Source organism: Melanostigma gelatinosum, assembly GCF_949748355.1.
Source record: "Melanostigma gelatinosum genome assembly, chromosome: 18".
NCBI lineage: Eukaryota > Metazoa > Chordata > Actinopteri > Perciformes > Zoarcidae > Melanostigma > Melanostigma gelatinosum.
In genome coordinates this window covers 20,082,739-20,151,952 of record NC_136651.1, presented here as the reverse complement: position 1 = coordinate 20,151,952, position 69,214 = coordinate 20,082,739, and the positions used below count along the sequence as shown (strand labels likewise).

At 45.0% G+C, this 69,214-nt stretch overlaps 3 protein-coding genes across 7 annotated transcripts in view; 2 read left to right on the top strand and 1 right to left on the bottom strand.

Annotated features, from left to right (window-relative positions):
* Positions 1–24,326: 24,326 nt before the first annotated feature.
* Positions 24,327–29,893, top strand: spag16 (sperm associated antigen 16; the record flags this gene model as incomplete). The annotated part of the gene is made up of 4 exons (XM_079289433.1): positions 24,327–25,274; positions 26,410–26,514; positions 26,590–27,251; positions 29,542–29,893. The coding sequence occupies 4 exons, from the start codon at positions 24,327–24,329 to the stop codon at positions 29,891–29,893; spliced, it is 2,067 nt and encodes a 688-aa protein (XP_079145559.1).
* Positions 28,051–38,767, bottom strand: cUnh18orf54 (chromosome Un C18orf54 homolog). 3 transcript variants are annotated; one of them, XM_079289050.1, is made up of 15 exons: positions 38,486–38,767; positions 37,633–37,765; positions 37,115–37,271; positions 36,860–37,027; positions 36,434–36,584; positions 36,250–36,319; positions 35,855–36,038; positions 33,817–33,905; positions 33,577–33,682; positions 33,199–33,291; positions 31,956–32,046; positions 31,804–31,861; positions 31,506–31,664; positions 30,446–30,501; positions 28,051–30,109 (listed from the first exon to the last, which is right to left on the bottom strand). In XM_079289050.1, exons 2-15 carry the CDS (start codon positions 37,762–37,764, stop codon positions 29,959–29,961), a joined length of 1,665 nt encoding a protein of 554 aa, XP_079145176.1. In that variant the 5' UTR covers position 37,765; positions 38,486–38,767; the 3' UTR covers positions 28,051–29,958. The 3 variants fall into 3 exon arrangements, with proteins under 3 accessions (XP_079145176.1, XP_079145177.1, XP_079145178.1); XM_079289051.1 differs by having other exon boundaries at positions 35,855–36,035; XM_079289052.1 differs by lacking the exon at positions 28,051–30,109 and adding an exon at positions 30,130–30,283.
* Positions 38,768–50,144: 11,377 nt separating this feature from the next.
* The window catches only part of mbd2 (methyl-CpG binding domain protein 2), a 28,539-nt gene continuing 9,469 nt past the window's right edge, over positions 50,145–69,214 (top strand). Inside the window, exons 1-7 of one of the 3 annotated variants that reach the window (XM_079289239.1) lie at positions 50,145–50,547; positions 52,115–52,168; positions 54,156–54,315; positions 59,347–59,487; positions 61,936–62,026; positions 62,116–62,293; positions 66,870–66,997. In XM_079289239.1, coding sequence (XP_079145365.1) covers positions 50,435–50,547; positions 52,115–52,168; positions 54,156–54,315; positions 59,347–59,487; positions 61,936–62,026; positions 62,116–62,293; positions 66,870–66,987 — 855 coding nt within the window. In that variant the 5' untranslated portion in view covers positions 50,145–50,434 and the 3' untranslated portion in view covers positions 66,988–66,997. The remainder of the gene's footprint in view (positions 50,548–52,114; positions 52,169–54,155; positions 54,316–59,346; positions 59,488–61,935; positions 62,027–62,115; positions 62,294–66,869; positions 66,998–69,214) is intronic. The other 2 variants (XM_079289240.1, XM_079289241.1) reach the window with 2 other exon arrangements.

The following is a 69,214-nucleotide window of genomic DNA, read 5'->3' as shown; positions in this document are numbered from 1 at the left end:
AGGGGCTTTTGACTTGCACTGGCATGCTTGGTGTTCAGGTGGCGACGTAAATAAGAGCTTCAGACTGTTAGCCAGAACCTCACTGCACACCACGCACTGTGGCTTTGGGCAATCTGCGTTGCCAATCCAAGTGAAGCCCAGACACACATACTTTTCATCTTTTTTTCCCAGTCTGATACTCACTCTCGTTTCCTCTTTTTTCACCTTGACTCCGCGATGGGCCGATGTGCTCCCGATGTGTCTGTGCTATCCCTTCCTCCTTTTCGGTCTCCTCCGTCTCATCTTCCTCTGACTCTGGCTCGATTTCTTCTCCCGGTCTCTCCCAACGCACCTCCGTTCCCCTCGCCTCCGATTCCTCTCTCTCTCTCTGTCCCTCTCCTCTTTTACGACTGATAGCTTCAGATGTCCCACCTGACAGCTTTTAAATTAAAATTACATTTTTTTTTTATATTTAATATTATTACACCATCAGACCGCCATTACACTTTTCCTCTCGCGCACCCCCTAGAGGCAGCTCGCGCACCCCACTTTGGGAATCCCTGCTATAGAATGATGTTCTGCTCGTTTGTAGTGAATAAGAAAAAAAGAAAAGGAACCTAAAAACATTAAAAAAATTTAAAAATAAAAATCACTCACTATATTGCAGTATTTGTGACAAAGAAAAATTGCAATTTCATTCTTTTGCAACGGACATCCATCCTAAGTTCACCCAACATGTAAAATAGCGTAACAATGCCCCCACAGCAAAGCTCTCGCTCCACAGGACACGCCGCTGCTGCGTATTACTTTTTTCCTGCAAGGTCTGAACACCAGTTACACAATTTACAGCAAAGTAAAGGAAATATGAGGTAACCCTCCAGGTTCAGAACCTGCACATCTAAGGCAGAGAAGTTACAGCATTACAAGCAGAGGGGCTGTTTGTAGTGCTACGATGCCCTCTAATGTGCAGCTCAAACACTGCATACTACTACTTCTAAATGTAGACGCTCTCTAACACAGTCACGTATGCCACAATCCAGCACATGCATGCAACAGCGTTAGTTATTTACTAACTCACAGAAATGCCTACAAATGCTACAATTCCTTAGTTACAGACTGGATATAGAATTAGTTTGTCTTTGAAAAGTGACAAACAGACGGGGGTTGTTTGTGTGCCCTTCACCGTTACAGCAGTGACTTATCAGCACCAAGTGATGGTGTGTTTTAAACTGGGCTGATCTAACACATGATGGTTTACTAGTGGATGGCAGTACTACCACTCAGCCTGTGGAAACACTTGTAAAATGTCTCCTGTATCTGTATTCTGTAGCCAAGCCTGAACTTTACCAAGCAGGGGGGTCTAATGAAAAGATACCATTGAGATGCATTATGGGAAATGTAGGGTACAGAGTTGATTATGAGCCTGGTATCGCACTTGCAGAAACGCACAATGCCACGCGGTTAACATTGTGAAAGGTTTGGTTAGGTTTAGGCAACAAAACTACTTGGTCAAGGTCAATGTAATAACGTAACAACGTAACGCAATAACGGTATCAATGTAACATCATGGCAGACTTTCTTACGTAACAAGCTTGAAGTTGCAGATTAACAGATCATATTAACCGGCCTCATAGCAACACACAATAGCACTTCTATGGTGCATACATGAGCATGAATGTGCAGTACACTGAAGGTCCCAGGTTGGGCGTTTTGAAACCATGGTCCCCCTAATCATAGAGTACTCTCACATTACTAGCATACTCCTCTCAGGCTGCTAACAGCGTCCATAATGAAGCCCTCTCACTGAACAAACACCTTTTGGAGAGAGTCCCCGAGAGGTTTGTAAAAAGGGGTCAGGGCTAATTTATCTCTGCAGCAGCACGGTAATCAAATGTTAAGGAGCCATGCTGTAGGGTGGGGGATGGGAGGGGGATTCAAAGAGCACGAGAGAGCTAACAGTAATGGTCACTAGCTAAATGTAGCAGCTATACATCCTCCCTCTAATGTCTCTTGACTACGTGTGGACATTAACGCCTTACAATTGGAACGCCAGTCTAGCAGGAAAACAATATATGGAGGAATAAGGACAGATAAACACCGCTCGACGACACCTCCCAGACACCAAGAGTCCCTGCTGTTTGCTGATGTGTTACAGGTGCTGATTGGAGGCTCGTCAGCTGGATTAGCCACACCTGAGCCGGGGTGGCTCTGCCTTGAGTATCCTCCTCAGTGGGCAGCCTTGGGCTCTGGTAGAGGAGATCCAGTCATCAGCCACCACATTGTTCTTTAGGTTGATGGTTCTGTTATTGCTATTCACTGCTACACACACCCATACATGCACCCCAGGACTGATAACAACCTTTATATTGTTTAAATGATGTTTGCTAAGAAAATAAAGATGCTTTTCTTAGCAGCCAGCTTGTTTGTCTCAGTCTCTGACAACAGTGATCATTTTTGGCATATTAAAGGGGCACTCTTCCTTTTTACACATGAAAGTAAAGTAACTCATCACAAGGAGTAAAACATGTATAGCAGAAAGCATGCATTACAAACGGACTGTATATAAAAAGCCTTTAGTTCGGCGAGTTTGCCATCGCCATCTTGGATTACGGCCATCATGATGAACAGAAGTGACCATATTTGGAATCTGGAGGAGTGACAGAGTAGGTGTATAGTCTCTGGTAGCGGCAGCGACCAGTCAGTCACAGTAGCCCCGCCCTAAAGCACACTCTGCTTTATGGTCTATCTGACTCTAAATGGACCATAATGTACTAAATGAACATCATGCTGTATTGAAGAAGACTCAAAACTAGAGATTGAGACCATAAACTCATGTTTACAATGTTTACTGAGGTAATAATTCAAGAGAGAAGTAGTCATTTTCTCATACAACCAGAGGAGTCGCCCCCTGCTGGTCAGTAGAGAGAATGCAGGTTTAAGACATGAAGGATTGGCTTCACTCGGCAGAACCGGAGGTTGCTGCCTGATTACAAACTGAGGTCGTGCAGTTTGAAAGTTGCATAGTGGGAAATGCATGAACCAGCATTTATGGTGCATGAGGGCGTTGCAGCACAGGCTTCTTGTGTTTTCTGATGCCAGTGGCGAAGCATGTTGTTAGTCAACAAAGACATCTTCACTGCAAGTCCCACCAGAAGCACCACTCTCCATCACAGCAGCACATTAACACAGCCACTGACCTTCTCATGTTCACGACTCAGCTTTTACTTTGGAAATTGGTAAAAATGTTGTCAAACATATCAGTCATTGTGGAGCAATTTGTTTTTCTGGCACTTATGTAGTATTTCAAGGCACAAATGTGGGACTTTTATATCTCTAAATTGATAAAGTAAAATGCGTTATTTTATGTCGATATAAAGTCAGCAATGTCCTCCAACCCCAAAATAAAGGAATAAAGACATAATAGTTCAGTGGTATTTTCTTTAAATGAAAAGGAATCAACAATATATACACAAGTAGGTTTACATCATCATGCAGAGTGTTGCATGAGTTGGTTACCATGTAAACAGGAACAAACAGGTGCCTCTGGGCTTCTGGAACAAAGATACGACTTTTCTATGGATGCAGATCCACAAGATTAGAACACACGGCTTCAGTAGTGTCTGTCTGGACATTCCTTGATATTCGTGTAGTTAGAGATGATGACTCCTGACGTAGACTGCTGCTCCACTAGGCTGAACATCGGGTTCTTGGCAGTCATCCCTCACATACTGCTGATGGGAATGACTCATTTATTGCTGTAATCTCATCACGTTGAACTGTCACTGTGGGGCTGGGCTGGAAACTATCTCACATCAGTATCTTCAGATCAGCTCTTACTTACCGACTCAAATGTATTGTTGAGTAATGATGCAACGGATCATAAAACTCACGGTTCAGATCGGATCAGCACAAAAGAAAAAAGGGAGCAAATAGAGCTTTTAGAGATCCTTGATCATGTTTTTTTGCCGCGATACTGATTGATGATCCATATTGGCAGTGGTTTGAGTATAACAGCTGGTCTACAAAGATCCAGACAACTTTTTTGCCACCCACCCAAAAATGATTATAACTGCTCTGAAGTCTGTAAATCATCATAAATTCTTCATAAAAGATGCAGTCGTTGTGACATCAGCCATTGGTTTGTAGACTGTGGTTTCGAAGCCTCGAGTTCAGCCTTTTGGCCGTCGCCATCTTGGTTTTTTGCAATCAATGAAAGGAAGTGACCATATTTGGAATGCGGAGGAGTGATGTAGAGACGCCGTATAAGACTGCCTTAATCCAAGATGGAGACAGATAAATTGCCAAACTCAAGGCTTGAAAACGGCACGCCACAAACCAATGGATGACATCACGATGACGACGTCCTCTTCTTATAGTCCGTGTTTATGACATTATGTCAATGTTGAGTGCAATATAGCTTACAGTAAAATTGTTGTATGATGTACAAAGGCAGTACCGAACTGTCACCATAAGCCTGGAAACCTATCGGTAGGCCCTTTTTAATATTACTTTCGGAAAAGGGTCAAAGCATAAAGATTACACCATATGAATTGAATCTAATTAAAAACAAAGTTTACTTTGGTCATGTAATCAGAAGTAAGATTTGCATTCATCACAGTAGCATTACTTTCTGAGCCAGTCTGCGACCAACCTTTGAAAGTGAGCTGCTATTCAATAGAAAGCAGCAATGTTTTTGAGAATCACAAATCATTTAGTGATAATCCAGTGTATGGATATTTTCTTACACACAGACCCACTTTACTTTAAAACGTAAATGAGTCAACTGTTAACCTTTGCGATCATCACAACGCAGTACTTCAAGTTTTACAATCCTTCCTAGAATGCTGGATCGGGTCTTCTTGAGTCTGATGCATGGACCTGATATTACGTCCTATCAATATCCGCTCATTTACTCCACACAGGAACGACAACAACACGTATCGATGAGCCTGATTCATACTGAGCATGTGCAACTCTCAACAGAGAGGAAAAAAAGTGAGATGTCTTCTACCATAATCAGCGAGTCTAAAATCGATGATAACCAGCTCACTTCTTTTGACTCACTTCACAACTCACTTATTTATTCCTAGATATTATTTAATTAAGCTGCTGTGGCACTACCGTTTAAGACCGTTACTTCACCATTATTCATTAATTTATGTTAAGCACTGGCCGATACTGAAGTTCAGCTTTCGGAATCAGAAAGGAATCATAAAGAGGCATGGCAGGCTTCCCTCTGAGGAATAATAAAGGAGTCATTTGTCCCACCATCACAGGTCAAAACCAATAAGAGAATTTGACGTCAATCAAATACATTTAGTACTGAATGGAGCTAAATAGGTGAAAACACCTGTATGAGTGCATCATGTGTGCAGACTCCACGTGTCAGATAATTAAGGAAATGCCATAAAATATAAATTCCATCTCTACTTCACAAATCAATTTGGCTTCACTTCCTCTTCCTCCCACTGACTTTTCATGGTGGGTTTAAAAAAAAAAAAAAAGAACAATTACAACACGGTTTGTCTGGTGTACAAACCTGCAGCCATTTTATGTTAAAACGGGTCTACCATCCAGTTCATAGTCCATGGTCATTGTGCTAAGAAATAATATGTTTTTTAGGTGGGGGATGTAATGCATTTACAGCACAGCCATCAGTATCCATGGTGACGGATGCTACCCGCTTAGTGGGAGACAGAGTGTCCCAAAGTGTGTGTTTCTACCCTCCTCTGGACTCATTAAGAAGAGGATAACAGACATGGCCGCTGTGGCGTTTTAAAGAAAGCACAGATTGTAAAAATTGGCCTGAAATCTCACTTCATGGTGAAAAGAACCATCAGCTGCCACATTGTCCATCATTTAGTTTCAAGGATAGCATCAGGTCGGTCAGGTACCAAACGTTTTTACATTCAAAGCTTGTATGGAGGTTTTCCCAATGAAGCTTTACTTTATCATTCATTGTCCTAAAAAATGAATAAATAAAATGATTCAGCGTATTTAATTTGACAAATAGCATAATAGTATTTGAGCCTGTTGGTAACCAGCGCTGATGTATTGTTCCCTTCACCTCTGTGTGTGGAGCATGGATGTGTGAAGAGAACTGCATCCGGCCAGTTCATTCCTATGAAAGCTGCTCAGTGGCACATGAAGCACAAAAAAGTTCAACATACAGGTGTAAAATCACCGGGATCTACCGGGACCTTCCACATCCACGGGGCCCATAGCGCACCTCGCACCTCGCACCCCCCCCCCCCCCCCCCGCCCGCCCGCCCTCAGTCCAGCCTCGTTCTTGGGCTCATTCACATGAACTGCGGAAAGAAAATAACTCTAGATTCAGCAGTTAGTGCACTTCAACTTTTAGGACCTAAGTTAATGATTTAAATGTGGGCTATTCATGTATTCGTACTGGGAACCATGTAAATCTATGGGGGAAAAAATCTTTTTGGGCCCAACGGCATCACTTGACAGACCAAGAAGATTTTCATGAACTGATTGTCCTCCATTTGTGCCTTCCATAATATCATTACAAACATGTTTTGACAGCCGAGCAGAGATTCACGTCAAGTGTCGCAGTCAGACACACGTCTGCGCGGGCTAGACAAAACACCCGTAAACACGCCATGAACCACGGTGTATCAGTCCGCACATAGTGCCCTGTCACGACGGCAGTATGACACGGCGTTTACAGCCCGTATGAACCCCCCCTCAGCCAGGCCTGCTGCTGTGTGTATCAGCGCTGCACAGCCTCCTCTCATCTCACCGCCAGCAGCTAAAGCATGCTAGCGCCTCTGCGTTAACGTTACATACCTTTCCACTTGCCAGAGTCCCTCGCTGCTGCTGCTGCTGCTCTATTCAAAAAGACGACAATACGAGTCCACATTAAAACAAGTCCGCCGCGGTGATTGATTAAACCCGAGCGGTGTTTTCCCCAGCAGTGTCCAGGGGGGGGTTACTCCTTTTTTGAGTCGAACATGAAGCCAAGGTCGTAACGTCTGGTCCGTAGGGTCCACGAACCGTGCGGGATACATCAGCCGAAATCATACAAACATGGTTGTGGCGTGCCAAATTATATGTTGTCGTGGGGGGGGGGGGGTGTAGAGAAAGAAGTGAAAATGAATAAATACCGACAGCAGGAAGTGACAGGTAGAGCGCACTTATCTTGACAGCCAGGTGTATTGCCTAATCATCCGCTGAGCTCCACGGGGAGGTCCCGCCTCTTGTGACAGTGGGCCAATCAGAGCGCGGCTCTGAGCTAGCGTCCTTCAGACGCAGGTGCATCTATGACGCCTTCACGAGCAGCTTGTGGGCTCGTACATCACGGGTCGTCCGTAGTACGTTCCTAAATCGTACTCAAGCAAGGAGTACGACCGGTAAATATAAACGCGACTGTATAGCGGCAAGTGCATTAGAAAACTCTGCATGGATTTTTTTTCAATCCAAATTCAAACCAGATTAATTTCCACTATGCTCTATCAGGTTTTCTGTTCCTACTGTAATATTGCTGTAAAACGTTTTGTAGAACATATATACGTTTAAAGAGCATGACTTATAAGGTCACAATCACATATTAAGGTGAATGCTATACTTTAAAGTTGTACTCTGCAGATGCTACATTAAAAAAGGAACGCATTTTTAAATCACATATTTCTGTGAATCACATCTTTTATTTTGCTTTTGTAAACATATCCACGACCCCTGGTCCTTTTTGAATAAATGCCACGTTTATTGTCCGATAGTTATACAGTGCATCAGCTTGTTTTCGGTAATAAAGAGCAACCTGGCTGCAACCGATGGTGACAGTGATTTCTTAGTTTTCATTCTCAGATGGTTACAGAGAATATAACGAAACTAGAAAAAGCATTTCCTGCTGAAAATGCGTTGGAATGCTGAAAACTGAAATTAATCGCAAAAACATTGCTGAAAATAGATATCCAATTCAAAAACAAATTGCAAAAAGCTTAATAATTCAAAAAGTTTAAAGATTACAAATATGAAAAGTCATATCACACCTCTCCTGAAAGAGCTGAACATTTTGATATTTGAACAGTTTCTGTGGCTCAAAAAAATTCATCAGTGGTGATATTTGTAGTAGTAGAAGTTGTAGTAGAAGTGTTATTAGCAGAAGTATTAGTAGCGTTCGAATAAGCACTAGTAGTAGTAGTAGTAGTGATATTTGTAGTAGTCCTAGAAGTTGTAGTTGTAGTAGAAGTATTAGTAATTAGAAGAAGTAGTAGAAGACGTAGTATCAGTTGTCATAGTAATAGCTGTAGTATTGGTCGTAGTATTTAATATCACACTAGTAGTAGTAGTAATAGTAATAGTAATGGCAGTAGAAGATGTAGCAGTAGTAGTAGTACTAGTAGCAGTCGTCCTAATAGCTGTAGTAGTATTACTACTTTTAGTAGCATGAATAGCAGCAGTAGTAGCAGTTGTCGTATAAGTACCGGAAATAGTAGTAGTGGTAGTAATAGCAGTAGTGGTAGTAATAATATTGATGGTAGCAGTAATGGCAGTAGCAGTAGTAGTAACAGCAAAAGTTACAGTAGAAGTAGGCTTCATCACAAGCAGTTCAGTTAGAATTCACTCTCTGGGGCTTTTATTTTGAAATGGGGTGTGGGGGGTGGGGGAGAAGGGGAGAGGAGACAGAATCATGATGTTCGATAAACACAAACCGGTTATTAAATGACAGGCTCATCACAAGCATTTCAGTTAGGATTCATTCTGTGGGGCTTTTATTTTAAAATGGCGTGTGTGTGTGGGGGGGGGGGGGTGGAGGAGGGTGGAAAGACCTCTAAAGATCCCTAAGACCTGAAAGACTGTATGAGAGAGAGAGACACACAGAGAGAGAGAGAGAAGAAAGAATGAGTGAGAGAGAGAGCGAGAAGAAAGAAAGAGAGAGAGAAGAAAGAAAGAGAGAGAGCGAGAAGAAAGAATGAGAGAGAGAGAGAATGAGCGAGAGAGAGAGAAGAAAGAATGAGTGAGAGAGAGCGAGAAGAAAGAATGCGTGAGTGAGTGAGTGAGTGAGTGAGAGAGAAAGAGCGAGAGAGAAGAAAGAATGAGAGGGAGAGAGAGAGAGAAGAAAGAATGCGTGAGTGAGTGAGTGAGTGAGTGAGAGAGAAAGAGCGAGAGAGAAGAAAGAATGAGAGGGAGAGAGAGAGAGAAGAAAGAGAGAGAGAGCGAGAAGAAAGAATGAGTGAGAGAGAGCGAGAAGAAAGAAGTGAGTGAGAGAGAGAGAGCGAGAGAGAGCGAGAAGAATGAGTGAGAGAGAGCCACTAATTGGCTCAATCGCGAACACCTGTGTGCCTGAAGCCATTTGAAAATATTGTCCATAGAGATTGTTGATAAAATTAGCTTATATACAGCTTTAATCAGCAATTAGCTTATATACAGCTTAATCAGCAGCTAGTTTATATGCAGCTTTAAGTAGCAACTATCTTATATACAGTTTAATTAATCACTAGCATATTTGTAGTTTTAAATAACCATTAGCTTATGCAGCTCTATTAACAACTTATACAGTGCTCACAGCATACACTAAGGCCAGAGAGAAGCAGGTGAAAGGTTACTTATTTAACTGCGTCACAAGGAACAGGCAGCCATCTTTCAGATAGATAAGACAGTGAGATTCAAGCGAGGGCCAACGCCCCAGCTGAGCCCGGCTTCTTCACACACTCTTTCTTAGGACCTCTCGCTTGCAACACCTCACTCACACTGATGGAAACCAACGCCTATTGGGAGGGGCCAAGGTGAATGGACATTCACGGCTTCCAACCAGGTGTCATAACGTAAAAACGTGCCACGCCTGCATCTTTGACTTTGGCCAATGTGTATCAAGGGGTGGACCCCCTATATTAAGTTTCACGCTGATGTGTTTAAGCGTGTCTCATGGTGAATCTCTGCGAAGTTCATCCATTAGCACCCAAGCTTGTTTTTGATACCTGGGCTGAATAACTTTGTTGATAAATAAATCTATTGCTTTGATTTAACTATACGCCTCTGAGAGCTTCTGTTTCATTCTTAAACCTGCTCTAAGTGTGAAAAACAGCTACAACACATTTTTTCACAACAAAGTGGTGACCCCGACGTGATTTATATGATACGGAGCTTCGGGTTGGAATGTTAACAGACCTCTCCTTTTGATTCCAGATAACGGCGCATCTCTCCCCTGAGGCTGGGAACCGATAATTGCCATCGGAGCGAGCTTGCAGTTCGGGAGACAGTCTGATTGTGCCGGCACATCTCAAGGTGAGCAGAAGCCTATTTAACTGAATTCTGCGTATTGTATTTATAGTCATAAAACTAAATTAAATCCGACTGTCCGAACTGTAAGTATTGCGTAGTCATAAAAGTATTGTAAAGAGTAATCACACAGCAGCAGGGTTGTTCAGCCCAGCATTTGGGGTTTTTTGTACATATGCGTGAATGAGTCCAGCAGAAGACGTTAGATAAAAGGCGAAAAATTATGTTTTTTGTGGCAGCGTAGAGTGAAGTAGTGTGAGACGCGGTCGCGCGCCTCTTCTGTCGCGGTCACGCGCCTCGCATGAAGCGCTCAAATTCCTGCCACAAATAAAGCGTAATCTTTAACGTAATTATAGGACGTCTTGGGCTACGAAGAAATTGTATAACATGACGGGGATATATGTATATGTTATTGATGTCATTGGTAAATTGTATTGAGAGAATTGACCGTGAAATAATACCGTATCAAGACATCGAGTGTGTTACGTGTGGTGTAAAAACCAAGTTAACTCTGCTTAGAGTAACTCTTAGAAAGTTTCTGCATGGGAGCACAAGTTTTAAGTTAGCCGATGTATCGTTGATAGCGGACCAAGAGAAAATTACCTTATTGAGATCATCAAATCTCCGGATCTAAATTTGTGTGTGGCGTTTAGTGGAAAACCATGATATCTCTGCTTAGAGTATCCTCGACGGAGTTTCTGGGCGAGAGCACAAAATTTACGTTAAGTGATGTGTCGTTGATAACGGACGTTGTGTAATAAAGTAACCAAAAGCGAAAAGGACCCGCAGAGTCCTAGGTTACTTAAAGTGTATTAAATTGTGTTGTTTGATGTATTGCGTTGGTGGTGTGCTTGGTAGCACCGCGGACTTCCACGCGGAAGGGCCGTGATCGCGGCCCAGCCAAAGCAGATATTGTATTTGTGTTTTATGATACGCAGCGGTCGCTGTGATGCATTAATATAGCGCTGTTTTCTTTTGTGTGCAAGAGAGGGAAAGAATCCTTTATAATTTGACTGATTGTTTGCTAAAAGAGCAGTTTTTCATTTGTATCGTGGTCGAGAGGTCAGCGGTACACAGTCTGTTTGCTGAGTTTGAGGAAAAAGACAAATTGCTGTTAAAGTGCGCTGCTGATAAAAGTGTGTCTAAAGAGAAAAAAAAGAGCTGTTCAGCTCATCCGAGGGCTGCGCTTGTGACTGATTTATATTTAAAGAGACAGCCGTGTATGTTCTAATTTGTGTTCATTGTTTCACTGCATTTGTAAAGATATTAATTTCCTTTTAGACCGTAATTGTGAATTGTGCGCATTTCAGATTTGGTTTTAATTTGTGTTTATCATTTGACTGTGTTTGTTTGCTGAGAAGCAGTTTGCTTAGTTTGAGAAAAAGAGCTGTACATCTCCTCTAAGGTCCGCGCTTGTGACTGATTTATGCTTAAAGAGACGGAAGCGTGTGTTTTGATTATTTAGTATGAATGCGGGTGACTATTTGCTGAGGAGTACGTTTTAACTTTTGTTTATTTGTTTGACTGTATTTCTAAAGATATTCCTTTACCGTATTTGTGATCTGTGCGCATTTAAAGATGGCAGTGTGTTGCAATTTTGTTTGAATGAAAGTGAATGTTTGAAGCGTGTATATGAGAGAAGGACTGCTGAAAGCTGTAAAAAGTTCGTGCGTTCCTTTAGAGATACAGGCAGTTGAGATCTTGAATTGTGGTTGGAATGTTCGTGCGTTGTTTCAAAGTTTGGTCAGTTGAGCAGAAAAAACACACATTATACACAAGCGTTGCACTCACACACACACATAAATCACTAGAATAGGCTGAGAGACAGCTGAGGGTTAATATAAGTGTCAGTTTTACTGGCGTAGTTAAAAAACTACTGATTTATTGGAAAATTGGGTTCCCCAGGGACTGTTAGCAAAGTCTAATGCGGAAACACAGCAGGGATTCATTCAGTCAAACAGACGCTGGGAAAATAAGGGAGGAATAAGCATTCCTGATAACAAAACAGTTGCAGCCGTAGGGAGTGTATCGGCTCCAAGGACAGAGAGCTGAAGGAAACTAAAAAGGGGGGTTTATGGGCATATAGTTGCCATACTAATCTGAGAAATTCGAAACCACGTAACACACACACACCCGTACTAGACAAAGCACCCCCACTAACTTCTGATTCAGATGATAGATGATCTAAACCATAGAGTTACAGCCATTGATTGAGTAATTAAAACATAGCATTTCACACCTAGCAGGGGTATATAGGGAGACTTGTAAATAACACATATTCATACACTGTTAAATAATATGCGTTATACTTGTAAAGCTTATATTGCGGAGTTGTGAGGTCACTGTATGAAGGTCAAAAACGCAGAAAGAAGCACTCCGTCATTCTTTCGTACAACAGAAAAAGATCAGTGACCCCTGAACAGTCACGCTTGCTAAAACCATCAGATTAGGGCTGAAAATTGCCATCTTAGTATAATGGACGAGCTTTTGTGTCCATTCACACAGAGACTTCGAAATAAATCTATGACTATTCTGTTTTCGTCCTCTTCACCATAAGTGTTAATAATAAAATAGATCATCATTTCACACACACACATTCCAGAGAAAGCACGGTTGTGAACGAGGGCCAGTGTGAATTCAGAGAGCAAACATGTCAATTGAAGGCATAAGAGGAGGTTTGGCTCCCTCTGCTGGCACTTCACAACCTGGGAAAAAAAAAAAGAAAAAACATTTGACATGAGTTTTGGCTTTTCTGTGGCCACTCCAAGAACTGCAACAGGAACAGTGGATAGGAGCTTTGGCTCCATCATGTGGACATTTGGGAATACTGATTTCAGACTTTCTATTGATTATTGCAGAGGGGGACATCATGGCTGCGAAATACTCCTCTTGTCTGTGCAACTTGGAGAATGATGTCCAGGATCAGAGCAGGATGAATGGAAGAATCAAACATTGGCCGGTGGAACAACAAGCGTACAAAAGAATGATAAAGAGATGGAAAGATAAAGACATTTGGGATGGAGAACTGCTGAACTGTCCTCTCATTGAAGAGAAGCTGCAACAAATAAGCGAAGAACACACTTATGATGAATACAGAGCTGCTGTGGAAAGAACAGATATGGAGCTCGAAGCACTAAAAGTGTCAATACAGCTGGCAAAGCTTGACGTGGCTCCTAAGCCTGCTAAAGACAAAAAGAAACAGCACGGAAGAACTTTCTACTGCTACAACTGTGGAAAACCTGGTCACTATTCACGTAACTGCCGCACGCGTGGTCAACAACAACAAGGCTCACCACATGGAAGAAGAGGAAATTATCAGAGAGGGACAGGCAATCAGCATCCAAGAAGCCAGAATCAAGCTGAACAGCAATATCTTTCACATACCTGGCAACAACAGAGACACTGCTGCAACTATTAGCCACAATACCTGCGTCATATCCAGTTCCAGACCCACATATTCCCTTAACAAATCACAGCCCATAGCCCACAGACAAAGCATCCTCCATCATGAAACACCTCAGCCCCCTTTAGTTTGAACACAAGAAACAGAAGATGTGTTCACCATTCTCACGTAGACTCTGTCACATGCATCGGCACTTCAACAATTGACTATTCATTCCCTTTACACCTAGATGTTTCTGAACAAAAAAGAGGGATGTTAATGCAGTTTTGTATCAGAAAAAAGGGGGAGAAAGAGACTCATCAAAGAATCCTCCTAAGAGAAATTCACGTTTGGAGCTGCAAGAAAATCGAAAAGAGAAGGAGCTGCATCAAAGAATCCTCCTAAGCAAAGAAATTCACATTCGGAGCTGCAAGAAAATCGAAAATTAAAAAAGAATGCACAAAGAGCACATATTGTCTATGAAACAGGAAGAATGTTGCTACAAAGGAGATGAAGGAAACACAGCATCCTATGCTGTGGTGAGACAATTCGAAGACATGGAACACACAATAGTAGCATCAGGTATCCTACCTCAACCAGCATCAGCACAACTGGCAGAAGTCGAAGCGCTCATACAAGCCTTGACAATAGCAGAAGGAAAATCAGTAAACATCTTCACAGATTCTGCTTACGCACATGGAGCAGCTCACGTTGATGGGCCCATGTGGCGAAGAAGGAGGATACAGACCAAAACAGATGATTCTGAAAACAGCCATACAAGAACCAGAAATCACTGAAGAAACACTGATTGAGATACAGAAGAAGGCTGTCACGGGAGTTCACAGATAGGACCCAAACGCAAGACCACAGGAGACAGAAGTGAATGTTAAACAGGTTTTATTTAGAGACAGGTGGGTGCAGGTGTGGAGCCCGTGGTCCGACACCCGAGTGGCAGATCGACAGTGTGATGTCCCGTGGCTCGACACTGGAGAGTTGACAGATCGATGGTGTGAGTCCCGTGGCTCGACACTGGAGGGCTGGTGAGTTGACGGCGTGAAGTCCCGTGGCTCGATACTGGAGTCGACAGAGTGTAATCCGTAGACCACAACGAGAGCAGAGCGGCGGAGCGCATCCACAAACACAAGGAGGGCAGAGCCGTGGAGTGTAATCCACAGGGTTTCAGCGGGTTGAAGACGGTACGACCTGACACTCCCAGACTGCAGGACCAGAGTTTATATAGTGGCAGGCTACTCATTAAGGGGCCCTGAGTCTGGTGTGTCAGGCTGCAGGAGGTGATCAGCTTGAGTGTCCTCAGCCGTGCACGATTAAGGGTGCGGCCCTGGGAGGTGTCTGAAGGCAGAGGACAAACAGAGCACATGGCACACCACAACAGACAGGGGAATCCTGGATCCTGACAGTACCCCCCCCTTAAGGCACGGATTCCAGACGTAACACAAGACCCAACACAGGGCGGGTGGAGGGGGTCCGGAGGAGGGATGTCCCCACAGCTATAAGGCCGACTAGGGTGGGCGGCGGGGGTCCGGAGGAGGGGTGACAGGATCTGACCCGCCACGGGGCCGCCGAAGAGCGTCGGCCCCCGGTGCTCCGGCGGCCGGCCGGGAGGGCAGAAGGGCTCCGGACACGGGTGCTCCGGCGGACGGCCGGGAGGGCAGAAGGGCTCCGGCCACGGGTGCTCCGGCGGACGGCCGGGCGGGCGGAAGGGCTCCGGCCCCGGGTGCTCCGGCGGGCGGCCGGGCGGGCGGAAGGGCTCTGGAGAATAGGATGCTGGTGCCGCAGTGGCAGGTACTGGAGGTCTCTGCTGCTCCGCGACGGCAGCGGGCACTGGAGGCCGCTGCTGCTCAGAGACGGCAGCGGGCACTGGAGGTCGCTGCTGCTCAGAGACGGCAGCGGGCACTGGAGGTCGCTGCCGCTCAGAGACGGCAACTGGAGGTCGTTGCGCCTCTGGGACGGCGGCCGGGTGTGGGAGAGGCTGCGGCACGGAGGCGGCGACAGGAACTGGAGCGGACTGCGGCGCTGAGGCGGCAGGAACTGGAGCGGGCTGCGGCGCTGAGGCGGCAGGAACTGAAGCGGGCTGCGGCGTAGAGGTGGCAGCGGCAGGAACTAGAGCTGGCGCTGCGGCGGCAGGCACTGGAGCGGGCTGCGGCGTAGAGGCGGCAGCAACTGGAGCTGGCGCTGCGGCGGCAGGAACTGGCGTAGAGGCGGCCGCGGCAGGAACTGGAGCTGGCGCTGCGGCGGGAACTGGGACTGCGGCGGCAGGAACTGGAGCTGCGGCAGCAGGAACTGGCGCTGCGGCGGCAGGAACTGGAGCTGGCCCTGCGGCGGCAGGAACTGGAGCTGCGGCGGCAGGAACTGGAGCTGCGGCGGCAGGAACTGGAGCTGCGGCGGCAGGAACTGGAGCTGGCCCTGCGGCGGCAGGAACTGGAGCTGCGGCGGCAGGAACTGGAGCTGCGGCGGCAGGAACTGGCGCTGCGGCGGCCGAAACTGGAGCTGCGGTGGCAGGACCAGCGAGCGGCTCTGGCTCCGCGGCCGCGAGGTCCGGGGATAGCTGCGGCTCCGAGACCACAGCTGGGACTGGAGGTCGCTGCTGCTCCGGGACGGCAGCGGCAGGACCTGGAGGTCGCTGCTGCTCCGGGACGACAGCGGCAGGAACTGGAGGTCGCTGCTGCTCCGGGATGACAGCGGCGGGAACTGGAGGTCGCTGCTGATCTGGGACGGCAGTGGCGGGAGCTGGAGGTCGCTGCTGCACTGCGACGGCAGCGGCGGGACCGGGAGGTTGCTGCTGCTCCGGGACGGCAGCGGCGGAAACTGGAGGTCGCTGCTGCTCCGGGACGGCAGCGGCGGGACCTGGCGGTTGCTGCTGCTCCGGGACGGTGGCGGCGGGAACTGGAGGTCGCTGCTGCACTGCGACTGCGACGGCCGGGACTGGAGGTCGCTGCTGCTCTGGGATGACAGCGGCGGGAACTGGAGGTCGCTGCTGCTCCGGGACGGCAGCGGCGGGAACTGGCGGTCGCTGCTCTGGGATGGCAGCGGCGGGAACTGGAGGTCGCTGCTGCACTGCGACGGCGGCGGCCGGGACTGGAGGTCGCTGCTGCACTGCGACGGCGGCGGCCGGGACTGGAGGTCGCTGCTGCTCCAAGACGGCAGCGGCGGGACCTGGAGGTTGCTGCTGCTCCGGGACGGCAGCGGCGGGAACTGGGGGTCGCTGCTGCACTGTGACGGCGGCGGCCGGGACTGGAGGTCGCTGCGGTACGGAGACGGCGGCGGCCGGGACTGGCGCAAGCTGTGCCGCAGAGGCGGTAGGAACCGGAGCTGGCTGTGGTGAAGAGGTGACAGGAACAGGAGCTGGCTGCAATGCAGTCTGACTACGGGGAGCCGGAGTCGACCGGGCCACCGAGTGTTCCGCTACCCTTGCATGGCTCCGTCTCCGGCTGAGAAGGTGCTTGACCCTATACTCAGAGTTCCCCAGAGGGTCAAAAACTCTCATCAGAGCAGTCACAAAGTCCACATACCCCACAGTATTAGGCTGGTCGCTGCTCACTGTGTACATGGCCCAGTCCAAAGCCCTTCCCCGCAGTAAGCAGACCACGTAAGACACCTTGGACCTGTCTGAGGCGAAAGTCAGGGGCTGTCGGTCAAACACCCGTTGGCATAGCACCAGGAAGCCTTGACACTTCCCCAGTGTTCCATCATAGGGACTCGGAGCCGGCACGGGGGATTCCCAGACCGGCGGAGCGAGGACAGGCGGGAATAGTGCGGGTGCTGGAACTGGTGGAGACTTGACTGTCCGGGCTAGTTCCTGCCCGCACCAGCCAACCCGAGAAACCTCAGCAGCGAAACGTCTCATCTTCGCCAGGGAACGTCTCGTCTCCTCCAGCAGCCTGGTAGTGCTGTACAGCGCAGCTGCTCCTGTGGTTGCTGGGTCCCCCTCAGAGACCTCAGCTTCCATGGATTGCAGGGCTTGACGCATCTCCATGAGCCTCTGCTGGTGTGCCTCCAGCTGCGTGCTATATCCGGCCAGCGTAGCTGCTCCTGTGGTTGCTGGGTCCATTATGGTCAGGTCGTTCTGTCACGGGAGTTCACAGATAGGACCCAAACGCAAGACCACAGGAGACAGAAGTGAATGTTAAACAGGTTTTATTTAGAGACAGGTGGGTGCAGGTGTGGAGCCCGTGGTCCGACACCCGAGTGGCAGATCGACAGTGTGATGTCCCGTGGCTCGACACTGGAGAGTTGACAGATCGATGGTGTGAGTCCCGTGGCTCGACACTGGAGGGCTGGTGAGTTGACGGCGTGAAGTCCCGTGGCTCGATACTGGAGTCGACAGAGTGTAATCCGTAGACCACAACGAGAGCAGAGCGGCGGAGCGCATCCACAAACACAAGGAGGGCAGAGCCGTGGAGTGTAATCCACAGGGTTTCAGCGGGTTGAAGACGGTACGACCTGACACTCCCAGACTGCAGGACCAGAGTTTATATAGTGGCAGGCTACTCATTAAGGGGCCCTGAGTCTGGTGTGTCAGGCTGCAGGAGGTGATCAGCTTGAGTGTCCTCAGCCGTGCACGATTAAGGGTGCGGCCCTGGGAGGTGTCTGAAGGCAGAGGACAAACAGAGCACATGGCACACCACAACAGACAGGGGAATCCTGGATCCTGACAAAGGCTGGACCATACGAATGGTCCGAATGGCAAAGAAGAGGAGCAACAACAGGAGAAAGTGGACTTTGGAGATCCCATGATGGCAGAGTGGTAGCACCAGCAGAATTGTGTGTCTCACTGATATCAGAGGCACGCACGAAGGAAAGAAAGGAACATTGCAAAGAATGCAAGCACTGTGTCTCTTCTGCGACGAATGCACCACCTGTGGAGATCATAATGTGAAGAAACCGTACAAAACACCTATGGGCTCTTATCCTGTACCATCAGCCTGCTTCCAAGACATCAGCATGGACTTTACTCATCTTGGTAATGGTTGACAGATTCTCAAAGTGGGTGGAGGCAATCCCAACTAAAAGAGAAGACGCACAGACAGTAGTGAAGTGGCTGCAGACAGAGCTGATACTCCGATAATGGTTCACATTTCAGTAATAAGCATTTGCAGGAAGTTGAAGCCAGACTAGGAATCAGACATAGATCTGGATCAGTGTATCATTCACAGTCACAAGGACTGGTAGAGAGGGCAAATCAGGCGCTAAAATCAAAAATAGCAAAGACATGTGTAGCATCAAAGCTGACATGGGTTGAAATTTTACCATTAGCTCTAATGGCAGTGAGGAGCGCACAAGGAAATAAGACGCATCTTTCACCACATGAGTTAATGACAGGGAGGCAAATGCCTGGTCCTCCAAGAGACGGTAGTCATATACATAGATATACATAGATACATAGATGTACATATACATAGATGTGCAGCAAGTTGAAATGAAGGCATATGTGACTGCATTAATCATTCTCACAGAGGCTCTCTCCAAACAGGTCCAGCGAACCAGTGCAGCTGACCAGGAAAAGGTAAAAAATCTCATCCGAGAGGGTGACTGGGTCAGGGTCAAAGTTCATAAGAAAAGTGGACTGACCCCAGGTGGACAGGGCCGTACGAAGTGAAGGAGGTTACTTCACACTCGGTCCAAGTCATAGGTAAAGCAGGAGCACCTTGGCACCACCTGTCACACTGTGCCCCAGCACCTGAGCCGTCCAGACCTCTAGCAGAGGTCCGAGGTAATCTGACGCAAAATGCATAATTTGTTTTGTAATTTGTAATTTGACTTTTCAGCAACCACCAACAGGTGATCCAATTAGCTACAGGACATGGAAACGACAATGTTTGGTTAAATTGAATTGTTGATAATGCTATAAACAAAAACAAAATGGGTGGCTGTATAGCTTGTGCTGCAGCTAGACCAGCTAGGTTCACCGAACCAGCACCACTATATCCTGAATCTGACCCAACAGGATACGCATGCATGACAAATATGACTAAAATGGCTACTCCACCAAATTGCACTACTCTGGCATCCATATTTAAAGTACAAAACCTGACCCAACGCAGACGCAGACATATCTTAGCAAAAAGAGCAGCTGAGTTCAGTCTGGACAAAGGTCCAACATACATAGATACAATCAGAGTGAACCAGAGGAGTGCCTAATCAATACAAATTGGTATATCAAATTGCAGTAGGTTTTGAGAGTGTCGCAAGTATTATTCCATGGATAACTGTGAATAAAAATGTTGATCGTATCAATTATGTGCATTACAATGTTCTTCGTTTGGCTAATCATACTAGGGATGCAATAGAGGGTCTGGCTGAGCAGCTGGCCCCAACTTCTTTGATTTCTATGCAAAACAGAATGGCTTTGGACATGTTGCTTGCTTAATGTTTGGAGACCTGTGTTGCACTATCGTCCCCAACAACACTGCGCCGGACGGTTCAGTCACAAAAGCACTGAATAGTCTGAAGGCACTGTCAAAAGAAATGCAGGAAGCATCAGGTGTAAACAATCCATTTGGAAATTGGATGGAAAACATGTTTGGAAAATGGAAGCACCTGATCTTGTCAATAGCAGTGTCAGTGGGTGTGTTCATTGCAATACTGGTCTCATGTGGATGTTGTATAATACCCTGTATTCGTTCTTTGGTTGGCCGTCCTATCACCACTGCCCTCTCCAAGGAACCATCACCACCCCCTCCTTATGGAGCTTACCCAGTAGGGGAAGAGCAGAACAGCCTGGTAGGGTCAGGAGAGGCAGAGGAAGACACCAGCGTGAGAACAGGGCAGGAAAGTAAAGAAAGTGACGTCCTTCAGACGTCAAGAGAGGGATTTGTTGATAAAATTAGCTTATATACAGCTTTAATCAGCAATTAGCTTATATACAGCTTAATCAGCAGCTAGTTTATATGCAGCTTTAAGTAGCAACTAGCTTATATACAGTTTAATTAATCACTAGCATATTTGTAGTTTTAAATAACCATTAGCTTATGCAGCTCTATTAACCACTTATACAGTGCTCACAGCATACACTAAGGCCAGAGAGAAGCAGGTGAAAGGTTACTTATTTAACTGCGTCACAAGGAACAGGCAGCCATCTTTCAGATAGATAAGACAGTGAGATTCAAGCGAGGGCCAACGCCCCAGCTGAGCCCGGCTTCTTCACACACTCTTTCTTAGGACCTCTCGCTTGCAACACCTCACTCACACTGATGGAAACCAACGCCTATTGGGAGGGGCCAAGGTGAATGGACATTCACGGCTTCCAACCAGGTGTCATAACGTAAAAACGTGCCACGCCTGCATCTTTGACTTTGGCCAATGTGTATCAAGGGGTGGACCCCCTATATTAAGTTTCACGCTGATGTGTTTAAGCGTGTCTCATGGTGAATCTCTGCGAAGTTCATCCATTAGCACCCAAGCTTGTTTTTGATACCTGGGCTGAATAACTTTGTTGATAAATAAATCTATTGCTTTGATTTAACTATACGCCTCTGAGAGCTTCTGTTTCATTCTTAAACCTGCTCTAAGTGTGAAAAACAGCTACAACACATTTTTTCACAACAAGATCCTATTGAAAAAATAAAAAGCTTAATAATACAAAAAGTTTAAAGGTTAGAAATATAAAAAGTCATAGCAGACCTCTGGTGAAAGAGCTGAACATTTTAATAGTTGAACGGTTTCTGTAGCTTAAAAAATGAAGGAGGAGAAGAGGGGCACGGAAGAAATAGAAGAAGTTGAATAAAGAAACAGGATAACAATAGTTGGAATGCTTAACAGCACTCCAACAATTAGAGAGTGAGAGAGAGAGAGAGAAGAAAGAATTAGACAGAGAGAGAGAGAGAAGAAATAATTAGTGAGAGAGAGAGAGAGAGAGAGAGAAGAAAGAATTAGAGAGAGAGAGAGAGAGAGAGAGAGAGAGAGAGAGAGAGAGAGAGAGAGAGAGAAGAAAGAATTAGAGAGAGAGAGAGAGAGAGAGAGAGAGCGAGAGAGAAGAAAGAATTCGTGAGTGAGAGAGAGAGAGAGAGAAGAAAGAATTAGTGAGTGAGAGAGAGAGAGAAGAAAGAATTTGTGAGTGAGAGAGAGAGAGAAGAAATAATTAGTGAGTGAGAGAGAGAGAGAGAGAAGAAAGAACTAGAAAATGCATTTCCTGCTGAAAATGCGTTGGAATGCTGAAAGCTGAAATGAATCTCAAAAACATTGCTGAAAATAGATATCCAATTTTAAAAAAATTGCAAAAAGCTGAATTATCCAAAAAGATTACAAATATGAAGTTATATCACCCCTCTCCTGAAAGAGCTGAACATTTTGATATTCGAACGGTTTCTGTAGCTTAAAAGAATTCCAGCAGTGGTGATATTTATTGTAGTAGTAGTAGAAGTATTATTCGCAGTATAAGTATGAGTAGCATTTGAATAAGTACTAGTTGTAGCAGTGGTGATATTTGTAGTAGCAGTAGTAGTAGAAGTTGTCGTCGAAGTATTTGTAATTAGAAGAAGTAGTAGAAGTAGTAGTATCAGCAGTCGTACTAATAGCTGTAGTAGTATTAGTACTGGTTATTAGTACTGGTAGTAGCAGGAATAGCAGTATTAGCAGTTGTGGTATCAGTAATAATAGTAGTGGTAGTGGTAGTAATAGCAGTTATGGTAGCAGTAATCGCAGTAGCAGTAGTAGTAATAGTAGCAACAGCAAAAGTTGTAGTAGTAGTAGTAATACCAGAAATATTAGCAGCAGTAGTAGTAGTTGTCGCAGTATTAGTAAGAGCATTCATTTATTTAAAAAAGCCTAATTTTGAGCTAAACGTTTAAATACAGTTTATCCATGAGGCTTTTATTTTGAAAGGGTGGGACTGGGTGGGAAGGGAGAGGGAGGGGAGGGGGAGAGGAGACATAATCATCATGTTTGACACACATAAACAGAGGTTATTAAATGACAGGCTTCATCACAAGCAGTTCAGTTAGAATTCACTCTCTGGGGCTTAAATTTGTTTAAGCTACAGAAATTGTTCAAATATCAAAATGTTCAGCTCTTTCAGGAGAGGGGTGCTTTGACTTTTCATATTTGTAATCTTTAAACTTTTTGAATTAAGCTTTTTGCAATTTTCTTTTGAATGGCATCTCTATGAAGAAAATCTTCAAATCCTGTTATACTTCAACTTTCAAAGCCTTCTTCTTCCTCATACTTTCAGCTACAGACACCATAGTTCGACATTTCAACCAGAAGGTTTTTCAGCAGTGCAGTTGAAATGCTTTCGGGCTTCAACATTTTTCAGACAGGTAGTCTCCCATTTCTTAATTTTCAGCAATTTTTTCACAATTAATTTCAGCTTTCAGCATTCCAACGCATTTTCAGCAGGAAATGCATTTTCTAGTTGTTGGAATGCTGTTAATCGTTAAACTGCTTCTCCTCCTTCATTTTTTAAGCTACAGAAACCGTTCAACTATTAAAATGTTCAGCTCTTTCACCAGAGGGGTGCTATGACTTTTCATATTTCTAACCTTTAAACTTTTGAATTATTAAGCTTTTTATTTTCAATGGGATCTCTATGGAGAATATTTTCAAATGGCTTCAGGCACACAGGTGTTCGCGATTGAGCCAATTAGTGATGTTGATAAACACACAGACTCACAGACACACGTGCACATACACTCCTCTCCCTCTATCTCTCTGTGTCTCTCTCATACAGTCATTCAGGTCTTAGGGATCTTCAGAGGTCTTTCCCCCCTCCCCCCCCCCCCACACACACATGCCATTTTAAAATAAAAGCCCCACAGAATGAATCCTAACTGAAATGCTTGTGATGAGCCTGTCATTTAATAACTTGTTTGTGTTTATCTAACATTATGATTCTGTCTCCTCTCCCCTTCTCCCCCACACCCCACACCCCATTTCAAAATAAAAGCCCCAGAGAGTGAATTCTAACTGAACTGCTTGTGATGAAGCCTGTCATTTAATAACCTCTGTTTATGTGTCAAACATGATGATTATGTCTCCTCAATATTATCACTACCACTACTGCTATTACTACCACTACGACTATTACTTATACTACAACTGCTACTACTGCTATTCATGCTACTACCAGTACTAATACTACGACAGCTATTAGTACGACTGCTACTAGTACTACTACTACTGCTACTTCAAATACTGCCATGACCTTTACTACTACTACTGTTATATTAAATACTACGACCACTACTACAGCTATTACTACTACTACTGATACTAGGCTACTACTTCTTCTAAATACGACTACTTATTCTAAATACTAATACTTCTTCTAAATACTAATACTTCTACTACTAATGATACTTCTACTACAACTACGACTTATACTACTATTACAAATATCACTACTGCTACGACTGCTACTAATACTTCTACTACTAATAATACTTCTACTTCAAATACAACTTCTACTACTATTACTACAAATATCACTACTTCTGAAATTTGTTTCAGCTCCAGAAATTGTTCAAATATCGAAATGAAGGAGAAGAAGAGGTGCGACGGAAGAAATAGAAGAAGTTGAATAAAGATTCGAAGAACAATAGTTGGAATGCTTAACAGCATTCCAACAATTACAAGTAGATTAAAAAACTTAAAGCAGAAACAAACATTTAAAACAGCATATACACAGTATATATATATGTACACACACACACACATGAACAGATTTCAGATCAGATAATATCACTCACAATTGCGATTACATAGGGTTGCTATGGCAGCATGGGTAAACAACACAGTGAAGGCACGGCAACAGCTAAACGAAGAGCTCAGCGACACAGGAGAGAAAATGAAAGAAGGAGCAGACGAGGAGAAGCAGGAGGTTTCCTCAGAGGAGGCTCTCTCCGCTGCGTCCAAACAACACACCGTCCCCAAGATCCCGGAGGCGGTGGACGACTTCCTGAGGAACTTCCTCCGGAGGGCCGGTCTGAGCCGCACTCTGAACCTCTTTGAGGCAGAGTGGTACGGCTCGGCGCAGAAACTCCGGACTGAAGCTCCGAGGACGACGTGGACGGGCGTCTTCATGCCCGATGCTCTCACACACGGCCAGCTGCTCCGGAGTGAGCTGGAGACGGTCCGCGTGGAGACGGACCTGCTCCGACGGGACGTGCTGGTGGCAGGGGAGAGCCTGGTGAGGACGCAGAGGGAGAGGGACTTCCACCGGCTCCAGTACCAACGAGTCGCTGAGGAGAAGAACCGGCTCATCGAGGACTTCAAACAGCTGAAGGAACACCTGGAGTCCTACGAGCCGGCGCGGAGGCAGCTGGAGGACAAATATCAAGCAGCTCTTAGCCGAAAAACGCTCATCAGTTTGGAAAAGGACCGAGTTCAAAACACCACTAGACTGAATGAGGAGAAAGCCCACATCAAGAGAGAGAGCAGCATCAAGAGGAGCGACAGCGCCGATAAATCCCCAGCCAACAGCACCGTGACCAGACACCCAGAGGACACACACTTCCCTGTCGGCAGCAGGCTGCTGGACGCTCAGCGGGCTCAGGGGGCATTTGAAAAAAGGAAAAGTTCCTTCAGCCTGTCCTACTCCTTCAGGGCCCATACGCTTCCCATCAGCTGCATTGACCTCCATCCACGAAAACGGATCCTCGCCACCGCCAGTGATGACCGCAGCTGGAGGCTGTGGGAGCTGCTACCCGACGGAGAGAAGGTGAAAGGAAGAAGACATATAAGATGATATCACACGAGATGAGATAATATATGAGATGAGATACATATGAGACGAGTTTAGATGAGATAGAATCACTGTGATATGAGATATTAGATGAGTTTCCACAAGAGATGAGATAATATTGGATGGGATGACATTTGAGATGAGACAAGAAACCAAGATAAATCAAATTACTTTCATATAGTTTGTTCGACTTCATTCCCTGTTTTATTGATTATGAAATAATCTAATTTGAATATCTATTGTCTGTGTGTAGCATGGAGGGGTTTCAACTGCATTTCATTGTGCAATCCTGTACTGTATAATGACAAGACAATTTTATGAATAATGATGAGAATCAATGTTGAGAGATCTTTTAAAAAGCAAACCAAGAGATAAGATGAGACATAAGAGACAAAAATGTCCAATGAAATGTGATTTTACATCGGTGTCAAAATTTGCTGTGAAATGATTTGATATGGAACCTTTTTTAAACTAGGAATCATTCGTTGAGGTAAGACAATGAGATGAGATAATATACTAAAATGAGGTACGAGATGAGACAAAATATCTAATAAAATGATATACTCGACAATATGCTGTTAATGAGACAAGACAAACTGATTCAAAAACTAGAGAGCATTATTTATAAGGTGAGTCAGTTAAATTGAGAGCAGGCAATATACGACTTGAGATGACATGAGACAAGGACGGGATGAAATGTGATGAGATCAAACCAGCGGAGATACCAAATGAGATAAGATGAGATCTAAATCAGATAAATAATATCAAATTAGAAACGGCAGATGAGAGTAGATTTACTACGACATGGAATGGAAATGAGAAGGAATTAAGACAAGTTGAGATACTATGAGATGACAGGATGAGACACGGTGAGATACCTGAGACAAACCGAAGGATTAGATACTCTGATCGCTGACATCACAGGTGCTAAAAGAAACTGACCAACAAGAGAAGAAGCAGAATGACACGACAGGAAGACGTCACAATGAGACGCCGTGAAGTGAAACGATAAGATAATAAACGAAATGTCGTAAGATGAGAAAAAAGAGACGAGTCAATGAAATCCTATTGTGTGTTGGGCTGTGTACTGACATGTAATGTGTGTTGCCAGGTTGGTCAGATGGTGCTGACGGGCGAGGGTCACACGGATTGGCTGTCTGGCTGCAGCTTTCACCCTGATGGAGCAAAACTGGCAACGACCAGCGGAGACTCTACGGTATGATTATCTTAGTGTACAGGTCAAAGGTTAAAGGTCAACACGACATCATTGTAGTTCCCCCCCCCCCTGCAGGTGCGGCTCTGGGATTTCTCCCGTGGGTGCTGCGTGTTGTCGCTGCCCGGTCACGGCCAGCCCACATGGGGCTGCTCCTTCCACTCCTGCGGTCACTTCCTGGCCTCCTGCTCCGCCGACCGAACCGCCAAGCTGTGGGACCTGAACAGCCAGCGCTGCCGGCTCACGCTGCGGCGCCACGCGGCCTCCGTCAACAGCGTCTGCTTCCTGCCCTCCTCCGACCTGCTCCTCACGTGCTCGGCTGACAAAAGCCTCGCCACGTGGGACGCCAGACTGGGCGTCTGCACCGCCGACTTCCATGGACACCAGCACCCCTGCAACCACGCCGCCTTCAGCCCGGCGGGTGACGTCGTGGCCTCCTGCGACACACGAGGTGTCGTCAACCTGTGGGACATCAGGAAACCCGCGTTGGCGAGGGCGACGGTCGACGGCGGGCCGATGGCCGCCAACCAGGTGGCGTTCAGCCCGTCGGGGAAGACGCTGGCCGTGGCCAGCACCGACGGTCTGGTCAGGGTGGTGGAGGTGGATAGCGGCGTGGCGAGCAGCCTGTCGGGACACGGCGATGGCGTGCAGAGCGTGACGTTCGACCACGAGGGGGTGACGGTGATGTCAGCGGGAAGCGACGGGGTGATTATCGTTTGGGCGGGAAGAGAAAACCTGAAGTGAAACCAGCTGATGATGGTCAGAGTTCACCTGAAGTGTTTGTTTTCTTGTGGGGACGTAAATGTTTGACACTAACCCAAGTTTCAGAATTCATAGCAACATGTTTGACAGTTTACGTTGAGAAACAAACGTTTAAAATAAAACTGTACCATGAAAACCTGTGAACAATAGAAGCAAAGATTCCTGAAGGTTAAAGGTTGTCTTCACACAAGCAGCAGTTTAAGATCTTTGACCTTATTATAATTTAAACTAGGAACTATTTTATCAAAGAATAAACAAGATGATGAATCAGATTATGAATCTTTTTTACTCGTATTGAGGTTTGATACCCAGCTCCTGTCGAGATAACGCCTTTTCTAATGATCACAGATTTCTGTTGGATCTTGACTTCTGAGGAAATTCATAACAATTAAAACATCTTTTTGGCACCATACCATGTTTATTACTAATATAACATGTCAACCATGTGGACTCACACACAGAATTTAGCAAAAATGAATTACACACTACCACACCACTAATTCTGTCTACACACAACTTTCAACATGCTTCAATGAGGTTTGATGAATATATATTTGTCGGCTTGGAATGTTTTTAAAAGATATCGGGTTTAAGGATTTTTATTATATATATATTATATATAATATATATATATATATTATATATAATATATATATATATATATATATATATTATATTTTTTTATTTAAGGAAAGCTGTGAAAGAGGAATGCTCCTCATAAAAATGACTTGACACCATGACGGAAATAAACCAAGAAATGTTTTAATGTGAACCGTTTGAGGACAAACCGTCTCAGACAGACCAGCTGGAGACATTACAGGAATAAAAGCACAGATCTGTCACAAAACATACATGTTTTCATGCTCAGGTCACCTGTCTGCCTACCTGAACGCTGATTTGGCACTTTAATGGTTCGGACTGTGAAGCAAGACAGAAAACACTGACAGTGTGCCTTCTGAAAGAGAAAGTGATAAAAAGACTAATCAATGAACTGACTTGCTGTTTCCCGTCCAAACCATACAGGGTAAGTTCATTACCTGGTCGAGGTTCATCCTGAGTTCACGTTAGTTACCAAATCACAGTGTTTCTGTTGCGTTCAATCATATGGGATGGATGGTAGAGATGGAAAGATTCCGTGTTCACGGCCTGTTTTTCAGGCTCATCTGTATTAATAAGCTCCACACTGGACATATATAAGCTTTTCCCACTCGGAATAACAAATAAACGACAGCTTTTAAAACTGAGAAGGTGGTAACTCCCACACAATGATCGCAGCTTGATTTGTATCGTAGTGGCCATTTAGGACATCTCAGACTCAGCTCTCCATTGTTGCACTTTCATCACGTTAAGACTGGACCGAAGGCTCAAAGCTCCAGTTGGTAACTTTTTGCAAATATAATAAAAAGTTCTAGAACTGTTAATATATTTTTTAGAGAATCATTGCTTGTGAATTTCAAACAAACTAGGCAGCGCGGATCAAATATAAATATAAACACGTCTTAACCCATTTCTTCATTGAGCTAAACCGGCTCATTACATCAGTGTGACATGAAGAACTTTGCCTAAATTAATAACGGCGTACTAACACAAGTTTCCTCATTTAACGTTAGATCACAACATCCTTGTTGAGGTTCAGCATCGGACATTTAACATGTGATGTTTTAGGTTTCAGCCTGGGAATATTTTAAAACTTTAGCGGGTAACATTTATCATTCTAATAAGGCCACTAATGTGTAGCTAACATGCTGAGGTTACACTTGTAAGATTTAGCGTTTAGCATGAAAACATGCTAACATAAACGAGTCACATTTGGCATTACAATGTAGAAATGCTGATGTTAGCATATTAATATGGCTACAGTTACAGTTGACATGTTAACATTAGTATTTTAACATGTTTCGCAAGTTAGCTAGGTTTACTATATTGCATGTCTGGTTGACAGCATGCTAACACATTGTGACACTGTTTTCTCCAGAGTCTTGCTGCTAGCCTGGCTACAAATAGATTCATTTATCATTTAAATTAAACTGTCAGTGCAGTAACAAACCACGAGACATTATATCCCTCATTCATATTGGCACATTTACATATTAAGTTGACACTTTCAGTGTCTCAGCAGCTGAACAGATGCTTGCAATAACTAAAAAGATGCTAATATTTGTGTCCGTCTTGTCATTTCTTCTCTTACATCGAATGTCCTCAACATTGCAGAGCTTCATTCTCATCCAGAATTTAATGAGCAGCAGTGAGATTTTTGTTTCCAAATAGAAATGTAAAAAAGAGAGGACAGGACACGGTGCCGCGAGGACAGGACACGGTGACGAGAGGACAGGACACGGTGACGAGAGGACAGGACACGGTGACGAGAGGACAGGACACGGTGACGAGAGGACAGGACACGGTGACGCGAGGACAGGACACGGTGCCGCGAGGACAGGACACGGTGCCGAGAGGACAGGACACGGTGACGAGAGGACAGGACACGGTGACGAGAGGACAGGACACGGTGACGAGAGGACAGGACACGGTGACGAGAGGACAGGACACGGTGACGAGAGGACAGGACACGGTGCCGCGTGGACAGGACAGGACACGGTGCCGTGAGGACAGGACACGGTGACATGAGGACCGATGGATGGAGACACTGACAGGAAGTCTCTTGCTCTGGTGAACAGGCCGGTAGCTTCAGGAGGGTTTCTGCTGACTACAGATGAGTCCGTCAGCAGAGGAAGAAGAGTAGCGTCCTTCATCTTCGTCCCTCTCCCCCTCGTCCTCCGGGTGTTTCTCTCTGGGTTCTTCCACCAGCACCTTCAGACGGCTCAGGTGATGCATCGCTCTGAGGAGGGAAACATTCGTCAAAAATATTGCTCTCAACTCACAACTCTGTGTGTGTGTGTGTGTGTGTGTGTGTGTGGACACTTCAGGTACAAACTACTTCATCTTCAGGAGCGCACAGAGCAGCATCTGGACGGCATACAGCACAGAACCACAGAGTTCTCTTGTAGCTCATCTTCAAAGAAGCCAAGCATTTTGGATTTCATAACTAAATAATTAGCTGTGACGACTGAGGCTGTATAAAATGTGGTGGCAATCCCTTTAAAAGACGTTTCACAGGATGAGGACAACAGCACAGTAAGTCACATGATGATCCTGATGCGTTAGTGTCAGTTACCTCTGTAGCGACGGTCCACCAGGAAATCTCTCCAGCTCCCCGTCACCTTCAGGCCTCTGGAACACAAACAACTCCATGTGACCTGAACCATCGTCTACATACAGCACACAACAGCACAAGGTGACCAGGTCCGTTTACTGTCACTCTACAACACACGGTTGACAACCAAATGTGAGTTACAGTGGTACACAAGCAGGAAATACAACCAAACAACTAAATATATTTCTTCATGAGTACAGAGGATGAGTTAACAGCCAGAGGAAAGAAGCTGTTCTGGAGTCTGCTGGTTGATCAGCTGATACTTCTGTATCTCTCTGCAGACAGCAGCAGGTGAACAGGTTGTGTCTGGGTGGGTTTGTCATTTAATATCCTTTGAGCTCTTCTCAGGTTCCTCTTCTCACCAATATCACTGATGCTCAGTAGACCAGTGATGTTCCTGGTGGTTTCTATCACCTGCTGTAGAGCCTCCTGTCCTGGAACATCACATGTTAGTTTGTAATGTCTCCAGTCAGGAAGCTTTCTATTGTTCCTTTGTAAAAGTTTAAAATAACTTGGCACAGGAATTTAGCCTTCTTAAGAAGAAACACAGCTGTTTATCAGCTTTCTTCACCAGGATGGAGATGTGTGAGGACCTTGTCAGCTTGTCAGCCAATAGTTCCCAGTGTTATTGAAATGCTCATCCCTCAGCTGAGTGGAGGGCTGTGGAGATGCATCCTCTGTGGATCGGTTGGCTCTGTACGAGTTAGGTTTGTTCCAGACATGCCCAGATCGATAGGCCACCGAAGGTTTTCAAGAACAATATGCGATCAGGATTAATGCTTTCTAGTTTGCGGGGGAAGGGGTGTGGTGAATAAGCGTAATATCTCACTACCACTGGACTCCTAATACCATAGAAAGCAGTCAAACAGACCTATAATACTGCTGAACCAGCTGCTATAACGAAACAAAGAAGGTGTTAGCTGAGTATCCGCCAACATGGTGGGAAAAAACAATGATTGGGGGCATCCCTCCTGTTTCCTCAAAACACAGCCGAATGTTGAGTCCGGAGGTGTGTTCATACCTGCTTCACTGGAGCCTCCTCCGGCTCAGCTACCCGTGCATGTTGTTGTCGCTGAAGCTCCGCCTCCACCGCCTGCAGTCTGAACAGCATCTGTTTCAGAGCCTCCACTGGACCAGGCTGCTTAAAGATGCTGTTACCGTGGAGACCGGAGACCCGAGCCTGGGGGACACAGAAGGGGGGGGGGTCATTTGGAGTTGCACGTGTCATAGGAACCATGTGTATGGAGTAGAGAGAGTGGGACTGGTTGTGCAGTGGATCATTAAACAGGTAAGGAGTGGACCAGGACACAGACTCCTACCTGAGCTCCTCGATGGGGCGGAGCCTCTGTGATGCTCCCTGATGCTGCCGCTGAGTCCCTGCAGGTACAACATACAATCCTGTATCATTCAGTGTGTGGTTCAGTCACGGTGCAGCAGAGCTAAGGATAAAGGGAGTGTGAGCAACTCTTACCAAGCGAAGGGACGACGGTGAGAAGAACAGCGCAGCAGCTCCTCTGTGTTCACTGGACTGACTGCTTCTTCCACACAATCAGTAGGACTGACTACAACAACAACAGTTATTCAATGAGAAAAGGCAGCATCGTGTGGACTAGATATGTGATCAGCCTTTTTGATGCAGTGATGGTGACAGGAGATAAAGATTTCTCTGTGCGGATCACAACAATAGTCACATCAAGACACAACAGACATCCGTTCGTGCATCCTGCCCTCAGCTGCTTCACAGTGATGCACTGTTTACATTCTTTCATTCGCTGTAATCCTGAGTGGAAATGTTTTTTTGTGGAGATGGCTTTCCATAGCTAGATTTGTGCGACTAATTGATAAGATCACAGACTTTCTTCAACCGGCCCCATGCCGTCAACAACCCCGACGAGCATCACAAACGTGTAGGAGCAAACACAAGCAGCTCAAACTGGCCAATCACAGCCTTCTGCTATCTCCGTGCGGTATCAGCTGACGCCCCAGTGTTTGAGCCACATTTAACAGCAGCAAAGCTTCTGCTTACAAACTCTCACACAACTCCTGCAGTATAGTCAGAGTCTCTGACCTGGAGTTTGTGAAAAGGATGTTTTGATGTAGTTCTGCTGGATTTAAACGCAGCCCCCATTGACGTAAATCCATCAAGACTTTTCTCCATTAACCGTGGCAGCGTGAGAGAAAAACTACATTTCTACAAGAACACACACAGGGTGAGTAACTGATGTACAAATGGCCATTTTGGCAGTGACGTATTCCTTTAGTGCAGAGCTGTAAATCAAGCTTCGGGGGTGTTCTTTCCTGTACAACAGCAACACACAAATGTGGGGACTTTTGTTGCACGTCTCTCTTCATGGTTTCTCTTTGTATATAGTAGAATGGTTCCCGTCTAATAAAAGGGAAATGGCAAACAAATATATTAATAAAACTAGTGAAAGTGCTCAATATGCTGGTCCTGAACTGTGTTAATTGTTTTGCTTCACAGAGAACCAGTCGATTGAGAGCAGTGAGCAGCAGTGAACATGTTAATGCTGCAAAGAGACACATCAGGTTGATCAGAGATTAAGAGAAAAACATTTCTGTTCCTGAGGATTGATGTCGTTTCCCGTGGCAACACTGTTGTCATGCTAATTTCTTCAGTTATAAATCGGAAACTGGTTTAAATATGTATTAGCATTAGCATCGCTGCTTTCAACAGGAGGAGAAACTGGTCTGACCTGGATCTGCAGGACCGTCTGCTTCTCCAGAGCTGTGAGACAGGCTGTTCAACACCTGGTCAGCCTTCTGGATCAGAGACTCCATCCTGTTGTCTGGCAGGAGGAAACACACATTGCTTTAGAACAGTGCTTCTTAAAAGGGGGTACTAGTACCCAAAAGTGTACTGGGGAGTACTGCAGGGGGATGACAGAGTTTGTTTTACAAATTTGAATTGAAAAAGATATCAGTCATGCGTTTGATAAACCCATGTTATATAAAATGTTTCTATTTATTTCGTAAACGGTCAACATTTGTTTCGGTGGTACAATATTGAATAAAAGACTGAGAACCACACGTCTAACACACCTGAGATAGTTTTACATCAAGAAGCTTCTCACCTCTGAACAGAGTCTCCATGACGTCAGAGCTGTGTCTCTCTGCGGCGAGGACAGAAATCTGTTCAGCAAACTGAAGCCTGAGGTCTCTGAGAGTCCGCTGGTCAACCTGATCTCACACACACACACACACACACACACACACAACTGGGTATGGACCAGTCTGCCATCCTTTTTCCAGTCAGATACAGTTCATCAGACAGCGTGAGCTGCTGATGGTATGGACAGATGCGTCTCTCTCACCTGATCAGGTGTCTGGTCGGGATCATCAACCTCCAGCTCTGCCACCCAGGACGGAGCCTTGTTTCTGGGAGCTGCAGGCGGAAGAACAGCTGGAAGAGCAACAGCAGAGAAGCATGAGGATTATGTGATGCTAAAGATCCCACATCAGACATCATTTCTACATGGTGTTTATCTGAATATTAAGATTATTGTCTTGGTAATTATGAGAGAAGTGAAAGAATCTGCCATTTTTCTGAATTAACGAAATACTTTAAAATCCAGATTCCATTTACCTGAGAGCCGAATTTCATGGAAGCAAACACGTCCCACATGTTTAGTTAAAAATAACTTTTCTCGTTAATATAGTTTTTCATAAAAGGGATCCATTGTGTTTCCTGAATATTCATTATGCATTTATTTTAAATTCGATCCATTGTTATTCCACAGCAGGCCAGAGCCGCTTCTCAGTTCTAGTCCACATTGGGGCTCTTGATAGCTACACAAATGATAGAGCGGTTCGGCTGCATAGCTCACATACCATCAACACTGTGTTTCACGTTAGAAAATAAAAGTCTAAGTTTACATGTTCACCTGTCATCACTGCTGTCATTTTGTTTTCCATTAAATGATATCTACTGTTCCCACATTTAAACCACTGTTAAGATATTAGACACCACCAGTGAATGTGGGCAGACCTCAAGGTGTTGTGAGCCACTACCCAGCAGCAGAGAGCCCCTCAGAGGTACCTGAGCACTTTGATAGCTGGTGGTGTAATTAAAATGCTATTCGGCTGAACAGGAAGAATCGAACGACAGCATTTTTCTGTTTAAAGTGATACATTGTTTGTTTAAATTGAGATGAGGTAATAGCTCAAAGGATTACAATAAAAGATTGATCGTTAATCTAACAAAAATGACTAAAGAGAAAATAGAGTGTCGTGTGTTCTCAGAGTTGTGTTGCTGCCACCTGCTGGACACACACAGTGTCCTGTAGGAGGGTTCAAATGTGTGGTCCACAGCTCAACTTCTTCTTCCTCCTAACACAACAGCTGGTCCATAACCTCTCAAATGGAAGTACAAGAGACTTTCAGTGATCATAAGCCTATGAAGAGGAAACCTCATTCAATCCCTTAAAAAGCAGCTTTAGCTGCAGAAACAATTTCAAGATACGCGAGTTCTGAAATGAATAATTTAATTCAAAGCTTTAGTAATCAAATTATTAAATTCCCTTTTTTTTTTTAGATTAAACTCCTGATATTCTGTGTCCATTGGTCTTTTAAACAGTTAGAATCTTTGCATTGACGTTTTGCACACAGAATCTCAAAATACATTTGGATTGGTTGTTTTTTAGTGTTTTGTATATTCTACCATGTATAAATATAGCTATTTCTTGCGCTAACTAAAGTGTGCTAATTACACTGACTCATCACAGTGATTCCACAACAACCTGCATGTTCTCATCCAAAGTCATAAATACATGAACAGACATTAAAGCGAGCCATTTGTATCCAACAATAACTTCATGTCTGTGGTTCAAAGTAACACGTCTCGGTCATGATGGATTGGATTCTTGTGATTCTTTGCATTACTGTGTTCTGGACATGAAGTATGTACAGAACACATTGTTGTACATTTTGTTTCAAACTGTTATCTTCCTTTTGTATATTGTGCACCTGACATTCCTCGTATGGGATAATAGAATGACCGGACTGAACTGATGATGCAGCTAACTGTACAGTTCCAGATTGATTTTTTTAATCAGCTTTGAAAAAACAAAATCCAGACTCATATCAACATCCTAATCTGGAGAAAAAGGTTCTTCTAAGGACAAATAACGGGACCAGCCCACACAAAGTGGGGACACACTACTTTATGTGCGCTAAACAGACATATTTGGCAAAAAGCAGCTCTACCATTTGGGTTTTGAAACTCTCTCTTTAGACTAAGCAGTGATTGTGTAGTGCAGAGTGTGTTCAGTAACACCAGGGACTTGCGATGTGTGTTATGTGTACTGAGCCGTGGACTCTGGAGGTGTTGGTGCCGTGCAGGCGGTGCTGTACCGGGGTCATCCCACAGCTCTGACTCTGTGGGCGGAGGCGTCTCACTGAGGTCACAGCGTTGGACCCAGGCGGGGTACTTTAGGTCCGGCACGCTGGTGATCCCAGAGCAGTCCATGTCAGGCCTGTTACTGGTGAACCAGCGAGGGAGGTGGAGGGACGGAGACGCTGCTCTGTGTGCAGACTGCTGCAGACAGAAACAGGGAACAAAGACATTCACTACAGTCCTACTCGGAATCTAATCCAAAAGCACAAATAAAAATGTGAATGATGAACAAGGAGAGGCACTAATGACTGCTGGTGATAGTAGTTCTCCTGAATAGCTATGTTGAATACACTTATTGTAAGTCGCTTTGGATAAAAGCGTCTGCTAAATGACTGTAGTGTAGTGTAGTCACCCTATGGCAGCTGGCTGAGGAGACGTCCACATGTGGAGTCAACACGGCTGCCCCTGGTCTCTCTCTGTACCTGGAGAGAGGAAAGTAAAGAAAGGTCAGATGTGAGGTTGACCTTTGACAGGACAGAACAGATATCTTTCAGCAAACATCCCAAATGAGATGGATTAGTGGCAGCAGCTTGAACCTGGAGCTCCTGGGCATCCTGGTTGGATGAAGGTGGTGGTGGTGGTTCAGCTGGGGGGCGCCATGGCTGCTGCTGAGTCTGTCCCAGGTTCTGTGTGCTGGTCTGGAGGAGGAAAAGGGGGGCTCTGAGGGTCCAGACTGGGACAGGAAACCTGGATCAGCAGACGAGACGTGTCAGAAGAACCGAGACACGCAGACAGACACAAAAACTGCAACTCATCAATTTATTCTATCAACCCATTTACCATTTAACTAAACAATATCTGAAATACAGACAAATGCATCACCCCAGAACGAGGCATTTGAAGACATTTGATGAAGCTGTGGGCGATGCCTTTATACCTCAACTCCGCCCACACCAGCAGTTCCTTTAAAGTTTAAAGGAACTGCTGGTGTGGGCGGAGTTGAGGGTGATGCGTTTAGAGACCTTGGATGAAGGCGGAGGTGTGAGTGACGGGCATCGAGCCGTCGTAAGGGATGGACAGCAGCTCGTCCGTCGTCATGGAGAGTCTGTCTCGGTTGCCGCGGTGATGGAGAGAGCTGACGGGGAGGTTCAGGAAGTCCAGCTCCCTGTCGGTCAAACGCTCCCTGAGAACTATGAGACCAAAAACAAACACATAAAGACAACTGATACAAACGGTCCTGAAACAAACGCGTTTCCCTGATGAACGTGGTGACCTACCATCTTTGTTTCTGAGCACCCTCACTCCGGGTCTGCCCGGTGTGGAGGGCAAACTGTGAGGCAGAAGAAGCCTTCCGGTCAACGACGCGCTGTCCTGCCGACTCCTCTCAAAGTCTGTGATGTAGGCATCCAACGCCGCTGAGGCCGAGTAATAGTTCTGCAATCAATAAGCATGAGTGATGGATTTTAGTAAGCCCAGCCACAGGAAAATCTCTTCAGCAAACAGCTTGTCTTGAGTTTTATTGCAAACATCAGTGAGACTATTGACGGGCTTTTAATTTCAAGCACTGAGATCATTCAGAAATGAACAGACATTTAACGGTAACACCCTCCTTTGAGCTTTGAAATGCTAATTTTCTGTATTTAAAACCCTGTGCAGAACATCCATCTAGAATCTATTGTTTGAACTCTGAGGAATTAACCTCTAAGTTGGCTCAGTTAACAGGACAGGGGATACAGACGGGCAGACTTCCTCCACAGTGCCTCATTACTATTGTAACAGTAGAAGCAGAGCGAACCTGGTCTCTGTATCTGAAGGTGGTGTTGTGTTCAGGAGCCAGCAGGCTGCTCCTCAGGTGACCTGAGCTGGACAGCAGGGAGGTCACCGTGGACTCAGGAGACAGACAGTCCACCAAGCCGCTGGCCTCCATGCTGACAAAAATAACAAAAGCACATTCTGATGTTGTAAATCATCAAATCACAAAGAAAAGAAGACGCGGTGATGCTGGAGAGGAATGTTCAAGATGGTGTGTTTGAAATCAAAATCCATGGGTGGCTGTAAATATCCCTTATCCCCACAAGCAGCCCTTAGAATAAAACTACAGAGCAGTAATCCTATCAATAGGTCGATGGGGTCACAACTTCCGGAGAATAGAAACTCAGAATAGAGTCGGTGTGTTGTCAAGTCACTGTGGTCCGAAAGCTCGTCTTGCCATAAAAAAAAAGTTGACAGCCTCGAGCTCATATTGTTTTAGTATTAGAAAAACTGGCGGACGTTAGCTTGCTAACTTGGCTTTAGCCTAGCAAACAGCTCACGATAGCTAACAGTTAGCTGAACAACATGCAAAACACAAACACACATTACATCCATAAAACAGTAGGGGTGTTACGTCACGGTGGGTCAGTGCTACTAAACGACTCTACAGTGTGTGTTGCCTTAGCTAACGTGACAGACTCTCAAAGTTAATGTTGGGTAGTTAGTTAGGTTAACTAACGTTAACTAGTGTTAGTGGAACTCACAAATGGCCATCCACATAGCATTTATATACATCTGACATTACAATTAAACTTAGCAGCACTTAAACATGAATACGAATCTAAACGGTGTAATTAAATCCATGCTTCTGCATAAAAGGAACATATTACACTTACATCTTAACTCCAAAATAGTTCCCTTGTATTTCGTGTCCAGACCTTTGCGTACAGTGACCGATGTTGACAACTTAAGATTTCAAGGCTCGCGGGTAAAGCTAACTCAGTTAGCTTGGCTGGTCTGGAATCAGTTTAGTTCCGATGGCTTCCGCCCAAGGAAGTTACGACCAAACACCGTAAAAAAAAGCTGGCAATTAACTCTATTCATAGTCATCAGCGGAGACACCCACGGCTGGTACAGCAAGCATTCACGTTACATGTTACTGTCTTTCGGAGACCTTCGGAAACTTTCGAAGCATCCAGAGCTCAACTTTACCAACCCGGCTGCTGCTGTACACTGACGCTACCGCCCCCTATAGGTTGGAGCTAGCTTTAGTCTGTTCACGAGTGGAAGCGACGGTCCTGAATTAAAGGAATTAAAGGATGCACACTCCCGGATCAGGACCATAATATAATTAATGTTAGGTCCAGAGCTTTTTAAACTGTCAATAGATCCATGGGCTGTAGTCTACTATGCCATTGACACCCCCACCCTTTTCTTGTGGCCTGTGTATGTATATAGAGTCACTTACTTACATAACGTATATTTATATAACTATTGAGCACTGCTTTTCTATATGAACTCCAAACAATAATTTAGTACTTATTTTTTAGTACAAGTAAGTTAGTTATTGTGTAGTGTGGTTTATTTTTCTTGAGAACAACTTTGAATACTTTTACTTGTCATGGAGGACTTTTACACTGTTTCTCCGTTTAGCTTATGTAAGAAAAGGCGTTCCTCTTCAACTGTAAATCAAAACACAGGACAGCTGGGACACAGAGTTATTTCCCAGAACCTGTGAAAACATGGTGACACGACATATTGTTTTCCAAGTGTTCATCTTCTTATTTTTTGAGGTTTGGCAGCTTGCATCATCAATGTTGCATTACTGCCTCCTAGTTATGTTCTACTTCACAGTCCTTTTTTAAAGTTGTGTAATAAGTCCAGTAGCCACTCTTACACTGATTTCTACATGCCGTGTTTCAGGCTATATTGGCTATTTTCTGCGTGTTATGCTCCTGACACAGTGACCTGTGGGATGTTAAATGTAACATTTTGGTCGCTTAAAAATGTCTTATTAGGCATTGGGTTGTTCTTAGCTCCACCCTGTCGTGTCCCTTCCGTTTGCAAAAAAAACAACAAAGATGGCGAACTCTTGGCGAAGACTTCAAAACCAATGAGTGACGTCACATTGACACTTCTTATGGGCAGTCGATGACTCTACGTCAGGGGTGTCAAACATACGGCCCGCGGGCCGGACCCGGCCCACCACGTCATTTTATGTGGCCCACGAATCCGCCAGCAAAAATTTAAAGTTAGATGTGAAAATAAAAATATCCCCATGGTCGAAATTATGAGATAGAAAGTCGAAGTGATGAGATGGCATGTTGTCTGTGTGCCGACATTAAAACTATCACAACAGGTGGACAGGAGATGCAACAACCCATAAAGAGGATTTCCAACAAGTTTCTCAACATGCGTACTTCTCTGTACTGAAACGTCATCAGTCTCAGCCCAAGTACTGTTCCAATTCAAAGTTCACATCGAGCCAAGCACGGCCCTAATGCCCGGATGTGGCTCGCTCTGCCCATTTTACCCGGGATGCATCGGAGGTGACTTGTCTGTACTTGGGACAGCCAAATATCCCAGAATGCATTTTGCACCAGCAACAGGAAACAATGGCGGAGGAGAAATCACACAACTGGAAGTACGTGTTGTGGAAGTCACAGATATCCCGGGAAACTAAACTAACTATGTTAGGAGTACCGTAGTTACATTTACACCGTCTTACATTTACAACCGGCCCTTTGAGGGCGACCGTGATGCTGATGTGGCCCCAGAGTGAAAATGAGTTTGACACCCCTGCTCTACGTCCTCAATCTGTTTTTCTGTGCTGCCTCTGCACACCAGACTTTTTCCTTCCCTGTTATCTGGTCCACCTCCACCTCTCATCTTTACACTTCACAGTCCTCAATAAGCAACACTGTGATATGTGATTTGCATACCACAGCTACATTGCACAAATGCATTGCAATTAAAAATCCTTCAGGATTTTCTATGTATACTCTCTAACCCTGTATTTCACCAATCCAAAAATGTATAGCTCCTTTGGGAGAACCTCTGCCCCCCCCACCATTACTACTTTAACTAGACATGCCGTCTCTGCACTTCAGTGTAACAAGCAAGTTTTCATCCCCAAACTCTCATAAATATCACTTCTCCAACTTGCCATCTCATGATTTTTTGTCAGTTTTAGCGGAACCACTTTCCTCTCTCCATAATTGTTACCACTACATCGGGCAATCTTTCCCCTCACTCTCTGTACCACCATCGCGAACTGCGTTCTTTTCTTTTTCTTGGCTACTTGTCCTGATGGATCTACTCCCTCTCACAACCTCTTCCGGCTCCCTCTCCCTCCTTGTATCACTACAGTTTCCCTCCTCTCATCACCACAGTTTCCCTCCTCTCATCACCACAGTTTCCCTCCTCTCATCACCACAGTTTCCCTCCTCTCATCATCACAGTTTCCCTCCTCTCATCATCACAGTTTCCCTCCTCTCATCACTACAGTTTCCCTCCTCTCATCACCACAGTTTCCCTCCTCTCATCACTACAGTTTCCCTCCTCTCATCGCCACAGTTTCCCTCCTCTCATCGCCACAGTTTCCCTCCTCTCATCACCACAGTTTCCCTCCTCTCATCACCACAGTTTCCCTCCTCTCATCACTACAGTTTCCCTCCTCTCATCGCCACAGTTTCCCTCCTCTCATCGCTACAGTTTCCCTCCTCTCATCACCACAGTCTCCCTCCTCTCATCATCACAGTTTCCCTCCTCTCATCACCACAGTCTCCCTCCTCTCATCATCACAGTTTCCCTCCTCTCATCACTACAGTTTCCCTCCTCTCATCGCCACAGTTTCCCTCCTCTCATCGCCACAGTTTCCCTCCTCTCATCATCACATTCTCCCTCCTCTCATCATCACAGTTTCCCTCCTCTCATCACCACAGTCTCCCTCCTCTCATCATCACAGTTTCCCTCCTCTCATCACTACAGTTTCCCTCCTCTCATCACCACAGTCTCCCTCCTCTCATCACCACAGTTTCCCTCCTCTCATCAGCACAGTTTCCCTCCTCTCATCGCTACAGTTTCCCTCCTCTCATCGCCACAGTTTCCCTCCTCTCATCGCCACAGTTTCCCTCCTCTCATCATCACAGTCTCCCTCCTCTCATCATCACAGTTTCCCTCCTCTCATCACCACAGTTTCCCTCCTCTCATCGCTACAGTTTCCCTCCTCTCATCGCCACAGTTTCCCTCCTCTCATCACCACAGTCTCCCTCCTCTCATCACCACAGTTTCCCTCCTCTCATCACCACAGTTTCCCTCCTCTCATCACCACAGTTTCCCTCCTCTCATCGCTACAGTTTCCCTCCTCTCATCACCACAGTTTCCCTCCTCTCATCACCACAGTCTCCCTCCTCTCATCACCACAGTCTCCCTCCTCTCATCATCACAGTTTCCCTCCTCTCATCACCACAGTTTCCCTCCTCTCATCACCACAGTCTCCCTCCTCTCATCACCACAGTTTCCCTCCTCTCATCACCACAGTCTCCCTCCTCTCATCACCACAGTTTCCCTCCTCTCATCATCACAGTCTCCCTCCTCTCATCATCACAGTTTCCCTCCTCTCATCACCACAGTTTCCCTCCTCTCATCACCACAGTCTCCCTCCTCTCATCACCACAGTTTCCCTCCTCTCATCATCACAGTCTCCCTCCTCTCATCATCACAGTTTCCCTCCTCTCATCACTATAGTTTCCCTCCTCTCATCACCACAGTTTCCCTCCTCTCATCACCACAGTCTCCCTCCTCTCATCACCACAGTTTCCCTCCTCTCATCATCACAGTCTCCCTCCTCTCATCATCACAGTTTCCCTCCTCTCATCACCACAGTTTCCCTCCTCTCATCACCACAGTTTCCCTCCTCTCATCACCACAGTCTCCCTCCTCTCATCACCACAGTTTCCCTCCTCTCATCACCACAGTTTCCCTCCTCTCATCATCACAGTCTCCCTCCTCTCATCATCACAGTTTCCCTCCTCTCATCACTACAGTTTCCCTCCTCTCATCACCACAGTTTCCCTCCTCTCATCACCACAGTTTCCCTCCTCTCATCACCACAGTTTCCCTCCTCTCATCACCACAGTCTCCCTCCTCTCATCACCACAGTTTCCCTCCTCTCATCACCACAGTCTCCCTCCTCTCATCACCACAGTTTCCCTCCTCTCATCACCACAGTCTCCCTCCTCTCATCACCACAGTTTCCCTCCTCTCATCATCACAGTTTCCCTCCTCTCATCACTACAGTTTCCCTCCTCTCATCACTACAGTTTCCCTCCTCTCATCGCCACAGTTTCCCTCCTCTCATCGCCACAGTTTCCCTCCTCTCATCGCCACAGTTTCCCTCCTCTCATCATCACAGTCTCCCTCCTCTCATCATCACAGTTTCCCTCCTCTCATCACCACAGTCTCCCTCCTCTCATCATCACAGTTCCCCTCCTCTCATCACTACAGTTTCCCTCCTCTCATCACCACAGTCTCCCTCCTCTCATCACCACAGTTTCCCTCCTCTCATCACCACAGTTTCCCTCCTCTCATCACCACAGTTTCCCTCCTCTCATCGCTACAGTTTCCCTCCTCTCATCACCACAGTTTCCCTCCTCTCATCACCACAGTCTCCCTCCTCTCATCACCACAGTTTCCCTCCTCTCATCACCACAGTTTCCCTCCTCTCATCACCACAGTTTCCCTCCTCTCATCACCACAGTTTCCCTCCTCTCATCACCACAGTTTCCCTCCTCTCATCATCACAGTCTCCCTCCTCTCATCATCACAGTTTCCCTCCTCTCATCACTACAGTTTCCCTCCTCTCATCACCACAGTCTCCCTCCTCTCATCACCACAGTTTCCCTCCTCTCATCACCACAGTTTCCCTCCTCTCATCATCACAGTCTCCCTCCTCTCATCATCACAGTTTCCCTCCTCTCATCACTACAGTTTCCCTCCTCTCATCACCACAGTTTCCCTCCTCTCATCACCACAGTTTCCCTCCTCTCATCACCACAGTCTCCCTCCTCTCATCACCACAGTTTCCCTCCTCTCATCACCACAGTCTCCCTCCTCTCATCACCACAGTTTCCCTCCTCTCATCACCACAGTCTCCCTCCTCTCATCACCACAGTTTCCCTCCTCTCATCACCACAGTTTCCCTCCTCTCATCATCACAGTCTCCCTCCTCTCATCATCACAGTTTCCCTCCTCTCATCACTACAGTTTCCCTCCTCTCATCACCACAGTTTCCCTCCTCTCATCACCACAGTTTCCCTCCTCTCATCACCACAGTTTCCCTCCTCTCATCACCACAGTCTCCCTCCTCTCATCACCACAGTTTCCCTCCTCTCATCACCACAGTCTCCCTCCTCTCATCACCACAGTTTCCCTCCTCTCATCACCACAGTCTCCCTCCTCTCATCACCACAGTTTCCCTCCTCTCATCATCACAGTCTCCCTCCTCTCATCATCACAGTTTCCCTCCTCTCATCACCACAGTTTCCCTCCTCTCATCACTACAGTTTCCCTCCTCTCATCACTAGTTTCCCTCCTCTCATCACCACAGTTTCCCTCCTCTCATCACCACAGTTTCCCTCCTCTCATCACTACAGTTTCCCTCCTCTCATCACCACAGTTTCCCTCCTCTCATCACTACAGTTTCCCTCCTCTCATCACCACAGTTTCCCTCCTCTTATCACTTCCCCTCTTCCTCACGAGCATCCATGGTGTTGCTCTCACCATCTGTCTCCCTCCCTGCCATACTGTCAGAGTTTGTAAGGAAATGTAAGAACATCCTGACCTACAGTGGTTAATATCCCTGTACCCAATGTTCCCCAGTACCCTGTCCTATAACTATTACGTCCCTGTGTCCATGAATACAAAGTCAAAGTTGTTTAATCAAAGTCAAAAACCAGCTCAGCAATAGAAAACAATTCAAAACTTCCGGCACAATGTCCACTTCCACGATCCATGGTCCCTCCCTCCAGTGTTCTTGGTTGCATCAGGCCCCTTCAGAGCCTGTGAGAGGGGCAGAGAGGTGTGTGTGTGTGGGGGGGGGGGGGGGGGGGGGTAGAAGAATGCAGGGAGGTCTCACTCCGCCTCGAAGTCGAGGCCCCGGTAACACAACAGACACTGTCACAAGGAGTTCTCCCATCAGAGCAGCCTCGCCATGAAAAGCAGCGATAGGTTATGTGCATGTACCTGACATGAGTAAAATTTGTTGTACTGTATTGTTTAATTAATTCATAATTTATATTTTCTTCTTAATAAATGGCCAGTTTCAGAATCAGCAATGTTACACACACAAGGAATTCGGCTAGATGATGGGTGCGTAACAGTAAACAAAGTGCAATCGTATAAATCATGATTTAAAAATAGAAAATAGGAACATTTACAGTAAAATATGCTAAACAAATAAGTGTACGTTAAAAAAATATATTATTAAAGTATCATGTGTATGTTAATACAGGAAAAAATGTTCAAGGGTGTGTAACAATAACAAATTGTCCTGGGGATGTAAGTGTCAGAGTCAGCGGGGGTCCCGGGCTTTATTGATTAACCCAACTGCAGAAGGGCAGGAATTGTTTTTGTGGCGTGAGGTCTTGGTCCTGATGGACCGCAGCCTCCTGACAGAGGGAAGGGACTCACAGAGTTTGTGTCCATGGTGAGAGGTGTCGGCTACAATCTTTCTTGCCCGTCTCAGGGTTCTGGAGGCGAACAAGTCGTGGAGGGACAGCAGATTGCAGCCAATCCCCCTCTCAGCAGAGCGAATGATACGCTGACGGGGATGGAGGAGGAGAGGATGGACTCAATGATGGCAGTGTAGAAGTGCACCATCATTATCTTTGGCAGGTTGAACTGCCTTTGTGATGGAGCTCATGTTAAGCTCCCAATTAACTCAGACTTAGCACTCATCCTCAGAGATGAGTCCAATGAGGGTGGTGTCATCTGTGAACTTGAGGAGCTTGATGGACTGGTGACTGGCGGTGCAGCTGCTGGTATACAGGGAGAAGAGAAGAGGGGAAAAAACGCAGCCTTTGGGGGAACTGGTGCTGATGGTCCGAGAGACTGAGACATGTTTCCCCAGCTGACCAGTACAGAGCTTCAGGGTGGAGGGAGAGACAGAGTCTGGGCCAGCTGCTTTGCAGGGTTCTGACATTTAAACAGCCTGTTGACGTCTCTCTCCAGAATAGAGAGAGTCATCATTGTGGTGGGGGCTGGGGGGGCTCTGGGATGGGTGGTTGTGAGGCATGGGCCCCTGCTGAGCTGGCGGAAGGGGGACCTGGTGGTCTGGAGCTGGTGGATGGGTGGATGGGGTCATGGGGGATGGGGTCGGGACGGTCCCATTGTCATTCAAAGCGACACTAAAACTCGTCCAGCTCGTTTGCCAGGCGAAGGTCATTCTTGGAAGGGGGCTTTATGCTTGTAGTTGATCTGTCTGAAGCCTCTCCGGACAGAAGCAGAGTCACTTGCTGAGAGCTGGTGTTGCAGTTTCTCAGAGTACTTTTCGTCACAGCCTCAGTGTCCTCATCCAGAGTGTTGGTAGCAGTCCTGAAAACATCCCATCTGTACAGTCCAAGCACGCTCGAAGATCCTCCATCACTGGTCCACTGCTTTGATTGTCTGACAACAGGCTTACAGAGCTTTCATTTCTGCCTGTATGCAGGAATCAGATGGACCAAGACGTGGTCAGAGTGTCCCAGTGCAGCACGAGGGACGATGTGATAGGTCTCGCTTATTGTGGCGTAACAGTGGCCTAAAATGTTCTCCTCTCTGGTTGAGCATTCACTAAACTGTCTGTATATGAGGACTTCTTTGTTAAAGTTACCATGGACAATAACTAAAGAGTCCGGGTTGGTCCGCTCCACAGACAGTATCTGGTCGGTGAGCGTCCGCTGTATCCTGCGCATTACCCTCTGGTGGAATGTACCGACCAGCATGAATGAAGCGAACTCACAGGGGGAGTAAAAGGGTGAACCACAAACCAGAGGATGAAGAAAAGTGTCTGTTTTTCCCCAGTAGCTGAACTTCGTCCAGTTTGTTACACAGTGAGCAAACCTTGGAAAGAAATATCCCCTGCAGCAGTGTACAAAATCCACGTTGGCGCAACGGCTCGTTTGCCTCTCCTATGGAGTTTCACTGCACGGTTAAAGGTGAGCACACCTTGAACTAGAATCTCCAGTAATTCCACGGATGTTTACATGTATTATTTGACTTTATATGACTTTTTTATCAGTTCAACTTCTTTTTTTGTCTTAAGAATTTTCTTCCTATGTTACTAACAGTATTTGGCAAAAAAAACAGCAAGTGCAAACCATATACTGCATGAAATATGGACGTAGTCTCCGTGACATCACCCATATATGGTTCCTAAGAGCCCTTTGTGAAGCTCAAAGTGGGTAGCTCCTACACAGACTAACTCCTGACTAAATCCAAAAATGGGCAAATGGTTGGATCGTTGAGGCGGGCCTGCTTGACCCAGCAGAGCAGACAGCTAGCAGCTAGCAACCTGAGACAGCCTCACCTGTCACTCAAAGCGGCCACGCCCTTAATTATGCCTTACTTTAAGCCTTAAAATAATCTACAGTTGTCAGACAGTGTCCCGGTGACATTATCTATAGATACCAGAATGTAAACATGATTATTATTATCTGAAGTTAAGTTGGGCATTTTAACATGGCGGTCTATGGGTTGAGTCACTCGCCAGCCTCAAAAATGGCCATTTGAAGAACTGCAGTTTTCCGCATCAGCTTTTCTCAGCACCAGAGCTTTCCGTCATAGAAGACCATAGACCATGAAGACCATAGACCAGACCTGGGCATTGTACGGCCCGCGGGCCACATCCGGCCTGCATCCATGCCTGTCTCATTGGCATGTGTATATATTGTGATTTCTTCGGGCAGTAGAAGCCACACTGTCAAAATTTCTTTCGTAATTTTCTAGTTTATACTACATCTGTTCTACTTTTTTGCTGCCCTTTATTCTTATATATTTTTCCTTGTTTATTGTAAAATAGTGTATTGTATGTACATTGAGAGCGGATTGAAAACCGGAGACATATTCCATGTACGCATACATGGCCAATAAAGCTGATTCTGATGTAACAGACAACGGGATGTGTGACCTTCTGAACCCGGAACAATAACAAAAAACAGCTGGGGCCGGCCTTCCCAACGTTTGGCGTTTTGACGTTCGGAACGCCGGGAACATTCGGCGTTCTCAGGTTAGCATAGCATAGAGAAATAGGGCTGAATCTTTATTGTTATTAAATTATAAAATAGCTATAACTTTGTGATTGTGTTTAGTCCAGCAGAGAAGGCTTAGCTGGCCCTGACGGCCCACCACTGGACTGCAGTAATGACTGATCTGAATACCAAACTGCAAGGCAAGGGCCTCTTTGCACATGCCATGCAGCCTGGTGAAGGCTTTCATGACAAAGTTGCAGTTTCTTTCAAGCCAGATGCAGGCAACACTCTCACCCATCTGCAAACCCTGAAAGACGCCACACCATCAGTTGAACATCTCCACAAGTACTCATCCATGTTAGGGGCACTGCATGGTGAGTTTTCAAGGCCATTTCAAGACTTCAAAAGAGTTGAGAGTGAAACATGATGTCTTCTCCTTCACGTGCAGTGTGGATAATGCTCCCAGTGATGTTCAGCTCCAACTCATTGACCTGCAGTCTGATGCAGTCCTGCAGAGCACTTTAGTCAGTGTCACTGCTGGAGTTTTCTTCTTCTCTCAAAGAAGAGAACTTTAAACACATGAGGAGGCATGCTCAGAAGATGTTGGTTCTCTTTGGATCGACCTACATCTGTGAACAAACATTCTCTGTGATGAAGTTGAACAGATCCAGATCCTCTCTCACTGACATCAGCTGTCAGCTGTCCTTCACATCTCACCTCACACATTCAGCCTGACTTCAGTCACTCGTTCAAAGACTAGGTTTCTCGCACTGAACTGAAAAACAGAAAGAGGTCATTTGTACAGTAATAGTTATAGAAATAAAAGTACATATTTTGCTAAAACATGATCCCTGTCAGTGTTCTACTATTATATATGAATATTACAAATGTATATTTGTTTGGATCATTATTCCTGCTGCAGATGTTTTAGGTGGAGCTCATTTTAACTCCTTTATACTCTGTTGTTCAGTTTGGGTAGTTAGGAAAGGTTTGAAAAATTATAATGTGCAAAGTAACTAAAGCTGTTAGACAAATGTAGTGGAGTAAAAAGTACAATATTTCCATCTGAGATGTAGTGGAGTAGAAGTACGAAGTTAAATAAAATACAAATACTCAAGTAAAGAACCTTGAATTTGTACATAAGTACAGTACTTAAGCAAATATACTTAGTTCCATTCCACCACTGATCATAACATTTACTCTTACCACTCGCAGCTTCTAAAAACCATACAACATACTGCTTTTATTAAAGAGGTGGAATAATATTGAGCAGGATTGAGTTCAGTCTATTGGTCCGGCCCTCCACAACAGTCCCTGTTTCTCATGTGGCCCCTTGGGAAAAATAGTTGCCCACCCCTGCCATAGACTGTGTATAAAATAGTGGATGTAGTCATTGTGAGATTGGTTTGTGGAGCACCACTTTGAAGCCTCAAGTTTGGAGATTTCGCCGTCGCCCTCTTCGATACTGCCATCGCCATATCATTTTTTATGCAGAAGTTGACATATTTGGAATCTGGAGGAGTGACGTGTAAGGCTCTGGTAGCGGCAGCAACCTGTCAATCACAGTAAGCCTGCCCTAAATCATACTCTGCTTTATGGTCTGTTTGACTGTAAATGGAACATAATTTACTAAATGAACATCATGCTGTATTGAAGAAGACTTGAAACTAGAGATTGAGACCATAAACTCATGTTTACAATGTTTACTGAGGTAATAAATCAAGAGAGAAGTAGAGTCATTTCGTCATAGACTTCTATACAACCAGAGGAGTCGCCCCCTGCTGGTCAGTAGAGAGAATGCAAGTTTATATTAAGGCACTTCAGCATTGGCTTCACTCGGCAGAACCGGAGGTTGCTGCCTGGTCAACACATGCATGTCCAAGTGTGATGTATTACAAAGATAAGAACAACATATTATCTTGTTCTTAAAAAAATAACATATAATTGTTGTAGTCTACTCTGTTTATGTGGGCTATTTATTCATATTTGCAATTCGTTTTTTATCGATTTTATAGAATTTTTTTAATTTCTAATTTTATATAAACCAATTTAATAACAACATAGCCGATCCTTCCTTGACTTATGATTTGAATTAAGATAAACGGGGAAACAAATGGCTACACACTGGCCCTTTAATGGGTAGTTATTTTCCCACTGAGTCATTCATTTGTCTCAATAGACGATCTCTGAGAGCGCGCCTGTGTGTGTGTGTGTGCGTGTGTGTGTGTGTGTGTGTGTGTGATCTCGCAGACGTCACAGCCTGCCGTTGGTCCAGTTCAGTTCAGATCATCGGTTGGTTCCCTCCGGAGGTAGAAGTTGGGCTAAATAGAACTAAATCCGGAGCTGAAGGCAGTTTAACCCGAGACATCCCAGCTCGCGCTCTGAATCGGGACACTTTTTTATTTGTCCTTAACCCGAAATAAGCGGCATAAACAGCCGGGGCGGAGGGAGGGAGAGCCGCCGTTAACGTAACGCCCGTGACGTCGGTCCGCCAGGGCTGCTGCTCCCGCTAGGGGTTTACAACCACGCTGCTCGTCTGGAGGGTCCCTTTATCGGTGTGTACCGAGCGATCGATCGGTCCGATCGGAGCGCAACCGCGGGATAGATAAGTGCGCGATGATGGAGAAGAAGAGGTCGGACTGCCCCGCTCTGCCTCCCGGCTGGAAGAAAGAAGAAGTGATCAGGAAGTCCGGACTGAGCGCTGGAAAGAGCGACGTCTACTACTACAGGTAGCCAACTCATCGATCAGCCACCGATCGGTGGCGGTAAACCGGTGATCGATCGGTCGACCCCCGCGGTTAATGGTCCTAACTCTTGACTGTCAGCGTCGGTTGTGAACGCGCGATACGTGCGCCGACACAAGTTGATCAGAAAGTGTGAGATGACTTAGTTGCTGTCAGAGAGGAGTTAGAATGTAGCGCGCATTATGACACGTTCCTGTTCCTGTTACTCTCTAACATCCCATACATATTTAAATACTATTCCTGTGCGGGGTTTGAACACACTGGCGGTTCGATTTGAACTACTGAGGTCATGAGTCCCACCAAAAAAATAATGGATTGGATTTTTCACTTTTGATTTGAGTGTTTATTAAGGCCATAGTAAGTTTCATTTTCCATCATAAGTCACTTATTTCTTTATTGGCCCTAAAAGTGAGCTGAGAGTGGATGAGCTGGCTCATGATGTGATGCACAAGTGTCATGTAAAAGTCCCTGGTATTCCTCCGCTGATCTATTGATCATATGCCACTTATGGACACTATATTTATGATGCACCACTCTTGTTCCAGTGTCATGTGTTGGGTTTATTAAACAACGTATGCCCCCTTTGACTTTTGATATCTCGCCTCTATTGGTACAGACCACTCTGTGAATGCCACGTACAAGATAAATAAAATATCAATCAAAAATCAAATGGTTGCTACTCTAGTGGGGCTGTGCTAAATGATTAGATGGACTGTCGATGGAATCAACAAATTGTTTCATAGTAATCGATTGTATTGATAGCAACTCCTGCTGTTTTGTTAAAGGAGTAAGTCAACAGTTAGCATTGTGAGTGGCGGACTCTGCCACCTATGAGAACTACTTTATAGAGAGTGTATTACAGAATACCAATACATGTAGCTTATTGCATAGCACAAGCATTATAGCTTAATTAAAGTATTAACTTAAAGTAATTCATTTTTCTTTTTTGGTATTGTTACTACTACAAATATTCTGATTCTGAATACATTAGCCCCTTTAGCTAGCGGGGCTAGCCCTGTAAAAGTGAAAGTATGTACCAGACTTCCTCAGCGACGATGAAGTAACACCATTGGTCGGTCGAGTGTTGGCAGTTTCCCCATTGGCTGTTCCTGTTTCAAAATGAAGAGACACAAACAGTCCTCAACTACGTCCTTTAGGATGCTTTGACAGTCATAGTCCTCAATTATTAACTCAGATGTAGCGTAACCGTGACATGCAGTACACTTTTTTTTTTGAAGAAGAAGATTTCTTTGTTGGGAGCGAGGTGTTGATTTAACTGTATGGTCGTTTCAGAGGCTGTAGTTAGTAGAGGCTGTGGGTATGGTGTCATACTTATGTGTTTCTATTATTTTGTCCACCCTATTTACAGCCTTCTTTTTCTTGTTTTTAAGCAAAAAATATCACAATGAAAAGATTGCATTTAGCAATGTAAGCAAACCTTAATGTCACTTGCAATACGTATTACAAACAGTCAGGATATCTATCTCAGCCCCTCCTGCCGAAATTCTGACCTTTTTTTATTTTTTTTGTCAATCAATCTCTCTCTCACAAGTCCCCCAACTCTATGGAAGCGCAATCCAAAAAAAGAAAAGAAAATCAGTAATGAGTAAGTTGCTGCGTCAGCTCTGTTTCGTCCTTCACGCACTTTTCCTGCACATTACATTTCGCCTGACAACACCAACAATGAGTGCATTCAGATGATCAAGAGCTCCCGCCTGTCCCTGTGTTCCTCCGCCTCCATCCCCATCACATTTAAGCTCAACTCTTCTTCTAAAGTAGACCCAAGTTCAGTCTGAGGTTGTTTCATTTTCCCGTTTCCGTAGCTTCACCAGCTACAGCTGCACAAGATGGCAGAGGAAATGATGTCTCTCCTACAGTGCAGGTCTGTGGTCAGGCCGTGACGCCCGCGCAGCCGTCGGCAGCTCACTTCCTGTTTATCGGCGGGCTCCGTCACACCCTGAAGCCTTTAACACAGAGGAGATCTGCCGTCCGGAGCTGAGGCCTGCCTTTGCTTTCAGTTTACTGTGTGACGTGACTCATCGGTTCCAGTTAGGAAACCAGTCAGCAGATCGTCTTACTGGAAGAGCAGTAACAGCTCCATCTCTACAAACCCATGCTGCTTAATTAACAGGAAATTATTTAGAACCCACGTTTTATTTTTAGTTCTTTCACATTAGAATACTCGGGTACATTGTCTGTTTTGACTATTTCACTCCGTTATAGTGGCCTAAAGCTTCTGTAAAGAGCTGTAGCAAGATGAAACACAATATCTGTGATACTGTCAGACACACACACACACACACACACACAGCTTCTGATCTCTGCTTTGTTGCTGCTGACCTACATGTCAGACGCAGCTGAGCGACTGTGTGTCTGCTCTTTTACTTCAGTCTATGTGAGGACCAATTACCCTTTAGGACCTTTCAGGACGTTTTGGGAAAGTGAGGACATTTTTTGAAAGGGGGGGGGGGGTTTGATCGATTAATTCGCACTTCAATATATTCAAACTGATGTTTTTGTCATGAATACTTTCACACAAAATGCTGACATTACGCCTTGAAAAAGCCATGTTATATATATGTTTTTGAACATGGACAATTGTCTGAGCCTTTACATTGTGAATAAAGGCATGAACCAATCAAGTTGTATGGAGTTGAGTTGCGCCTATATTTATAAAACAACAAAAAACAAGACTCCGTAGTCGGAACCAAAATTACGAAGTTCGAAACATACATCATTCGGAAGTATTTTGTATTTTTGTGTCGGTTATTTGTCATGCCCCTGGTGTGTAAAAGCCGTTTAAGGTTTAGTTTGAGACTTAAGGTTACAATAAGACTGAGGTTAGAGGCGAGGGGATTCATTATGTCAATGAGGGCCCTCACAGTCCCTGCAGGGGTCAGATGTTATGTCATAACTGACAGTACGCTGAGTGATTCTGAGCTTTCCTTTTGATACTGTACTAAGTTTACATATATATATATATATATATATATATATATATATATATATATATATATATATATATATATATATATATAAAGAGGTGCTGGTAAACAAACGTTATTGTTGTACAGATCCAGGTTAGCTGGTGGAGCATGAACGTCTGGGTGGTTGGATAGTACTTGACTAAATGTGACATGCGGACTGATGAGAACGCAGATTGAGAAAGGCCTAACGTCTCGAGCTGCGTTCAGGTGCTGTGGGACGCATTTCTGTGGTCGCACCATCAGACAAGTGAAGATGGCATCATTGATAATGAGGGACGTAAATTCCATGCTGTATGAAGAGTAAAGCTGATGATTTGATAATAAAATGAGACTGTAGAGATTTCGACAGTTCAGTTTGGTCCGTGTGAAACATGAATTCCAGATACCTCTCTCACTGATAATACGACTACTCCGAAGACACTTCTCTAATTCAGTCTCAAATTCAAGCTCCACTTTTGTTCTGACTAGTCACAATGTGAGTTAAGATAACTTTAATTCCTGACAATTAAAATAATGCAAATTATCTTTCAGATATTAATATCTTTAATCACACTATCTTTCTCTGTCTGACTCTCTCCTACTTCCTTCCTTTCTTCCTTCTTTCAGTCCTTCAGGAAAGAAGTTCCGGAGTAAGCCTCAGTTGTCCCGTTACCTTGGAAACAAAGTGGATCTGGGATGTTTCGACTTCCGGACGGGGAAGATGATGCCCGGAAAACTGCATAAGAACAAACAGAGACTCCGACACGACCCGCTCAGTTTGGCCAAGGTAACACTGATGAATCACTGTGGGGGAGGTGGCTGTGGTTGTGTTGTCAGATTATCAGATTAACACAGTTTGTCCTGCAACAGGTTGACAGTCCAGCAAGTCAGTTGACAAGCACTCATTTACCACAGAGGAAGAGTGTGAGGTGTGGGTGAAATCCACTGACTGCTGAACTTTCTGTCTGTCCACTTCTCTCATCATTCATGTGACAGTACCAGGGCTGTAGTACTCAAATCCAGTCTATGATCTCTGACCTGTTTATGTCTCGTGGGTGTTTTGACTCTGACCTGTCTCGATCTTGTGAGTGTTCTGACTTCAACCTGTTTAGGTCTCGTGTGTGTTCTGACTCTGACTTGTCTCGATCTCGTGAGTGTTTTGACTTTGGCATGTCTGGATCTCGTGTGTGTTCTGACTTTGACATGTCTCGATCTTGTGAGTGTTCTGACTTCGACCTGTTTAGGTCTCGTGGGTGTTTTGACTTTGACATGTCTCGATCTTGTGAGTGTTCTGACTTTGACATGTCTCGATCTCGTGAGTGTTCTGACTTTGACATGTCTCGATCTCGTGAGTGTTCTGACTTTGGCATGTCTGGATCTCGTGAGTGTTCTGACTTTGACATGTCTCGATCTCGTGAGTGTTCTGACTTTGACATGTCTCGATCTCGTGAGTGTTCTGACTTTGACATGTCTCGATCTCGTGAGTGTTCTGACTTTGGCATGTCTGGATCTCGTGTGTGTTCTGACTTTGGCATGTCTGGATCTCGTGAGTGTTCTGACTTTGACATGTCTGGATCTCGTGTGTGTTCTGACTTTGACATGTCTCGATCTCGTGAGTGTTCTGACTTTGACATGTCTCGATCTCGTGAGTGTTCTGACTTTGACATGTCTCGATCTCGTGAGTGTTCTGACTTCGACCTGTTTAGGTCTCGTGGGTGCTTTGACTCTGACCTGTTTAGGTCTCGTGAGTGTTCTGACTCTGACATGTCTCGATCTTGTGAGTGTTCTGACTTTGACATGTCTCGATCTCGTGAGTGTTCTGACTTTGACATGTCTGGATCTCGTGAGTGTTCTGACTTTGACATGTCTCGATCTCGTGAGTGTTCTGACTTTGACATGTCTCGATCTCGTGAGTGTTCTGACTTTGACATGTCTCGATCTCGTGAGTGTTCTGACTTTGACATGTCTCAATCTCGTGTGTGTTCTGACTTTGACATGTCTCGATCTCGTGAGTGTTCTGACTTTGACATGTCTGGATCTCGTGAGTGTTCTGACTTTGACATGTCTCGATCTCGTGAGTGTTCTGACTCTGACATGTCTCGATCTTGTGAGTGTTCTGACTTTGGCATGTCTCGATCTCGTGAGTGTTCTGACTTTGACATGTCTCGATCTCGTGAGTGTTCTGACTTTGACATGTCTCGATCTCGTGAGTGTTCTGACTTTGACATGTCTCGATCTCGTGAGTGTTCTGACTTTGACATGTCTCGATCTCGTGAGTGTTCTGACTCTGACATGTCTCGATCTCGTGAGTGTTCTGACTTTGACATGTCTCGATCTCGTGAGTGTTCTGACTTTGACATGTCTCGATCTCGTGAGTGTTCTGACTTTGACATGTCTCGATCTCGTGAGTGTTCTGACTTTGGCATGTCTCGATCTCGTGAGTGTTCTGACTCTGACTTGTCTCGATCTCGTGAGTGTTTTGGCTCTGACTTGTCTTAGCCTTGTGGGTGTATTGAATTTTGGTCAGCTGACACACACTCTCCTCCACACACATACACACACACAGGATCAAATCTGACAAAGAGAGAATAAATCCTGCCCAATACTAACTGATACTAACAAATCCCAAAAGCATCAGTAGCTCTGACTTTCCAATTTCCGTGGCTGTGGTTTAGGCTAAGCTAGCCGACAGACCAGTGTTACTGCAATAATAAGCCACACCCACACAGATCCGTGTGTGTGCGTGTTTGTATGACTGTGTGTGTGAGAGGTCAAGATAATTTGTGCTGTCATGTCTCTATGTGTGTATGCACATCTGTGTGTTGTTTTGTGTCTGTGTCGTGCAGTCTTTGTACCAAAGACAACATCAGCACTGACTCCTTACGGAGTGTGTAGAAAAAATAAACTTCTCGTGAACACACACAGTGACAAAAACCAGGGACAAGTAGAAAGGTGCACTCAGTAGAGTGTAGATCTCCTCCAGGTGTGTCTGCTCAGCGGTGGCGGTGATGCAGTCAGCAGTGTGTTTTTCGTTACCTGTTGCTGTGGCGATGCATTCAGCGGTTTTATGTAGTTATTTTCGCTGATAGCCAAACACACATCCAAAACAATAAAAGTGAGCAAAGTGTTTGCCCCCACTGTGGCTGTGTTCAAAATCACACACCAACATACTCGTCTATCATATTAAGTCACACTAAGTATGAGGTCAAATTGTTTGTGTAGAGCACTCGCACTTATGTGGATTTTGTGTACGCGAGAAATGTCCAAATGTATAATACATTGGCAAGAATTTCTTTGTATGTGACGTGAGCTTACTGTGCAGACTCAACTGCCCCACAATGCATTGCATTGGGGGGCCTTGAGACTGGCCGTCAGTTTTGCGATTTCAAGCAAGGCTCACAGTTGTTAATGTAACTTTATTAAGTGTTAATATGTTACGAGGAGGTAGACGTTTCGATTTCCAATATGTGGTCAGATTATCCAAATATTGCTTGTTTGGAAATTTGCTGCGTCGTTTTCAGAGATGTGACCGGGCTGATGGTGGGCTGATGGTGGGCTGATGGCGGGCTGATGGCGGGCTGATGGCGGGCTGATGGCGGGCTGATGGCGGGCTGATGGCGGGCTGATGGCGGGCTGATGGCGGGGTGCCATGCTCGACCATCGCTTGAGTATACCTCAGTGTGAACGCGGCTTCGGACATTTGATTCTCAATAGCATTAAGCATGCTAGTGCAGCCTGGTTTTCTACTCCAGAGTAGGGTCTCATATCCGCGGCTATAAATATACCTTTAGCCCTGTTTGAATCAGTAGGGAACAGCTGCCTAAACGCTGCAGGGAGAATTTGTAGCGTCTGTGCTGCTGTTGGTTTTCCTGCGAAGATAGTTTAGCGTAGCGTTTAGAATGTTTTTCTTGGTGGGATGGTCGGACAGCACGTAGTCTGTGACGTCGGGTGGGTTGCCATGTTGAGCGCATTATATTTCCCACAATTTAAGCTTCTGCATTTTCCAATTGCAATAGTATGATTCAAACGTATTATTCGGTACGTAACCACGAGCTGTTCAATATTCACAAATACGTGTATTGTTACACCCCTAATATATATATATATATAAATATGTATACTGTAGTTTAGTACAGCAGTGTGCGAGATTAACGGTGGACAGACGCAAATGCACACTCACGCACACACAGTCAATCTTATTATTTCCTGGCAGAGATAATAACAAAGGAAGAAAGTAGGGAGATAACGGAGTGAAGGAAGGAAAGTAGGAAAAAGCAGAGTTTGACCATCAGGCACAGATTTCCTCTTTTATCATGTGACCATCATGACCAATAGTAACCTTTTAAGACCAGTGGAAAGTCCTGCTGGTTACTTGTTCTGTTATGACCAGAAGCTTATGTCGGCTACTGTTGGCTAAATGCTGCTGATGAGGACCCCAAGGTACGGCTGAAAGTTCATAAAAGCTAGGAAGTGGACATTGACTGGAGACTCGCGATTGACATGAACTCCCATGCTCAAATGTTGTTTACTGACTTAATGTCCATCCGTCACTTGTGCCACAGTTTTTTTACACAAAAGTAAAACAAGAAGTAAAACGCACCAGAGCTCACCAAGAGGCATGTTTCCGGTTTGCCTGCTTGTTATCACATTCCACTAAAATCAAGCTGATGATTTTAGTGCAACTGGTTCAAGAGAACCTTGGAAAATGGGGAGGAATTCAAAGACGGTGCTCTGGATACGCACTATTTACGATATATTGCACTGTAACGTAGAGTGTCTGAGAGTTTAGAAACGTACATGGCATGTTCAATACCTTTCCTAACGACGCAAAGTGAGATATTTTGTAGACAGTGACTGACTGTGTCTATTTTGACATCTTTGCATATAAAACCTAGATCATTTGTATTGTTTGCCTTTATACACAAAGCCCTCCCATAAAAGGTGGTGCTATTTTTTTACCTTTTATTTTTAAAACACTGCAATTGTCAGGAAAACCACAACATGTCATCATTAGCTCAACCGTGAAACGGCGACGCCTGCTGAACGTCGATGTGGAAAGCTTCACGCAGAACTCTGCCCCCCGTTGAATTTGGGCTGGTTTTGGTCCTGGTTTGAAGGCGATCATTCGACAATTTGGGAAATAAGTCCATCGATACCAGTAGGCCTTTTCCACAGCAGACATTTTGACTAACGTCACAGCATCAAAAGCATAATGTGTTGATGGAATTCAATCGCCATTCATTTGATTATTTACACCCGCGCTTTCCCTCCTGTCACGTCTTTTTATTCTAAAACCTAACTAACCAAATCAGCCCCCCCAGAACAGTAGGTGTTGAGGTATGGTGCTTTCAATACAAGCAACCAACATGAACATCCTTCAGCAGGGCAGAAATAATGTGTGTGTGTGTGTGTGTGTGAGCTTTATTGACACGGTTTGTAACTTTCTGCTGCTGCTCTTCACACTCATTACTTGGGAGTACACATACATACACACACACACACACACACACACACCCACACACACACACACACACACACACACACACACACACACACACACACACACACACGTACACACACTTCCTGTTGTCTGTGAAACCTCAACTGAGAGTTAACCCTTTAACACACACATAAACAAGCACAAACACACAGATTACTCTCAGTACTTTCAATTCGGAAGGTAAAACAGAGCAAGGAAAGGAAGGTAGGAAGGAGAGAAGGGTGTGAACGAGGGAAGGTCGGTAAAAAGAAAGACATTGAGAACGAGGGGAAAGGAAACATGTCACCAACACACAGACTCTGTCTCCGTCTCATCCAGGGAGGTAAACCGGACCTGAACACAGCCCTGCCAATCAGACAGACGGCATCCATCTTTAAACAGCCCGTTACCAAGGTTACGAGTCACCCCGGCAACAAGGTGAAGGCAGACCTGCAGAGAGCTAGTGAGCAGCCCAGACAGGTGAGAGGCTGACACACACACACACACACACACACACACACACACACATATATACATACACACATACATACACACACACACACACACACATACACACACACACACACACACATTCTGGTGTCGCCATGGTAATGCCTGAGGGCGAGGTCAGCCTGTTACGCAAGAGACACTGGGGGAAAAGCAGGTTGTCATGGTGACTGGGGCCACTAGAGGGTGCTGAGGTGTCGTGGGAAAAGCAGCGTGGCTCTCACACAGTGTGTTTGGCAGAGGGAATGAAGGATGGTGGGATGACTGGCAGAGAAGGAGGGATGAAAGTGTGGAACAGGAGGGGGCGACCGTGGCTCACTGGGTTAAGTGGGTCGTCTGGGAACCGGAAGGTCAACGGTTCGATCCCCGACTGGGATGTGTCACGTGTCGAAGTGTACCTGAGCAATACACTGAACCCCCGGCTCCCCGGGCGCCGATCAATGGCAGCCCACTGCTCCCTATATACAGGGATGGGTCAAATGCAGTAGTCAAATTTTGTGTATGTGTAAATGTATATGACAATAAAAATGATTTCTTCTTCTTTCTTCTGAAAGAACAATGAGAAGAGAGAGAAGGAAGCATAGTGGGGAATCTTTTATGTGTTGCCTTTAATTCGAGTGCACTGTATAGTGTACTAATGTAGTTTTTAACAGTGCAGGGTAGTACACGTAGTAAGGCTATTACTTTTGAAGAGTATCAAGTGGAAAACGCGCTCCTTTCTTCCGCCAAGTGCCGCGTTTTTCTGTCAGTTTTTTGAAAAAGTTCAAATTTTCTGAACTCTTGAGCGTCTGGTCAAAGTCACATTCGCCCGAGGCTGCCAATCAAATCAAGCAAGAGGCGGGTTTTACTACTGTACCACTGTCTTCCTGTTTTGATGCCGGTAGATGTGGTTGGAACGGACATTGACATTAGCAATAGTTAATGTCAATGAACTATGTCATTTTCCCCTCCTCCTCCTCAACCAACAGCAAAGCAGCAGCAAGACCTCCATGTCTGCATTGAATCATTTTCTCCCCGAGAGAATCTCCACTGGCTCATCAGCTGTTTTGCCTGACTTGCTCTTCCATCGGGGTGTTTTTCAATCGTCCACTGTCGCTGTGATCTGCCCCTTAGAGGGTTTTTTGTTGGCTAGTTTGTCAGTTATAACAAGCGTATATTCACATGCTGTCACTGACACGAAGGGTACGAAGAGTCGTAGTTTGAGGTTTATTGCCGCTGACCAAGCTGTGAGGATGTGTTGAGTATATTATGTAACTTTAAATCGTAACATCAGTAAATGGTTGCCTCTATTTAGGGGGCGGGGGTTAAAATGAGGTGTCATCAACATTTTTTGGTATGTGTTATGGTTACAGAATGATGAAGACAGTTGGAGAACAACTCTATAGATAATTAACCCCCTCAAGGACATGTATTGTACATAATCAGACATGTATTGTACATAATCAGGCTGTTTCGTGTTTTACTTTTATTCCCCACAGTCTTTCATTCATTGTGTAATACAAAGCGACCGTGGGCCACACGCATACTTGCAATTACATCATACCGTTCGTTCACTTTGTCTTGTGACTAAACAGGAGAGGTAATCGCTGTGTTAAGACGCTCAGAGCAGCTGATGCGCTATAAAGAGGGATATGGAGATTTCATGGGTCAAACAAACACAGGACTTTGACACAGGAGACCGTTGTTTCTGTCCTAAGTGAAACCAAGTCGACGTTGACTTATTAAACACATTCACAAAACATACTTATTTTATCCCAAACCACCATCTTTTCCGAAACCTTCTTTGTAGACTTAAACTAAGTAATCCAACTTTGAAGTTTATGATGAAAAAAACACTGTGTATGTACACCGCCCCTGACCCGTCTCAAGCTAACGCTAGAGGGGAACCTAGAGCGTCACAGTTTGAAGCACACATGCAGACCCCAGCTGACCAATCACAGAGCTTGTTCTTCCCACATCTCTATAACTGCTGTTGCCTGAACACGTCGTTGCATTTCTGAGGAGGCATATTTCAGCTACACTGTGGAGTAACATCCGAGTGGTTGTTCTCACGTTAGAGTTCCTGTAAGGAGTATAATATGTCGGATATTGTTGGGTTGACTCTGTAGGATTGTCAGTAAAGGTGTTGTGGTTGTATGACTCCTGTTCATCCTTGCATCCTTCACTTAATACTGATCCACTGAAAAAACTTTCTACAGCTGCTTCACAGTAAAAGCCTTCAAGTGGTTACCATTGGAAAAAGCTGTTAATGTGAAGCAGCGGCAGGAAGTGTTTGGTTGGCATTAACAGAGTCTGAACACGGCAGCAGACTGGGAGCATGGAGCCCATCAGAAAACAAAGAAGGGAACTAAACTGAAACTGCAGAGATCCGAACGGCCCGCTGCAGACTCTCAACTCTGTCTGCCGTCTGTCTGCCTGCAGCTGTTCTGGGAGAGGAGGTTGAAAGGCCTGCACTCATCAGACGTCACAGAGGAAGTCCTGCGGACCATGGACCTGCCCAAAGGCCTGCAGAGTAAGTCTCCACCACGGACCTGAACACGCGCCGTGCTCCAGTCCCGACCTCTGAGTTTTCCCTCTCTCTCTCTCTGTCTCTCTCTGCAGGCGTCGGGCCGGACTCCAGCGATCACACTCTGCTGTCGGCCATCGCCAGCGCCCTGCACATGAGCTCCACTCCGATAACGGGACAGACGACTGTGGCTGCCGAGAAGAACCCGGCCATCTGGCTCAACGCGTCCCAGCCGCTCTGCAGGGCCTTCACCGTCACCGACGAACAGATACGGTGAGAGACGCTGTCTTCATCTTGTCCCATACTCCTTCTCATTCCCACTGTTCGACAGGTAGCAAAGTGTAGAGACACACTGCTCATAGAGGCAATGAAGGTTTGTGTCCGATTGCGCCAACATGAGTCGAAATTTGTACTTCTTGGAGTCAGTCAAATCTGAACACAGACATGATGCACATATCTATGTATTCAGTCTGACTCACACTTTTAGGGGATATTTCAGATAGCTTTCACTGATAAACACCCGTCTATGAATCTCCCTCGCACAGTTCTTTGCTCCAGAACTTGCCTGAGAATCATCAGGTTTTCAGGTTTTTAGGTTTTCTTCGGTAGTCCCGCTGCACATCTTTCTTTTTTGTACATGAAAGAACAGGCTGTACGTCTTTGGTTGTTTTCTCTTGGATGATTCATACAGCAGTAACTATGTTACATTCTTACTGTGAAACCTGAACCGTTGCAAGCTGTATTATGATTATGGGAAATCTTCACCGATAAGCTGCTGTTTCATGCTGATACATTTCATCGCATTGCATCAGCTGTCTTTGGAGCTCACAGTGTCTTAAACGTTTGAGCTGTTAAAGTGAGACTGTGTCACTTTTGAATGAAGAATGAATAATATTTTTTAATTCGATTCAATACACTCAGGTTTTGCTGCCCAAGCTGGATTGGTCTGGGATGACCAGTAGCTTACTGGTCATCCCAGACCTTTATATTGCTGTGGAACTGGCACTAGAGTCATCACTGAGTCAATGCTACTGTTGCGTGATGCTTTAGCATTTAGGAATATCCTGTTATTGCCACTTGAGGCCTCAGCAAAGTAACGACACAGCAGATATCGAGATCAACCTTGTCTTCCACACTATTCAGAGCACCGTGACTCTTATCAGCTTAAACTATGTTAAAATCCCCGATGTTGTGCAGTTGCTCATCTTGTACCAGCAGTGCATACAGAACCGAACATTCAGCCTGTCTCTTGTGAAGGGCAGGTACCAGCTGAACGGCCGTTTTCAACAGTCCAGTAAACAAATCACTCCGAGGCTTTGAGTCCCACAAAGTGTTGGAGAGAAAGCCATAAAACCTTTGTTGTTAACTTTCTTTATTTTGTGGTTGTTTTCGCTTCATACGTTTTGTGTTGGTAGCAGCATCGGCTATCCGTGTGTTCAGTAAGCTATCTGTAAAAATATAACAAAGACTACCGGGGGCCAGTCCACCAAGGCTGAGCAACGCCTCCAACACCAGCAACGACTCTACATCGACACCGTAACTTCTCAATCACAGACTTCGGGAGAGAAGAGATTGAGTTTAGCTGCTAATATTGCAAGCTGAACTGCGTATGGCGAGGCAGTTATCCCATTCCTTTACACACAGACATATGGATAGTTAGGCAGTATGTGTGAGCAGTTTATGCAATTTTTGTTTTTGCTTTTGAGTGTCATTATTGTTCTTATGAACTTTTAGGGTATCCACATCAACAAATATTTTTGTTTCCGTTGTCATTGTTTGGGAATTGTTTTTGAATTTGGGCGTGTTCTTTCAAAAGTGATGAGATGTGTGTGCAGTGCAATGTTGTGTGTCAAAAAACTGTTTTAGTATCACAAACACATGTCAGCCGTGTATAAACGCCATTTATTATTTTTCAACCGTCTCATAAAACCTTGAAGAGGGGGAAGCCATCGTCTTCCTCTCCAGCCAGGGAGCGATTAAATGAGTGCAGATTACTGATGCATGCTGGGTTGTGGGAGTAATAAGTTGTGTAGTGAGAAAGGAGGATGGGACGGTGATGAGAGAGCAGACGGGCGATGAGAAGTAATGAAGCATGAATGAGGAGGAGGAGGAAGAAAAGCAGCCACCACTACAGTCATGCTGGGGAATTAACGCCAAAGCTGTCATTTACCTCCACCATCAAATCAGCTTTGAGATTGACTCCCACCGGTGGCCTGATGGGAAGAAGGGGAAAGTACTTTTTTGCTTTTTAGATTTACAACTTCTGAGTTAAAGATTGTATGATCATTGTTTTTACAGTAAAAGTGTTTCAAGTCTTTAGTGTCCACATGCACAACAACGGGGGAGCAGTTGTAAGCAATGGCATTCTTGTTCTGAGGCTTCCTCCAACAATTCTACTACGGTATGTACAAAAAGAGTGAGCAAAGTATACGATGCATCAAACGACGTGGGCGGTGAATGCATGTGAAAGCTGTCGCTCAAAGAATCTCTAAAAGTTGACTGTGCGATAGCTGCTCGGGACCGGCTGGGACAGACCGGCTGGGACCGGCTGGTGAGCACTGTGGCACATTGAGCAGCGAAAGAGACTCCGGAGCTGGTGGGGACCAAACACAGAGCTTCAAGAGAGTGACTGAAGAAGTGATGGTGACGTTTTCCTGTAACTGCTGGATGTGTAAATAACACGTTCACTGTATCAACTTAAAAGGTGATGATATGTCAGTGTTGTCTTGTTTTGATGCAGGTTTAAATCATGTCAACATGTTTGTTCCAGTGTTGCTTGCTGTTTGGTGATGCTGACCGTTTTTTGTCGTGTTTGCATTCAAAGACACTTCAACATCTGAGGTTTCAGATTGACTGAAACATTGTCTGTAACTCGCTACACTGCAAGTTTTCACAGAAATGAACTGAGACCAATGGGTGCATGAAGGGAGGAAGTCAATCCAAAAATGGATGAATGATTGATGGAAGAAAAATGAAGTTTGTGTCTTTGGACAGCTCGGGGGAATCGGACTGTCAAGTCTCGTTCTTCCTTGATTCAATTTCATTTTGACTTGCAGAAGGACAAATACTATATTTCATCACCCTGTTGTGACAATTATATATTGCAAGAAAATAAATCAATGCTTATAAAGAGAAGGGATACGATAAGTCTTCAGATCAGAGTCCCTGTAAACCACATAGACAATTAATGCAAGCTGACAGGAGGGGGCACTGTGGGGGCACACACCGACTGTGTGTGTGTGTGTGTGTGTGTGTGTGTGTGTGTGTGTGTGTCCAGTTGAAAACAGAGCAGAGAACAGCTGGCCAAAGCCATTACAGCATAATGGCGGGAATACATCACTACTGTCCCTGTCCTCTTTGGTCCCTACTTATATTTCCTTATCTCCTTCTTTACTCTGGTTCTCTTTCTCCCTCCTTGCACCCTTCCCGTTCCTTCTCTCCTTCCTGACATGTTCCTTATTTCACTGCTTCCCTCCATCCTCCATCCTTTCACATTTTCTTATCTCCTTATTTGTTCTGCCCTTCCTTTTTTCTTCTCTCCCATCATTTCCTTCCTTCCCTCCCTCCTTCCTTATCTTATTCCTTTATCATCCTTTACCTTAATATTAATAATTTAATCTCCATCCTCTCTTCCGTCATTTCTTTTCGCCTTACCTCCTGTTATTTCCTTTCCTCCTTCCTTATGTTTTTCTTTCATAAATTAAATTTCATTACTTTCCTCCTTTCTTGAATATTTCCTATCTTCCCTCCATTCTCATCATCCTGTTCCCTCCAACAATACATTCTTGTCTTTCTCCTCCCTTTGTTTTTCCATTCCTCCATCTTTCTCTCTTTTTCCATTTCATCCCCTCCTCCCCTTCCTCCCGGTCGCTCCTCTCCTCTTATTTCCCCTCCATCCCTCCCTTCAGCCTCCCTCTTCTCCTCCTCCTTCGTTTCTTATCTCTCCCCTCCATTAATTTCCAATTCTCTCCCTCTTCCCTCCTCTCGCTCCTCAGTTGAATGTGCTTGTCATCCTAAATCACTCTCATTCCTCTCTCCTCTCCTCTCCCTCCTCCCTCTCTTATGCTTATTTCCTCCATCTCCTCTTCTACATCAAACTCTATTTTTTTATTTTTTTGTTTTATCTCTTTGCCTTCCTTCAATCTTTCTAATTTTGTTTTTAATAAAAATATTGAACTGCATAATTTTTTCTTGGTTCATCTTTAAAACGGTCCCTTCTTAGACAGAAGCAGATAGCATTGTATTGCACTGTAGTGTCTCGTTGTACCTTTGGCTGTTTATTAATCCAGATTCAGTCTGCACAAACTGGGAAAAACATTTCTTTATGGACCTGGTTTTGGGCATTACTACGTTGAAACAGGAGATGTTTGAAACACTTTTGTCTCAAATATCATTGCATGATGTAGGATAACATTTCCCTTCACTGGAACCAAAGGGGCCCAAAGTACATTAAAGTATGTTGACAGTCCTGTTCATGTATCTCAAAGACTACTGGCTGGATAGTCATGAAATTGCCTGATCCCATTCCTGCTCCCCAGAGGATGAACATTTTAGATTTAAATGACACCATAATCTTTCCACTAGCACCCCCCTCTGAATAAAGCTAACATTTGACAGACTAAATAACTTAAACAACTACATGCAAAGTGATTAAGACAAGAGAAAGGCGCCTTTGTTGAGGTTGATGTGTTTCCCTCTGGAGTTTAAGGGTCGCAGTCCACTGGCTGTTCAAGGTTTTCTGTGATGTTTGTCGTTCAGGAAGATTTTATGTTTCAGGTGCATAAAGAGGAGCAATAATAAGACATCCTCTCCCATCTATGTGTGTGTGTGTGTGTGTGTGTGTGTGCAGGGAGCAGGAGTTGAAAGTTTACCAGGCCAGGAGGAGTCTGGAGGATGCACTGATGGCTGACGGTTTGGCGCGGGCCGCCGAAAACACCCGAGAGCAGCTGGAGGGTAAGACGGCCTGAAGACGGACAGGTGAGGCAGATGAAGCATGTTATTTATAATCGTGTCTATAATAAGCAGCATATATATATATATATATATATATATATATATATATATATATATATATATATATATATATATATATATATATATATATATGCCGTTACACCCCTAATATATATGTATATATGTATACATATATACATATATACTAGGGGTGTAACGGTTCACAAAACTCACGGTTGGGTACGATACAGTGGAGCCACGGTTCGGTACGTTTCGGTACAGTAGAAAACTATAAATGCCAGAGAAATGTACTTGATTTTAAAATATATTTATTCATTACAACTAACATCATGAAGTTATTCTTTGACTTTGAACAATGATGGAACTATACCTGAGTGACTCATCTTCTGGGGTGTCTTCTTAGCAACACATAAGCATCAAAAACAAAAACTGCTCCTTAATGTTATGTCGTATTGTTACTTACATCTTGCAAAAGAGATTTTTAATCTCAATGGGACTACCTGGTGAAATAAAGGTTTAAAAAAAAAAAAAAATAATTATTTTTTTATTCCAACGTATTCGGTTTGTCATGCGTACCGAACCGTGAGCCTCGTACCGAACGGTTCAATACGAATACCGTTACACCCCTAATATATATATATATATATATATATCTAAACATATATATATATATATATCTACACATATATATATAACTATATATCTACATATATACGTGTATGTGTGTGTATATATATATATATATATATACATACATATATATATATATTACTGTTGAGCAAGTTGAATGAGATTTTAAAACATCTAAAACAATAAGTGTTTGTATTACAATTCCCAGCGTGTCTGAGTTGAATATATTAGTATTAAAAGTGTTAAAGACCCTGTCTCAAATGTGCAGATGAGCTGCAAATAGGATTGGCGAGGAGATTGCTAACATTAGCCAGTTGTCATAGTAACACAACCTGCTTTCAAGCAAGATGATGTGCACATCAGTCAGAAGCAGAATATGGGAAAAGAGATGAAACATCTGTCAGGGTAAAGAGGGAAAAGAAAAGTCACAGTGAGGTGAGGAGAGATGGTTTAAAGTCTGCGAACATCATCATATGATGAAAACATGTGTGATGAACACAGTGTAATATATATATATATATATATATATATATATTTGTACATCATTATCACAGTCACACAAATCTCCTCAATCTCCACACAAAGCAGCTTCCTGTTCACACAGATTGAGTCCCTGAAAATGGTCGACTTTCATGGCTGACCACAACAAGACGAACCATAAAAGTACTGAAGTACTTCCCGAACTGGAAAACTACAGAAGCATTACACTACAAAACTTTTGAACTGCTTAACAACTAAACTACTAAATGACTTTACTATCGAACTACTAAACTGCTTCACTTCTGAATCACTAAACAACAAAACTACCAAAGTACTTTACTGAAGAACTGTTAATGTACAGAAACACAAAACTATTGATCTGATAAACAACTTACTAAACGATGTACCTTGTTTTTGTTGTTCGTTGATTAAAGTTTGCTATTTTTAACTTTTTCGCTAAAGTGCAAAAAGAATTATGTTTTTCACTGATTGGTCACAGAAAAAGATAACGTCAACAAATATTTTTAATGTCGTTTGTGTAGACTTTGCGCCAGAGTAACTAAGATGGACCATACGTCTCCGAGGTGCAACCAAACAGCGTTAGTATCAAACTTACGAGTTTAAATGTATCGTCTAGTGCAGGGGTCGGCAACCAGAGCCGCATGCGGTGCTTCAGCCCCTCTTCAGCCTCTCTTCAGCCTCTCTTCAGCCCGTCTTCAGCCCGTCTTCAGCCCGTCTTCAGCCCGTCTTCAGCCCCTCTTCAGCCTCTCTTCAGCCCGTCTTCAGCCCCTCTTCAGCCCGTCTTCAGCCCGTCTTCAGCCCCTCTTCAGCCTCTCTTCAGCCTCTCTTCAGCCCGTCTTCAGCCCCTCTTCAGCCCGTCTTCAGCCCGTCTTCAGCCCCTCTTCAGCCTCTCTTCAGCCCGTCTTCAGCCCCTCTTCAGCCCGTCTTCAGCCCCTCTTCAGCCTCTCTTCAGCCTCTCTTCAGCCCGTCTTCAGCCCCTCTTCAGCCCGTCTTCAGCCCGTCTTCAGCCCCTCTTCAGCCCGTCTTCAGCCCCTCTTCAGCCCGTCTTCAGCCTCTCTTCAGCCTCTCTTCAGCCCATCTTCAGCCCCT

Bases quoted from the DNA above. Each gene is read 5' to 3' on its own strand.
- cUnh18orf54 (XM_079289050.1), bottom strand. From the start codon at position 37,764: ATGGAGGCCAGCGGCTTGGTGGACTGTCTGTCTCCTGAGTCCACGGTG. The intron at 33,683-33,816 runs GTGAGAGAGACG...GTGTGAGATCAG, and splicing joins CCGACCAGACACCTGATCAG to GTTGACCAGCGGACTCTCAG. The intron at 30,502-31,505 runs GTATGAACACAC...TTTGTGTTCCAG, and splicing joins AGGAGGCTCCAGTGAAGCAG to AGGCCTGAAGGTGACGGGGA.